Genomic DNA, 72,089 nt, shown 5'->3' with positions numbered 1-72,089 from the left:
GGTCGGAACTCGGTCAGCGGATTGGTTGAATCGTTATCGAATGAGATTGATCGAAAACTCCCTATCTTCACGATGCTGTATACTACCGTACTAAGGAAAAACGCCGTATGAACCTTCAGGCGTTGCCAAATTTCCTTCGATAAAACACGAATTTCCTGGCAAACATATTATGAATATTTTCCTTCCAATTTTTCAGATAATTTTGTTCGCAATCCCACCTAAATTTCCTGAAAATTTCAAGGCAAAATATTCATAACTCTTCTCAAAAATGAAAATTTTATCGAGGGAAATTTGGCAACCGTCGAACGTTCATACGGTGTTTTTCCTTAGGAAGGCAGTGTATCGATCACGGTCATTGGCTATCGATTCACCAATCGGGATTCCGATCACGTATCGATGATTCCATTCCGGGAAAACCAATTTGATTGTTCGATCCGTTGGTTCGATTTCGCGGGAGCCGACGTGGACGTTGGCTCAGTGGAGGAGCTTTGATGTTTTCGCAGCCGGGATTTCCGTGCCCCGCGAATTCGCGTATCAAAGCCGCCGCGGCCACCCTACCCGGGCCGTGAATAAACTTCCACCCGAAACTTCTTCGGTCCTTTGTGATCGTCTTTCTCAGCCGCCACCATCCCATCGCCTAGACCACGTCCGGGCCGCCGAGGCCAAGCCGTCGCGTCATCATCATATGGATTACATTTTGCAATAAGGAACCACTATACACTGGGAAAAAAAAACACATTGGATCTAGTATTCAGACGCTGGAAAACATTGACAAGAAAAAATACTCTTGATTCAATCGGATTTTTGCTTGAATCAAAACGAGATCTGCTTAAATTAAGAGGCTTGGTTCTTGATTTAAGCTAGATTCTGATTGAATCAAGAGTACTTTTTCTTTTCGATGCTTTTAGGAGTCTGGACTCTAGATCCAATGTGTTTTTTTTTCCTGTGCATTGTCGAAACACCATACATGCCATTGGTTCCCCTACGCAGATATGTGCTTTTCCGGGAGGGTGGTTCCTTACAGCAAAATGGATTACGTAGCATGGTGTCAACGATTGCGGAGTCAACAAACAGTTTTTCTAAGTTTTTTTGACGCCATGGTCATCCAAAAAAAAAAATTCTGGCTCCGATGAAGGATGATCACAGTGTCAACAATCACGACGTCAACGAAGCTTGAAACTTAAATACTATTATATAATTCTATGCATTGACTCCAAAGATTCCACCGCCTGGATCGCACCTTCGATTTCCCCTTCTCAGTTCTATATCACTGACAAAAAAATGTGAGGGAGCCATATCTGACAACACGCGAAAGTCATCCGCTCAAAGGGAAGGGTTTTTAGTTTTCATTGCCTGGATCGCATAGTTTTGTCCTATCATTACTCCCGTATTCATCCTTTTCCATCGGCGGACTTGTTAATTACTACCTTCGGACTGGGACCCACGGAGCTTTGATGATTCCACCGTAATTACTAACCACCTATGATGGTGAAGATCTTACTTTATTTCTCCGGTGGTCACCAGAAGCCAGATCCTCCCTTGCGGGACCCGATTCAACCAAAGGCATTTTCTTGGAAGATGGTTACTCTTCCTTAATGCCGACTCCTCGAGTCAGCTCTTACATTCCGAAAGTAGAACTCAGAATGGGCCTGTTGCATGCAAGAGATACAGCCGCGCGAATAGACTTTTTAGAGGTTAAATGACACGAAAATTACGATGGTCACATTAAAAAAGTCTGAAATACACTCCTTACTGCGCAATTTGCGTTGTTAGGAACGCGCTTTTTTAAATTTCCCGCGTCTGAGGGCAGTTTTCTAATCACCGGAAACGAGCAAACGGCGGGCTCGGTGATTTCCGGAAGATGCCGAGTCGTTGTTGTCGTTGTTATTTTTTCCTTCAGTTTGTTTACAAACCCAACGTGATCTCCTATAGTGGTCCATATACGCTTTATGCGGTATCAAATCGATCAACTTTTAAATATCCAACGCAATCCTTCTACACTCAAAAAAAAAACTACGGCCCTGTGACCCGGTTGCTCTGGACACTGGTGATCCCGGCGTTAACGCGCTGTGCGCCAGCTAGTACTGGACCCAGCGGCCGGTGTCCCGTGGACCCCGCGCGGCCTTCATGGCCGTAAGACCGGTTAGGAGCCGAGCGTAAGTTACGGGTTTCAGGATCGGAGCCAACCGCTTCCACGGCCGTTGGCAGTGAGGTGAGATTCAGTTTTCGGAAAATGGCGTCACCATCAGATTAAAATTGAGACGGCTACGTGTATATTCGCAGAAAATTATAATATTTTACGTCAATGTTATTCAGTGCGTGAATTTAAAGTTGCCGCCAGCCTTGAACATTTTCGGGAGCGATCGCAGCCACCACTCAGCGTTGTTTATTGAGGTTAGAATCTAGTAAATTGCTTGTCATTGTTGGTCATTGCTCATTACGTGTGTTCGTTTTTCGTTTAATTTTGGAGGTTTTCGATATATTTTCTTGATTCTGTGCGGTGCACGATTGATTCTAAAGTTCTGTGTGATAACGCTTGTCAAATACTTTCGGAAATGCGACGAGAGTGAAGTGAAAATTGTCAGTTTTACCTACACACTGAGCTCATATCCTCTCCTCCTGTAAGTTCGTTTGCAATTCACTTATTTTCCCCCTACTAAGGGAAAGAACTTAAATCCAAGAAAAGCAATCAATTACCTGCCACGCATCTTCCCACAGAGTAAATTACCGCCACACTAAAATACTGATAATGTAGACACAAGAATGTCTATTTACCGATTGCAACTTCATTGTGCCACCTTTGCTTGCTCATAAGATTGGGTTGATTTTTTATTCCATTTCAATCTAATCTCTGGCTTATACTTAAATGTTTTCAATTGAGAGTAGGTAGTATTTCACTCTCCGACATCCAACACCTCCCTTCTCTGTTGCCAAAATAGCTGTCCGCCAGCGGAAGCTATAAGCCAATCTTGCCTGCGTTGATTATCCGATAAGAGCCAGTGCAAACATTGTTGCTGTGAATATCTCTCTGATTCCATATCCCAATTCTAGGGAGCTCAGTGTACTGTAATAGTGGTAAAATTTTGTGTGAATCGCGCTTCAGTTTGCTGAAGGGAAGATCTACAATTTTAACAAGTGTGACAATTTTCGGTGGTATATTTCTTCGCTAATATTTTGTGGAAATTGTATCCGGTAGTTATTGCGGAGAGTTATATCTTGAAGTTTTGTCAACTTTTACTACTGAATTTACACTTTGAAATATTCTCAACCTCATTTTCAAGATTCTGAAGCTTTTCTAGTCGTAAGGAGTAAAAATCTGTAAGTACCTAGACCTACGCCTGTGCTTTTCCTTTGTTAATCATTTGGGTGATTTCCTACTTTGCATTCGTATTTTTTATTGAGGGATGAACCAGGTTTTGTTTTTGACAAATGCTGAATTCTCATTGAGTGAAAGTAATTACATTTATTGAGAACGGGCTGCCAAGTGATAAAAATGATTTTTCAATTTACATTTTTCGCTGCAATGAGTTTTAGCAATTTATCATACCTTGGACAGTCTGTTCTACATTTAAAATAGGTAGCATGAATTTTTGATCTATCTACATTTGTTCCTTCCAGTGCTTCCCCAGTGCTTTATTTATTTCTACGAAGGCTTGCAACATTAAAGTTAGGTTTTTGAAAATTTCTCTTGATATCTCTACACGATGAATAAGCTAACATTCATATGCTGATTTTCTTTCTCAATAAGCATCATCTCTTCTCTAAGATTCATCTCTTTTCTCAAATTGACTTGCTGAACTATCAGCCAAGGAGTTCAAATCTCTCTTGATATCTGAAACATGATCAACAAGCTAACGTTCATATGCTCTTTTTCTTTCTTAGACATTGAATTATCCATCACTTTCCTGAAACTAAATTGTTATGAACTATCAACAAAGAAATATATACCTATTTTAAAAAGAAGGAAAGAAAAAAAATCTTGTTCAGAAATTGACACAAGATAATTCATTCAATGTTTAAAACTTTGCTGGAAAGTTTTTCTTTTCTAAGTATGTACTTTAATGGTGAATTTTCAGCTGTAGTTCCGAAAAAATCCACCACGTCGCGGACAGCGGCGGCGCGCAGAGCTCCGGCCGTCCAGCCCGTAAGTAGCGCCTAGAGCGCAAGCTGCCTATGCCGCTCGAGGCCGCGACTTACGGTTTTCATGTCCGTAGGACTCCGCATCGTCCCCGCACGTAGCAATCCGGCCGTCAGGCGCGTAGGCGAACGGTAGTGCCATATAGCCCATCCAGTCCGTGCTCCAGGTCCGCTGCTTATGGCCTCCACGGCCGGAGCTTTTTTTGAGTGTACATTTCATTTCACGATGTCACGAGCTCCGATTTTTAGGTTATGTTGTCAGTTTTAGTTGACCGGAAATAGCCGTGAGTTGCCGTTAATTGTTTCCGTTAGAAAACTGCCCCCAGACGCGGGAAATTTGAAAAAGCGCGTTCCTAACAACACAAATTGCGCAATAAGGAGTGTATTTCAGACTTTTTTAATGTGACCATCGTAATTTTCGTGTCATTTAACCTCTAAAAGTCTATTCGCACGGCTGTATCTCTTGCATGCAACAGGCCCATTCTAAAAATAGACTGAAACAAAATTCCATGGTAAATCATCGGCGCGTGGCATCCTGAAAAGTGAGCTTACTTCCGGATGAATTTTGGCGCACGATAATTACGTACACTCAAAAAAAGGTATGACTCTGAGACCCATAAAAAATGGCTGGGAGATCCACAATTTCTAACCAAAGTGACTTACCGTCTACAGTATGGCTTTCTGAGCCATACTTCATTGGTCGTGAACCTATAAGCATGGCTCCACAAACAATGTTTCATGGCTCCATGATCCATAACTCGGCCGGCAAGTCACTCTTCCCATACGCGTTTTTGAGTGTGGAAAAATACGGTATATTCGTGCTTGATGGATGTCCGTGTTGCGTTTGCAAAATTGAAGGCGCGATGGCGCGAGGCTTTAAAGAACATGGAAAAATCAAATATATTTAAATACGCAATGCTGCCGTGCCAAGGAAGAACGCCGTATGAACCTCCAGGCGTTGCCAAATTTTCATTTATGAAAAACGAATTTCCTAGTAAACTCGTGAATATTTTTCTTCCAATTTTTCAGATTATTTTGTTTGCAATTTCAGTAAAGTTCCTACAAATTTCAAGGAAATATGTTGATGACTTTCCTCAAAAATAAAAATGTTACTAAAGGAAAATTGGCAACTCCTGAATATTCATACGGCGTTCTTCCTTAGTACGGCAGAATGTCTGGATAGTTTCCGATCAGAGGTCGTCCAACTATTAAGTAAAGCAATCTGCCCGATCACAATAAGGTATGGTTTTGCCGGTGCGAGAGATAATGGTTGCCAAGTAGACCATCGTGCATGATACGAGGATCATGACAAAACAACTCAAATAAATGTTATCTGTCCAATCGTCAGATATGCTATGCAAACAGGATCTTTGGAGTGAACAGCGGCTGTTGCCAAGGTGGGATTCTGTCACCGATTTTATGGAATATTACATTCGATAACATCGTTCGATTACAAACAGACCCAAAATCAGAAAAATTGGTATATGCTGACGACATCCTGGTCATTCTCTTATGTTATGATAAAAATGCACTTAAAAAAAACTCATATCGAATTACAAAGAAAATAAAGACAGAACTAGACAAGAAATTATTAACCTTAGAAACGAAAAAATCAGACGGAATCATCTCACACGGAAAAAAGAAAGATCGAGAAAATGCAAAAATTCAAGTAGACGACGTTGAAATTGAAACATCTACTTCCATGAAATACCTTGGTATACATCTGTCCAAAAATTTCGATATGAGTACGCACATAACAACCGTTTGCGACAAGGCTAAGAGAGTGGCAGGGATGTTTAGAAGTATCATGCCAAATACTGAAGGCCCATCATTTCATAAAAGACTCTTATTAATAAATACTGTTATCTCTATTATTACGTACGGAATTCAAATTTGGTACCCAGCACTTAAGTTAAGAAAGAATGTAGATAAATTAAGGAAGACTTTAAGGCCTTTAAAACTGTCCTTAATATGTGGATATAGAACAATGTCTGATCTTTCTCTAGATCTCATCACAGCAATTCCACCGGCTGATCTATTTTTTGAAGAGAAATTGAGGAAGACACTCAAAGAGGAGGATCCTAGTGAAATTAAAAATGAGATTTTGAGGAAATGGGAAGATAGATTAAAAAACAACCATATGTGCAATTGGACAACAGTGTTAATCTCAGATATTGTGGCATGGACGAACAGAGAGCACGGTAATATCGACTTCTACCTATCGCAATTTTTATCCGGCCACGGATGTTACGCACAGTATCTCCATAAATTCAAACTTCGCGACTCCCCTGTCTGTCCATGTTGCAATACTGGGGCAGTTGACACCCCCTAGGCATACCTTCTTTGAGTGTTCGGCATGGGAAGAAGAAAGTGTTCGGCATGGGAAGAAGAAAGAAAAGAAGTGGAAAGGACAATTAATGTTAAGTTGGCTCCTGAAACAATAATTGGCAATATGCTCCTCAATAAAGAAAATTGGAACACAACATACACATTCATAAGGAACATACTGATAAGGAAAAATAAAACATTAAATGTAAACGTGCTACCCCGACACCAACCCCTACCTCCCCGATGTAATATCCGTAAGGATGGTTCCGGCGGTAACATTAGTATTTTAAGTAATTTTGATTGAATTTTTTAATCACAATTAGATATAATAAGTTAAATACAAGAGACAATTTATTTTTAATAGTAATAAGAAATCAAACTGTACCTCAAATACCTCAAATAAATTCTCGAAGCCAAAGACACGTAGGAACTTATCAAAATGGGGGAAATAGTTTTCCCGGAAGTTAGTGCGACAGGAACGTCCAAATATAGTGATTTGATTGAAATAAACGTCACGCTCGAAGCACACTCATTCTGCCGGGCTAAGGAAAAACACCGTATGAGCCTTTAGACGTTGCCAAATTTCCTTCGTTAAAAACCGAATTTAAAGGGAAAATTGTGAATTCTTTCCCCAAAAATTTTCTGACAATTTTGCACGCAATTTAATCGAAAATATCTGAAAATTTCAAAGAAAAATGTGCATTAATGTTGTCATGAAAACATGTTTTATCAAAGTACATTTGGCAACTCTTAAATGTTCATACGGCGTTCTTCCTTAGCACGGCGTGTCCGTACCCTTTCACGAAAGCCGTGGGCACATCTCAAATTTCGCCCGCAAAATCAAATGTATGCAACCTGGCCCACAGCGGAGTTAAAATAGTTGTATGTTGGGTCCGAACCCAACTTCGAATAATCTCTCATTGTTTTACGCACCGCGCATTATTTAAATTCCGTGTTTACCGCTCGGAAAGGCATTTCAGTTGGTTTATATCGCATTATTTTGTTCGTAATTTTCTGTTAACTGACGAGCCCTGAGGCTAAGTTATACGGTATGAATTAGGATGATTCCAATTCCAAAGAGGGTAATGCAAAATGACGAAATGAATTTTAAACTGACAATCTTGTTCCTTGAATGAATTTTCTGATGGAGATGCAAGAGGACTGGGATAATCCTATTCCTGCTTCACACGGATATAACGAGAGACTAATATATTACTTCTTTACCGGAAAATGTACTCCAGTTGTTCAATCTCCTTCTCAAAATATGCGATTGCGCTGTCAATTTTTTCGCTGAAATGAATTTCTTCGACCTTTCCGATATTCTTATCAGGATGTCCAGTGGAACAAATCTCCGAGGGTCGGGTCGCTGTGCCACCAGGGGATGTACCCCCTATTAACGTTTCAGAAATTGAAGATAATGTTATTGTGTTCTTCATGGACGACCCTCCCCCCTGAAAAAAATCTTACATACCAGCGATTTTTTATGAAAAAACACAAGGATAGATTTTTGAATAAAATCAATATTCATACTTAATTCTATCTGATTCTAAGATCAAAATCCGCATCCCTGAGGGTCGATTATTGAATCGTTATCGAATGACCTTGATCGATAAATAGAATTGCCAACATAGGAATTTATCGATCGAGTTCATTCGATAACGGTTCAGCAAGTCGATTGTTGTTTGTCGATCGAAAGAGCGGAAGGCCTTGTCGATTATTGAATCGTTATCGAATGTCCTTGGTCGATAAATAGAATTGCCAACGGAGGGATTTATCGATCGAGTTCATTCGATAACGGTTCAGCAAGTCGATTGTTGTTTGTCGATCGAAAGAGCGGAAGCCCTTGTCGATTATTGAATCGTTATCGAATGTCCTTGATCGATAAATAGAATTGCCAACGGAGGGATTCATCGATCAAGCTCATTCGATAACGGTTCAGAAAGTCGATTGTTGTTTGTCGATTGGAAGAGCGGGAGGCCTTTGAAGTGTTGCGACGGTGAGAAAAGAATAAGAAAGCAAGGGCGGGACCAGGAGCGACTCAAAGAGTCACAACACAAGTCACAAATTCACATTCATCGCCGCGTTTACGTTTATAGAATCCGGATAAACGCTCTGTGTTTCCGCTTCCCAGGGAACAGGTGAGAAGTTGGAAGCGATGGGGCCCCGACGCGGACTGAAAAGCCGAAACAGTAATGAAGCATAAAAGGACGCTCCAGAATTTATGTGCCGCACACAAAACTCAGGTGAGCGGTCATTGTGCAATAAGTCACAACAGTCCGTCCAGCGTGTGGTTAGCCGTCATTAGACCCAAACAAAACGTTTTGATGGATAACCGCACGCGGGAACCACCGACCACCGCGCCGCAGCGCCCCGCCGCACTCCCGGCTCGAGAGCACACGCTTGCGGACCAAAAACCACCTCATCCTTCATCATACCCTTCGATCTTAATTTTTCAAGCTTGTTTGCCGCTGAATCCAACGGAAATCAGTGCTGCCATTTTATTTCATCAAAAGACTCCGAAATAATTCCGATTGCCGGAAACAAATTCCATTTTGCCGAAGTTCCGAGAGAAATTCCGATTTTTTCAAAAATTCCGGGGGGAAATTCCGAAATACACCCGGATTTAGTTCCGAAGATCTAAAAATTTGATCGAAAAGTCACTAAATTTGACGAATAAATGGTCAAACCGGCGAAAAACCGCAAATTTCGAAAATAGCTGAAAATTCCGGGCATTTAGAAGATTTCGGGAAAAGTTCCGAGTTTCGGGATTAATTCAGGGAAATGGCAGCACTCATGAAAATATCCACGACAAAATTACAAATACAGCAGGGAGCACATCCATGATTCAACTGTATAAACGCGTATCTCATCACGCCAAGGACCCCCAATTTAGATCCCTTGTCATGCTCAGGGGGCCGTTCAAGTATCACGTAACGCACTTTTTCCGATTTTTACCCATAGTTTTGTAACTCGGCATTTGAATAACGCACAGAGTGTAAAACAGTGAAAGAATAAAACCATGTCTCTACATGTTTTGAGTATCTTGATTTCTGAGAGCTCCATGACCAAGTTTGCAATACAGGCAGATACTTTATAATTACATATTAATTCATAAATATACATGGATAGTTATATAGTTCCATAGATTTAGCTCCATAGATTCTAGTTTTCTCACATTTAGGCCCATCAAAGGAGGTAGATATCGTTACCTTCCGGCCGAAGTATCACAAGCGCCATGCAACGTTAAAAATGTCCGCTGCCATTTTATTTTTTTACACAGAAATTGTTCGACAAAGCTGTCCAAAAATTTCACTAAATTTTCTTTGTGCTGCCGATAAAATTCAGTGACATTTTTAAACAGATTTTACCAACTCTTTCTCTGTAAAAACATAAAATTGCGGCAGAAATGGTTAAATGTCGCATGGGACTTGTGATACTTTGGCCAGAGGGTGACGATATACGGTCAAAGATTTCTCTAATAGGTGGATAAGGAGGCATGAAAAATCCCTAGCTTCACCATTGAAGCTAAGCGCTGCCTCAGAAGTAGTCTATCCATAGCGTCCACAATATGAAAAGAATTCGTATTTTTGGTTAAAAAATTTACCAGCAAAACTCATCGGGCCGAAGGATGTCATATCAACACAGTATGGAGCCAATTTGATCCACCGACTCGGTGAAATACTTTTGGTTCTTTCGTTTTTATCTGTTAAGGTTTCGTTCGAGTCCACTGTGCGGCGGGGCGCAGGGAGACCCCCCCGAGGAAGGCTCAGGTATGTCCGCTATTGACAGTCAATTGGATGTTGGCATTGTTCGGGATGATCCGACCGCGGGGTCGAAGCGGCTTCCATCTCAAACCGGCGATCGGGACCAAAAAACACTTTGTTGCCGGGGGTTTTAAAGGAGGAAGGGTGCTCTTTAAGACGGGCGTTTAGCATTGTCACGGCTCCAAGACGGGAAGCTGAGAACTAATGTTTCTGTGTTTGCCCCTCGAAAATCGATGTTAGCGGACAATCTTTGTGCACCACACAAAAAGGTCTCTGGGCCCTTATCCTCAGCCCCGGGGCCCCGGGGTGGCTGCTAATATACTTTGACTTTCCGTAAAAGAGCCACGCGGCAGAGCTGCAGGAGGCTTTGTCACCGTAACCAGGTGAAAATCCTCTTCTTACTGATGGTTTATGCGAATATGTTGTTCGTAACACCTAACGCAGCTGAGCAGAAGAATTCGTTTCGTATGCGTTTACTTCTCAGACTAAATTTTGAAAGTGGGAGAGAGAGGGTGGACAAATGGATCGCGTTCAGCAAAAAGGAACCAGCGCAATTAAAGTGTGTTAATAAAATGTTGCTTTCTCATAATTATCTGAAAAATTTCCCGACATAGCAAATAGTTTTTGCATCCTACCAAAAAGTTGTTAATTTTATAGAGAAATAATTGTGTCAGTGTTAATTCTGTACACATATTTAGTATTTTTTTTTCTTTAAAAAAAAGAAAAGAATATGGACGATTTAGAAAACACTGTAATCACGCTGGTTCCTTCTTGCTAAATGCGATCTAAATGATGGCGTTTGGTTCGATCGAAAAACTACGACACATGACGCGGCGGTGCGGCAGTGGCGCTAAACATTTTCGCATGATGTGTGCAGCGACATATCGAAGGTGAAACTATACCAGACCATGTATCTCGGTTTGCGACGTTGCTGACTTAATGTCATATTATATTTGAAAAACTACTCAACGTTAATTCTTGAAAACTTTTGTGTTTTTTCTTCTGTGAAAATTTCAAGCAATGACATCGATCCGCTCCCGTTCAAAAAAATAAAATGGAAGCGGAGATTTTTAAACGCCGCATATGGGATATCAACGGTATTACTACCAAACCACGTATCTCCTTTGCGGTAATTAAAAATCTTCGCTCCCATTTTATTTTTTTGAAGGAGAGCAAATCCATATCATCTCTTGAAATTTCACAGAGTTTTCTCCGCATAGAGAAGAAAAAACACGGAATTTTTCAAGAAAGAAAGTTGAGTAGTTTTCCGTCTTAAAAATAAAGTATGATAGGAAGTCCGCAAAGTCGCAAAACAATTGGCCTGGTAATTTCACCGTCTATATCTGTATCAAGTCACGTCAATATGACGCGGTGTATTATTTGAAGCGGAGGCTAAAAATGCGCAAAGCTCATACGCATATTCTTAAGTTGAGAGTGAAATTTAGACTTTTCCCAATGTGCTTATCGTGATTTTTGCACCATCATCAAAAAGAGGTACTTTTCTTATTATCTTTCTGGCAAAAGTTTCAAATGTACCCATTACATCGATTGAAATTTCAATGACTTAAGTCAAACAATGGGCATCACCGACTGCAGCGTTGCGAATTCTTGGTCGTGTTATATTTTTGAAAGAAAGCTAACTAACAGCATCTCATAATATCAACGGCGACTTTTTATGTATAGGAACTGAATGGTGGAATTTTGAGACTGGAGCGAAATAGGTAATGATTCCAATAATTGTAAGAGCTTTATGTTCTCCATTAATTGCTAGGTTTGGCTCAGTTGACTTCTTCAAATGATGCCCCGAAGACGGTGCTTTGGGTCGACTTTATTTTCATAAGAGATAATCGTAGCCTGCGAGGGTCTATATAATGAGATTTTTTTCTTCGTAAGAGAACAAATAAATCATCTCTAATAGAGTGAGATGTAATGAAATAAAAAAAAATTCGAGTTGGTACAAATTACGTTCCTTCGTAGGATCGGAGAACGACGAGCAAAAACAAACTAAAAATTCAGAGGAAAATTAAATTTTGAATTTCGGCTCCGGCTGAAACTGTCATTGTCTTAAGATCGGGACCCTTCGCAGAAAATGTAAGCAGTGAATCATTCCAAATGATGTATCTTACTGGAACAAAAGAAGAAGACAAACAGCAAAATAAAAATATTCTCTCTTGGATTTAGATAAAAATGATTCTTCAATAATAGAGGGTGAATTATTATCCGCTGAGAAAAAGGGTTCAGAAATAAAAGGCATTGGATGAATGGAAAAGCTCTAGCAATCGGTGGCATAAATTATAATCAATTAACTACTACAATGAGCGTGGTTTCGAGTGAAAGGGACAAACTTCAAGTCCTTTCCTTTCTTTGCCTTCATTCCTAAAAATTTGAGCCGTTCCGGGAGGGCCTTTTTTTCTTTTACTTTTTTTTTTCTCGGTGGACATGATGTACTTATGCTGCTGCTGCAAAAAAAAAAAATTAAATGAGTTTAACACGCCCTTTTTTAACTTGAAAGTGGTCAAGGAGCAGGATAGCATTCAAGGATTTTTCCGACATTTCTGTTCGTTCAATGAATGTTTTTAATTGTTGTCAACCCTTCAATTGGCATTTGAGGCGGCGGCGGCTTGAAAAAAATGGGATGAGCCGGGTCTTCCTCACTCGAACAATTAGTGTCTCGCTTGTGACATTTGAAAGGGTAATTTTATGGCACCAATGAAAATTAACCGGTGACATTTAAAGCTTTCTTCTGAATTTTCAGACCTGACTCATAATCTGTGAACAGAGTGTGTCCTGGGATTATTGAAAAATTTCGTTCATTACAGATTGCGATTGTCATAAGCTGCGAGTACATCTGGTCAACTCATTCACGAACTTCTCCCAGTCTATCAAATCTCATCCAAATGTATATATTACATTTTTATGGGGCAGTTTTGTTGTTTTGCAAACGGTTTCTACGCCGGATTTGAGCGTTTCCCGGATAATTCTACTACGTATATACCATTCTGTCGTGCTAAGGTAAAACGCCGTATGAACATTTGAGAGCTTCCAAATCTCCTCCAATGAAATGTTTATCTTTGAGGAGAGTAATGAATATTTTCTCTTAAAATTTGCAGATAATTTAGATCTAATTACGAAGATAATTCTTTGAAAAATTGAACGGAAAATATTCACAAGTTTGACTGAAAATTCGTATTTAATTGAAGGAGAGGCAACTGACAAAGGTTCATACGGCGTTTTTCCTTAATATGGCTAATTCCATGTGACACATCTGTAAAAAATACATACACTAACGCACTGCTGCGCCACGTGCCACAATACCCCTCCACTTATTAATATATGGATCTTCAAAAATATGTCTGCGGGAGCTGACATAAACAGTATTGGTAAATAATGCCGCAATCGCCTGCAGCTGATGAGCTTCAGGTCCAGTAACTCTGTGAAAAACCTGACGTCCATGAGATTTTTGTAATCAAAACATCATTCCATATTTGACAAATGCCTGGCGTGAGTAAAAAAAAGGAATAATAACTCACGCCAGACTACAAGAAGTTTGTTCCCTCATTCATTAAAACCCAAAATTCATATACTATATCCTTTACCGGCAGATTGCTTCGACAAAATCCGTGGAGCGAGAACAAATTAAGCAAAATTTGGAGCTCCAGCACCAAACAGTTTGTAAGCGGCCGAAATCATGCGATTCGTTGACAAACAAGGGCTAATTATGAACGAGGTTGCGAACTATGGAACCCTAATTAGCGTATGATGAATGAGCTAAGATTTGCCGCAGGGGTGCTGTAAGTCGTAAATCTAGGGAGCCTCTCTCGTTCCCCCTTCTGCCGTGCTAAGGCAGAACGCCGTAAGAACATTCGGGAGTTGCCAAATTTCCTCGGACAAAACATGTTTTTTTGACGAAATTTACGTAAATTTTTTCCTCAAAATTTTCAGATATTTTAGATTAAATTGCGAACAAAAAAGTTTGAAAAATTGGATTAAAAATATTTACAATTTCCCAAAATAAATTCGTATTTTATCAGAGGAGATGTGGCAACGCCTGAAGGTTCATACGACGTTTTTCCGTAGCAAGGCAGCCTTCCACTGTCCTGAGTGTCCCGCGCGGGCGCGGTATCGAAATAAAAGAGGACAAACGACTAGGAAGAAGAACTGTAATTAACGAGATTCCCTTCTTTTCGTAATACGCAAGATAACAAGAGAAAAAAAGGCCAACGGTTACGAACAGTTAAACAAACGATCACAGTGCAAAAAGTCAGATATTTTCAAAATCGTATCAAAAGACATTTCGACGGTGAAACTACCAAACCATGTATCTCGGTTTGCGACGTCGCAGACTTCCTGTCATACTTTATTTTTTAAATGAAAAACTACTTAACGTCCAGTCTTGAAAATTTCTGTGATTTTTCCTCTTCGTGCGGAGAAAATTCTGTGAAAATTTCAAGGAATGATATTGATTTGGTCTACTTCAAAAAAATAAAATGCGAGCGTAGATTTTTAAACACCGTAAACGAGATACGTGGTTTGGTAGTTTCACCGTCGATTTGCTCTTACCCCACAAGCATTTACACGCTCCGCAAGTGCGTTCTACAGAATGATAGACTTCCTCTGAAAAAAAAAAAACTCCGGCCGTGGAAAGTGTGGAAACCGTAGTGCATGCTTTCATTCAAAAAAGGTCGCATACGGCAACATTGTCCGCTAAGGTGTCAGTATTTGCTCACACCCACGGGCCCACAAACAAGCCCATAAACACAGCATCCTCACTCGCATTCCGGTTGGCTGTAGGGCAACGTTGCCGTTTTACAGGGTGAAATTCCGATGTTTCTTACAAAATATTAGTAGCAGAAATTAGATAAGTTCAACGCTGGAGTGCTATCGGAGTGGTAGTGTGCAGGGCCAGGCAGTGACTTTAAGGGAGTGAATCAAACAGACGCATATGTTATTGTGCGCACAGGTTTACGAGACAAAGCGACTCCACACCCCGCAATTCTTGCCGATTCAGTCGCCTCAATATTTCATCAAAAACTGTAAAAGTCGAGAGGTATTTTTAGATATCCAGCTTTCTTGGACTACTTTATATCTAAAACTTACCCTGTCCCCGGAATGTTTATGCGTGCATTAAACGGAGGAAAATCGACACAGGGGTTGAGTGTATACCTCTGACATGAGACCATTCATAGGACGTATTTATGCCAAAAGGAACTATGTCCATAGGGTTGCCGTGAGACATAGTTCCTTTTTGCATAAATACTTCCTATGGAGTAACCAGAAATAGAATTGCATCCTATCTGGGCATAAAAAATCACGGATCTTAATTCGTGGCTTTGAAAGTGGTATATGGGGGGGAGAGGGAGGGGGTTAAAGATAACAACGATAAGAGAACAAGATGACTCCACGATAACAAGAATAGTAATCTCACCAGTTCAGTTTTTTTCAATTATGTAGGATAGAGCTGTGACAGAATGTGGGAATTGTTGAAAATTGTGTGCATGTATGGGATCTGAGGGATTAATGCACACTGGCAAAAAGTCTCTTCGATCTATAGTTCTGAAACTTAAAAATTTGGCAAGAAAAAATACTCATTATTTATTCGGATGTTTTCTTGAATCAGAAGAAAATCCACATAAATTAAGAGGCTTAGCTCTTGATTCAAGCTAACATCCGATCGAGCCAAAGGGGATTTTTTAGTCAATATTCTTAAGAGTCTGGACTCTGGAACCAAGAAACTTTTTTTCAGATACTCTCCGTCCATTAATTATTTGGAGTAGCTAGTTGTAGAGAGTTCATTAATTGTATAAAAGCTAGAAAGCAAACCGGCGACTCTCATCGCAAAAGCACCCGAAAAATATATTGATGCATGATCACTCCTTGTGCGTATGTATTCCTCGTCGTTTGAATGTCTTTGAAGTGGGACGAAGTGGGAATGCTGCCCTCGATGTGCCCCGAAACGCTGCCCTCCATTTTGGGGGATGAAGCGGTGAGCAACGAAAACGAAGGGTTGAGCAGAGGTGAGCAAATAATGACTCTGCGTCGTTTGAGACAATTTTCAGGTCAATCAACGTAATAGGGGTACCAGGATCAATGACCTCTCAGAAAATTCAAGTTCAATGGGGGGGGGGGGGGGTTGCACGCCTTAAAAAAATGAATGTGATTTTTGAGGTGAGCAAATGATGAGTGATGATGGGCAAAAGCGAAAATTTTAAATTTTAAAGGTCGGGGTGCCAACTTCTACGTACCCTATTCTCTCACGCACAAGATCAAACCGTCTCCTCGATTGTTCAACTGCTCTACCCGCAATCCTGGATACAGCCTTATTTGCGAAAAACCCATGATTCATGCTTGGAATAGAGAAATGTATCCGCAACATTATCAGGGATGGAGTGCAATAAAATTCGTGCCATTCTGGGGGTTCGAGCGTTGAAGGAGTCCATCTGAAACGATCCCTGCGGTTAAACCTTTCGCCAAACGAAGGGATTGTTAGCAACTTCTATAATAATTTCGAACGTTACGACTCGGCGAGAGCGCGGTGGTTTCGCATCTACGACGGGCCCTCGACGAAAACTAATGAATAAAAACAAGACAAAAGTCACATCATCCGATTACGTACTGCGACAGTCGAGTTCGGCGACGAAAGTCCTGACCTCGGAACGACTATGAGCGATGCATCGATTCGCGATCGTTTTCACAGGATTGACTGGGGGGTGGTTTGGGGGCGATATCAATCTATCGCGCAAAGTGGTGGAGTCCCTATGATCGTTCACCAACGTATAGCGCAATTTTGGTTTGTTCGGAGTTGCCACATATGAGGTGTTTCCCGGTAATATCCCGGCTGCGAAATTTTTCACTCTTGGTCTTAATTCTGTATTGATAATCTCATTTGAATTATCAGCATTTTCCATTGTGGGATGAGTACAGAAATCACATTGAAATTTATGCTGGTCCATTTCGAAGTTCAGTAAGCCGGAATTATCCAATTATCGTTTTGGCTAATGATTTTTTTAACATAAAGGGCATTTGAAGACATCGGTATAATCCTTTCCTCGTTCATTTTTCGAAATTTTGATCGAAAATTGAAAGAAAAATATTTAGGTTTTTTTTTTTTTTTTTAAAAAAATATCTTCATACGTTATTCATGAATTTCATGCCCTATTCTTTTATGCGAAGTATTTGTTTCTTGTTAATTCCTACCTTTGGGCCAAAGACTATGTGCCATCTTTTGTAACTTGTGTAAATATTAGACGACAGGCGGTTGTTGACGACCTAATGCAATTGTTGGTTGAATCTGTTCGAAAATTTCACTAAATTTTATCGGCAGCGCAAACAAAATTCAGTGAAATTTCCGGACAGCTTCGTTGAACAATTTCTCTGGAAAAAAAATAAAATGTCGGCGGAAATTGTTAAACATCGCATGACGCTCGTCATACTTTGGTCGGAAGGTGACGACATGAACAACACGGATATTGATCAAAAAGAGTTCAATTTTTTAATATTATTTTCGAATTTTTCATTAACTTTGAGAGGGATCGGGCAACATGGTGCCTCACTTCGTCACTTCTCTGGCGTAAAGGCGTAAGTCAATTTCCACGTGAGACCTGCTTTACATGTAACTCCATGGACTCTGGGACTCATGCGGAAGTCGAGATAGACCCTTACGCCAAAGGCGCGACGACTTGTCTTGGCAAAAGAAAGTAATACGTGCAATGGCAATAGCGGACCGCAAGATAATTGAAATATCCGCGGATGGCGCGCTAGAACAGATAAAAATATAAATGTCTCCGTACACACAGCCATCATAACTTAGCCTTAAAATATAATTTTTTTTCTTTTGATAAATAATTCATGCCTTTTATCTTCTTACGCTCCCTCTGCCCTCACTAGCGCATCGTCTTCTCCGGTTCCCGGTGTTTTGTCCGAGCAGACCGTCGGGAGATTTATCTTAATAGGCGCTATTCGTTTGGTTTATGGATCGATACTTGCGCTGAAATTAGAAATCGAATGATTGCCGAGCGCTATCGGATCTCGAGTCTGGAGACGCAACTTTTAAGCGCATTGGGGACGAATTTTTGAGGGATGCCTCATTTGGCTCAGCAGAGAAATAATAGTGGTCAAAAACATTCCGAAACATACGAGGAAATTCAAAAAGTTTGCTTTCGGTGGAGACTTACATTGTCTACTCTATTTGATTCTTAAAGTCGAGAAACAAATGATTGTATCACAGCGTTTCATGATTTCCTCTACTGTGTTCAAATTTAATTTCTACTGCGTGCATGAAGCCTTCGTTTTAACGCATTAAATCGTCATCATAACTTTCAAACCACGTTTTCCAAAATGCTCATGTAAATTATGTATCGCAACGCGATTGCTACGCAGTGATTTTAAAGTGAAATTCTGTGCCGGAGTCTATATGGCACCCAAAAAGCTCGAGTGATATGAATGCAGAGCGGAGTGTTTTCTCCTTACAGAGCGACTTACACTATTACGGAGCGCAGTGGAGTAGCTAGGAATTCTTTAAGGGGGGGGGGAGGGTTAGGTTCTAAAGGTTCGAAGTAGGTCCTACTTCCGCCTCGAGTGAACTGGCCGCCCCTCCCGCAAGAAAGACAGTTAATCGCGGGAGAGGAGGGGGGGGGGGGCTAAAATCACTCTACGCGCAGACGATAAGGTTTTCGACGATTTCTTTCTGAAAGTACATGTAATGCCGAGAATTTTGCCGCCTCGTTTGCATTTCTGCACCTCTCTGAACCGGACTTACGATTTTTTGAAAACTGGCCTATTTTAAACTTTGACCGAGAATAACTCGAAAACGAAAAGTCGTAGCGACCTCCGGTTTGCGCCAAAAAGTTTCTTTTTTTATTACCTTTCCAACGATGTATCACAAGAGGGGGGTTACCATTTGAAAATTTCGAGTAAGTGTGCGCCCCTTGCGGGGGGAGCGCCCCCCCCCCCAAAAAATTTTGGATGTGCCAAAAAGTAGCTCTTATTAATCTAGGAGCATCCCCAAAATTTCGTTTTGATACAAGCATGCGTTCAAAAGTTAGAGGGGGGGGGGGTGTCGGGGACTTTTCGCTCACCCTGTATGACTTGGGGTTTTGGGCGCTGTATACTCGTCGTAGACTCCAGCAATGAATTTCACCTCTCGATTTCTAACCGTATACTTTTCTCCCAATCTTTTTCCTCCGTTGTTCATCTTACTCACTTTTGGTAAGTGCAGGAAACCAAAATTAGGGGAACTAATTCTACCGAGGACGATTTTTTCCTCCTAATAAGGCGCAAAATAAGCAGGGAGTCCCGAAATGAGAAAGTAAAATGTCGAATTCAAACCGTCTCCACGGCGCTCACTTCCGCTGCCATCCCCTGGGAGATCATCGAAACATGATGCGAGCAACAGTTGCAGCTTCCGCACATTTTTCCTTCGTTCTTCTCCACTTTTATCTCTTTGATTGGTGTTGTTTGCTCCAGAGCTCAGCCTCCTCTGTTTCTCCTCTGTCCTCTCATCTTGATTCAGACCCCGAAATTAATTTTTGTTTTTTCTACCCCCACCCTGATTTTTAACAAGGATCACAACTCATGAAGGGCTTCGTTTGTTTTTTTTAGCTTGTTTGATGCGGTTTTTACTCCTCTGGCCTTTCAAGCCAACCGTCTGTGCGCGGTTTTCAATTTCATGACCACAACTTTCATCTTACGCTCGCTAATGATAAATTTCCGCGAAGATGACTCTTGATATTAATTTCCTGCCATGATTAACGTGGCATTGGCGATTTTCATCCTGTCACATGGCAACAATGTTCATCGTGTTCTCGATCTTGCCAGTCCTCATCATTTAAGCATCTGCCGTGCTAAGGAAAAACGCCGTATGAACATTCGAGAGTTGCCAAATTTCCTTCGATAAAAGTTCCTAAATCCTACATTCCTTCAGGAAAGCTATGAATATTTTTTCTTGAAATTATCAGGAACTTTAGATGAAATTGCGAACAAAATTATCTGAAAAATTGGAAGGAAAATATCCACAAGTTTACCAGAAAATTTGTGTTTTATAAAATGAAATTTGGCAACGCCTGAAGGTTCATACGGCGTTCTTCCTTAGTACGGCAGAGCTGTAGCTCTCCATCCTCCTCTTCTATTATTATTTTTTAATCGTGCATATCGATAACTTAAGTGCAAAACTACGTATCCCCGTTTGCCACGTTGCAAACTTCCTGTCGTTCTTCGCTGTATCTTTGGAAAACTATCAACGCCATTTCTTGAAAATTGCCTTGATTTTCCCTCTCTGTTAGCAGAATATTCTGCAGAAATGCCAATAAGCAATAAAGTGGCCTTGCCTTAATTCTCTTTCAAAAATAAAAAAGGGGCGGACATTTTGAGAGTACCGCAATGAAGATAGAGGTTTCGTACTTTGGCCATCAATATCCACCGCTTATACTCGTCAAAATATCTGGACACAGATCCATTTAAATACTTCGAAAGGAAAAGTCATGAATGTACCCTTGATCCCTCCCATTTCACACACAGTATCTACAGTAAGCTTTTCTGCCAAATATTTTGTAGGATCACTAAAATTGTCTGAACAAATGAAAATAAAATGTATTAAAATTAAATATTTTGTAAGAACAAAGGCGTCGAGACGCACCAGGCAATTCAACAGACACCAATTGGCAGATGGTGATCATGCGATCAGAGCAAACATGACGTCATGACTCTACATTACGCAGAGTCTTTTCAATCCCGTGGAAAAGTCTCATGTAGTGCATAATTTTCCTCTTGGAGCTATGCTATTAGGCTCAGAAACCAACTGTAGACGCGATTCGAGTCCGATTGGACCCATCATCTATACAACGCTCAGCTTTAAATAATTTGATAAAATCTGATCATTTCCTCTTTCACTTAAAATAAGTGAACTAACATGAAGTATAAAATGAAACACTTCTTGTTCAAAACCTTTGTTTGACGTCAGAAGTAAAATGAACGTATCCATTAGGAGCTTTACGGCTTCCTTGTTAGATGAGATCTGCGTTATTTTCGTTTTTATTTGCTGAAAAGTTTTCTGTCCCGTGCAGTTAATATTTCAGCTGAGTGATTCAATTCCATTTGTTCCTGTATTTCTCGAGTTGATATAAAAATTAAGCGACAAAGTAGTAGGCAACGAGGAAATTAATTGATAGCATTAACCCAGCGATGGGTATAAGGAGAAAGTACCAAATTTCAAGAGCTTCAGAGTCGCTAAGTTGATGAAAAATCTGAGGTTCACGAATGCCCCACTCTGCGAGCCAAAGATGAGCCACCGCGTCAATTCCGGTAAAGGGATAGGTATTAATTAAAACTTTTACGCTCAACTTGAGAAAATTGAATAAGGGTTAGCGTTAAACCCGGAAAGTTGCGCAACTTTCTCTCAAGTGAGGAATAACAAATGAGACAATTGAGACGCAACGGAAAGAGTTTATCCACTTGAACATTCGATACGCTTTTCCTTTTATTGCTTTTCGCTTTTAACTTTCAAAGCAGATTTTTTTTCTATACTTTTATACCCGAACTTTTTTTTCTCGTTGGTTTTGGTGCCGAGTTGTCACTTATGTTTATGGCTGCGAAAGCGATACTGCCGTGCTGAGGAAAAACGCCGTATGAACATTCGAGAGATGCCAAATTTCCTTCAATAAAATGTTTATTTTTGAGGAAATTTATGAATATATTTTCCCCCGAAATTTTCAGGGACTTTGGGTGAAATTGCGGACAACATTAACTGTAAAATTGGAAGAAAAATCCTCATAAGTTCAACGGAAAATCGTGTTTTATCATAGGAAATTTGGCAACGCCTGAAGGTTCATACGGCGTTTTTCCTTAGCACGGCAGGATAAGTAAATTTGTTATGCCGCTGAAATATGTTGCAATAAGGACATTAATGCCTCTGTTTTTTGAAAAATATCTTTAAAGTAACGTATCTTTTACGATGGCTCTGAAATTCTAAAACGGCAATCACTGAAATTGTATTTTCTAATTGTGAACGCGCTGATTTTGTTAACCCTTCTATTGCGTGGAGCGTTTACTTTGAAGGACAACTTTGGGCTCTCCTTTCGATGTAAACTGAGAAAAAAAGTCGGTCATATGAACCGAATGTTGGGTGTTCGATATCAGCAGTATTTTTTGGTTCATATAACCTCTCCCACGGTTCTGGGAACCGTATCCTCCATTCATGCAACCGAGCATTCACAACCGAACAGAACCAACGAAAAAATTCAGATGCATGAACCGAGAGAACGGTCGCATGAACCGAACATACGGCCCATATTTTGCCGTGCTCAGGGAAAACGCCGTATGAACCTTCAGACGTTGCCAAGTTTCCTCCGATAAAAACCGAAATTACTGGGAAAATTGTGAGTATTTTTTTTCTCAAATAATCAGACAATTTTATACGCACTTCAATCTAAAATATATAAAAATGTCAAGGAAAAATATGCATGAATTCTGTCAAAAATACAGGTTTTATCAAGGGAAATTTGACAACTTCAAGTGTTTTTACGGCGTTCTTCCTTAGCACGACAGTATTGAACACCGTACATTTGGTTCATATGACCGCACTTTTTCTCTCGGTGTAGGCCACTGAAAAAAAGGAGGGACTTTTCATTTATGACGTTGCAACGGTTCAAGTTGAATGATCGGCCGCTTGTTTTTCTGACAAGTGCAAGTCCACATTCTCAAGTGAATAACAAGGTATAAAGAGGGTGGGTTATGATAAACTTTTATGACGTATGAGACGTTAAAAATGTAGGCAAGTAATCTTGAACGAGAGGTTTATGGGTGAGTTTAATGTTTGCATAGGTGCAGATCGGTGGGGCCGGAAGTTTCCGGCGTTGTGTTTATTCTTCCATAAAAAGGTCCTGGTCCGCCGGTTTATGATGACATAAATGCTTCATTTGACCACTTTTCAGACACTACTGCTTGTCCGTCGTAAAGGACAAACCGTAAATTTTAAACTCCTGCCCGTAACCGCGGTCAGTGAGCATTTGCGCTGCCTCAATCACTTCAAATGGCCCCTGGAACGTCCCCTCACCTTTTTATTTTCGTGCCGCACGAAATGGAGAGAAGCCTCGCTGAAATCACCCACTTCAAAACCGGGACCGAGAGGGAAAAGCCTTTTTGTGCTCGCAATACTGCGTTTCAACCGCTATGACCGATCCAACAGAGCATATTGCGTTTGGGTTGCAATTAGGGAATAGGTGTCGATTGAAACCTTAATTTTCATCGACTTAAATGCAAGCGGCTCACGTGGGAACTCGTTGAATCGTAAGAATAGAGAATTTCCAGGTGTCTAAAATTTGACGAATTTCGTGTTTCAGTAGAAACTACTGAGTAAACTGAACACGAGGATACCCTTGGTTCATGAATTGAACAATTGACCACTAGACAAGGTACGAATTTCAGCATTCTGATACATGTTTTGTAACCAAAATTGAACGCAGAACATGATGTGCACAACAAAAATTGCCGAGATCAACTCCTTACGAAGATATTTAATGATTCTTGATGCGTGAATTCAAACCACCCGCTCATGAAAACTCAATGCTCTACGTGATTCACATCGCGCGCTAAACGTTTATCATGACTGTCTCTGCGATATAAAAATCTGGCAACCTCAATCTTGACGCTTTGGATCAGCTGTAGCAAATTGCTAATAGTTTGAACAACACATGGTGGGAAATGAACATTGCTCGAGTTAGAAGCTTGCTGAAACCGTTGTAGTGCGCGCTTTGACTCACGTAGAGCTTTGAGTTTCTAGTGAGCGGGCAGTTAAAATTCATCGTAACCAATGTGAAATAAAAACGTTAATATCTTCGTTAGGAGTTGGTTTCAGTAATTTTCGTTGTGCGAATCGTGTTCTACATGAAATTCTGGTTGATAAACATGTATCAGATTGCTTAAATTCGTACCCTGTCTAGTGTTCCATTATTGGAGAAGATATGGTTATTACCTGATTTATTTTTTCGTCCTGGTTATCTTAATTGATTCTTCTATTCAAGTTGCGATGTACATTTCGGAACACCTTATTTCCATCTTTAGGCCACACATATTTCACTAACACTATAATCCTGGTGCGCGTTCGAGTTTCGAGATACTTTAAAATGTCAAAAACCGAAAAATAAAAATAAAACTACACGTAGACTAAAATTGACTGTGAACTACACGAGGCGCGACCGATTTACTGATTACGTAATCAATAAATCGGTCGCGCCTCGTGTCAATTTTAGTCTACGTGTAGTTTTATTTTTATTTTTCGGTTTTTAACATTTTAAAGTATCTCGAAACTCGAACGCACACCAGGATTATAGTGCTAGTAAAATATGTGTGGCCTGAGGATGGAATTAGGTGTTCCGGAATGTACATCGCAACTTGAATAGAAGAATCAATTAAGATAACCAGGACGAAAAAATAAATCAGGTAATAACCTTTATCAAACCTGGTAAAATGGATAACTCACATAATTTTTAGGAGAAGATATGACAATATGATCTACTCTTCTGAAATACATTTGTTTAAATGGGAAATGCCGCCAGATGGCGTCACTAGAAGGTGGATTTTCTCTCTTTTAAATCAATTTTTATACTATTTTATACCCACATCAGAAAAAAACTATGAAAAATACTGTGAAATCAGCTATTTAAGCACTTTCAGATGAAGCAACAAAAAATGTGCATGCAAATTCTCCAGTCACATCGGTGTAGTGAAGGTTCCTTCAGTTTCCCACGATACTCTCCATTTTGCCGCGAGAGTAGTTAATTTGCTATCCGAACCAAACCCAACTGGAATCACTGCTTTCACTGCACGTACGTGCAAGTGTGTTAGCTGGTATTATGAATTCAAGAAGAAACAAAGTCGGTTTAGATTCTAGGCGCAACTACAAGTATTTTTAACCTTCTTTCTTTACCTTGGCATATTTTAATGTTTCCATTCAACAGAAGTGGATTGCATAGTGTCTGTGATTGTCAATTGCCTGAAACATATCGTTGCAACATAGCTCTTTTACCTCATAGAGAAAAAAAAGGTGGTGTTTGCATTTCGGGCATCTTGGATTTTTTTAATGACGTAGGTCGGTATGGACGACTTTTATCATTGATTTTTGTGGAAATGGCGTAGTCAGTCGCGAAAAAAGTCATTCTAAAGTGTTTGAAATTATATAATGAGTTGATTTAAAATCGGAAATTTAAATCGGACGTTACGGTCCGTTTTTCATACATCGAATTCCGGATTTTGCTGGTCATGCTGTACCGACCTACGTCACGAGGTAAACAACCCTCAAGATGCAAACACCTCCTTTTTTTCTCTATGCTTTTACCTAACTTTTTCAAAGAAAGAAAAAGGCAATCAAAAAATTAATGGCTGATCACGATAAAACGTTCGGCAAGGGCAAAAAAAAACCAAGTTTTCATACCCCGTTCCCCTCAAGCAGCCATTTTCTGAGACTCAACGTCTCTTTCAGTTAATTTGGAGCTGCGATCAAGACAACCTGATCGCAGCTCCAAATCAAGAAAATAAATTCCTTTCTTTTATACGTGCTTTATCAATGCAAACTGGTAGGTACAGAACATCCCCTTGACTATGGTTAACTGGGTTAATCTAGGGTTTCGAACGCATCTGGGGCAGAGCGTGGCGGGGGAGGGAGGGGGGGTGCCGTTAAATTTTACCGAGCAGGGAAAAATCACACTGAAGTGGTTCTTCAAGAGTTTCGATTCACCCCCCACTCCGCTTGGCTACGACGTATCGGCTGAAGTGACATCTCTTTAGATTTTCCATTTTCTCGGTGTAATAAATCGAAATAGATGGTAAAATCGAATAGTCGGTATCGAACAGGTCTCAAAGGTCGAGAGTCTTACGTTTTACCTGAGTTGCCAAATGGGCCTGTTGCATGCAAGAGATACAGCCGCGCGAATAGACTTCTTAGAGGTTAAATGACACGAAAATTACGATGGTCACATTAAAAAAGTCTGAAATACACTCCTTACTGTGCAATTTGCGTTGTTAGGAACGCGCTTTTTCAAATTTCCCGCGTCTGGGGGCAGTTTTCTAATCACCGGAAACGAGCAAACGGCGGGCTCGGTGATTTCCGGAAGATGCCGAGTCGTTGTTGTTGTTATTTTTTCCTTCAGTTTGTTTACAAACCCAACGTGATCTCCTATTGTGGTCCATATACGCTTTATGCGGTAACCAAATCGATCAATTTTTAAATATCCAACGCAATCGTTTTACATTTCATTTCACGATGTCACGAGCTCCGATTTTTAGGTTATGTTGTCAGTTTTAGTTGACCGGAAATAGCCGCGAGTTGCCGTTAATTGTTCCCGTTAGAAAACTGCCCCCAGACGCGGGAAATTTGAAAAAGCGCGTTCCTAACAACGCAAATTGCGCAGTAAGGAGTGTATTTCAGACTTTTTTAATGTGACCATCGTAATTTTCGTGTCATTTAACCTCTAGAAAGTCTACTCGCACGGCTGTATAACTTCCATGCAACAGGCCCATTTACGAGGATCTCTAGATAATTACTCGGCACGATTATTAAAATGGACGTATTTCTATCAAACGGAACTATGTGCATTATGACGTGAGCCCCGTTATGCATACATTCTTATGGGTCTTAGAGCTCGTGTCTGAATGCACATAGTTCCGTTTGATAGAAATACGTCCAAATGAGACATCACGGGGATCTGATATCAAATACCGTCAGTAATGTCACACAGTTCGCTCGGTTCTTAATAATCTTTGATCTACTCATTTCCGTATTTTTTTCACTCATTTTTCCATTTCGTTGATTTCTTTGTAATTATCTTGATTTCTTGGTCCACTCTACTTGCATTCACACTGATACTGTTGCAAATGCAATTGATGAAAATTTGTAAAATGAAGACGGTCCATTTATAGAAACAAATCAGAAATTTACTTAATAGCATTCAGAACTTGGCAAAGGTTCCCTTTACTTAATAGTATGTCTGACAGTTCGGAATTGGCTCTCCCAAACAGTTGAGAGAGATACCATTAAAAATTATTTTAAAAAATAAGAAGAAGAAGAAGAAAAAAACTCATGATGAAACATTCTGACGGTATATAAACTATCAGAAAATCATAATCATGACATTAAATTTATAAAATCCGATCAAAAGCAATGCACTGTATATAAAGTTAAGGGTAAAATTTCAACCCTTTCAGCTAAGCGCGGGGTATTCGAATATTTTTTTCCTGATGAAATGCAAGGCACCAGATGATTTCATCAGTGGCGTGGCGTGCTTTGCGATATATTGATCGATCTGTCATTTCATTCTTATAAACTTCGAAGGATTCCGACTCTCAGCGATTCCACCTTTTTCTATTTCACTCGAGAGGTTGCCAGAATGTGCGATAAATGAGTCCGGGAAGGACGATAGGCTGCCTTCCTGGGAAAACCCATGATTTAGCTGGAAGTGTCATTAAAACAATTGATTCCGTTTGAAACATCAATTGTATACTAAGGGAAAGCTATTTTAAAATAATAATTGTAAATGGACACAGATGCTACGGAAAGGGAAAAAGGAAAGGGAAAGGAAATGAAATGAGGATATGATTACAAATATGCAATCAGAGAGAATAAAACAAAAACATCAGAGAAATTTATATGCGATGGAAGTATAAGAAAAAACACGAGTGGGCTCCTTGCGATTCGGAACTCGAACTATACTATCGCTGAGCAGTTTTTAGACCCCTACGCCACCGATAATCTTCCTGAGAGGTAAAGATGAACTTTTTCTACCTCAGCAAGTCAAATCGCGCAAGGAGATCCATGGAACTGAGTGGCGGTAGCCACCACCGGGCAAGTAACCTATCCTCCAACAATTGGCAACACAGCACAGCCCGGTCGAGGCAACGACACCATAGTTACACGAACTTGGCTTATTTGGGTTTTTAGTTGCGGTCTCAAAAGCTTTTCAAAGCAACGGAGCGACGGATTTTAGAAATTTTGGTGTCTAAAGATGCGTCTTGATCCCGTCTAACGAACTGTTGAGTTTCAAGGAGGTTGATGATTTATTAAACAAGATAATTACGCATATGTGCCTAAAATAGCAAAAAGTATCCACTTTGACCATTTTCACGCTCTGTCAAAGCTATGGAGAATACGAGACATCGGAGCCCTATATAATGTTATATCAAAAGAATTGTCATGTTCCCGTGTAGTGCGCGTTTAAGTTTCATTAATAACCAAGGCATCCTAAGAAAAATATTGCGTCTAAACTGCTTTTCGGTTGCAATGGGCGACCCGACCTGCTGACGTTTATCATTGAATTTCTCGCTTACACTATTCTGGAATGAAATTATGGTTATTTCGAGGGAACATCCTGAAGTTATGAGGATTCTAAAAATTATATATGAGTAAGGGTTTACTTTTACCGTTTAGGCTGTAGCTTTGATTATGTCCCAAAAATCGTAAAACCCGAATTTACTAACACATACACACGGTAGAGTGACAATGTTAGTGCTCTCTGCAGTCAGCATCTCACCAGCGGAACAACAAAACAAACCACGAATGTTAGGTTAGTTCCTGTTTCACAGAGCAACAAAAACGATCGAGACAATATGAAATCATTTGGTTTCAATGATTTCAATCCATTTACGACTTCAACGATGTTTGTGACAATCATTATCATCGTGTTTTACAACCTGGAGCAGAAGTCTATCGCCTCATTGTGAAGTGAATTCTGAATATCCAATCTTAGAACTCGAAACCTCACCATTCTATTCTCTCATTGTTCTCTCTTCATTTTTGGCTCAAGTCAAGCGATTTAAAGTCGCTTCACTAAAATTATGTGATCTTGAATCCATTCAAGAGTGTGAAGCTCACATTTTTCTGGCATTGCAGCCTTTTTACTCCTCAAATTCTACGGATATGAGTCCATTTCGCTCAAGGTTTTTCTGAGCGATACCAAGTGTTTATACATTTAAGATAAGTGAGGTTTGTCTTTTGGTTCTTCTTTTAGCAGTTTTAAAGTAAATTAGGTATTACAGTACCTTCGTCCAGTTTTGTTTCCTTGTTTAATGTTTGTTAAGAGTCTTTCTACGTGAACACTCAAGGACATACATACTTACGCTCAGGTACCAATACCATTGTTTTTCTCTCACGTCAGGATGTACCTTTAAGCATGCTAATTTACCAAAGAAACTCCTCCAGTGATAAGTAATTTTAAGCTTTATTACGAAGTGAAAACCTCTCTGTGTGGTGTCGCTAAATTTCTCAGATAAGTCTCAGTTTAGACACGTAGAACAGACGTTCACTTTTGTCCGTTACGATCCCTGCTCTTATAGCTTCACATCTTACTTTGATCTCTGATTCATCGATTAATGGCACTTTTAGTTCCATTCATCATCAATCATAGTTCAAAGCTATCTCAACGATGAATCATCAAACGTTATATCAAGGAAGACATTTTCTGCTGAAAGCTACGACGGAATTGACATTGCAACTCAACTTACGAAAGCATGAACCAAGACATAAGAATCCGTCTCAAAGTGAACATTTTTTTCAACTCATCAGGCAGTTTAGCAGGTAAGAAATCTACAGTTGATTAATTAAGGATTACCAGATTACATGCACACTGGTTTTCCAACATTTACGGTAGATAGGGATATTTTTATTGATAATGATTAATGACGAAACGAATATATCAATACCATGGCCAAACTGGGAAACTACTTACCGCAATCCACAAAGTTCAGCCTCAAAGACTTTCAGAGTATTTTCATTTCTCTGCTGATAAATAATTCAACATAATTTCTGAAAATTGTGTAATTAATGACTTCGATGCGCAGAATATTCTTTTCTGGGATTTTAAGCGTAGTGGTCACTAACTTTTCCCTGATTTTGGAATGTCCTCTTTTGACATTAGGTGTCTCAGATAAAAATTCTTTTCACAAAAATTTCAAGTTTTTACTTGACTTAATTTTAAGTGTTTAGTCTCTTTAAACTGAAAAGTCCAATTTTTTTACTGGGAGAAGGAATTTCAATGCTCCGCAGCAAAACTACCTGACATATTTTCACAGTGAGGAGGGCTTTATTTCCTAACTTTTACAGAACCTGTCACCCTGTCTATCCCTCAGAAATTCAGTGAACCAGATGAGATTCAATGAGGGTCGTTGATAACTTTACCACTAAATTGATACCGCTTACTTAAAGGATTTTGGAGGGAGCAATTTTACCTACTAACATTGTTGTCAAACAGGGTTTATTCATCAGAGCCCTGAATTGAGGAACCAAGAGAAAATAATTTGTTTTCATTTACTCCTCAAAGATGATACTATGACCATGATGCAGGTCAGTACCTATGAGAACTATATAGATCTCATAAAATTTCAGTAAACCTTGTCGCTGGGGGAAAGATCTAATACATACTGAAGATAATTATCGAATAATGTACTCTCCTAAATATAGACAAAAATTACAATGAAAATGTTCATTATTTGATGAAAAATAAAGTACAAAAATTTTCAGAGTCTCAGAGGACGCCAAGAACGCCAAAAAATCTTAAAATAATTTCCTTTCACAAACAAAAATAAAAATGACACTGAACATTTCTAGCAGGGCTTCTTGATAATCAGAGAACAAAAATTTTGAGAGCTTGACACTTTTAATCCTTACAATTTTTAGATTGTAACACTAATGATGTCTGGGAAGCTATTGAATGCCCTGATTTCCAAACTTCTATTACTCAAGCAGCACACATTTCTTTGGATTTCAATTCCATGGTAAAATTATTTCTATTGCATTGTAGTGTTGAGAATGTTGCCTATTTACTCATTGAAGGAACAATTTTTAGAGCAATTAATTTGAAATAAGTACCTACCGTAGTTGCAATTTATCATTGAATTTCTTCGTATTTCTTTTCTTTCTTCTTTTTCTTTTCTTGGGATTCTACAATTGTATTTCTTTTCAGGGATATCTACAGTTGTGTAGATTTTGATTTTTAAAACTAATCTCTTTTTAAAACTAAGAGAGCGTTGAAATAATTATCACTTACCATGTATAACTTTCTGCAAAATTTGCCTCAGTTGATGTTCTCATAAGTTCAGTTGTAAAGTCAATTCAGCCATAGCTTTCCGAAGAAAATTTCTTCTTCGATCTAACAATTAATGATTAATCGTCGAAATAGCTTTGAACTGATTAATTAAAAATGACAGTCAAGGGTGTAAAAAAATAAGACGGATCCGAGAAACTTTGCTACACAGCAAGGAGATATCCACTTCATAGCTACAAGCATTAAATGGATTACATTTTGCAATTAGGAGCCACTATTTCTGGTCCATTTTAGAAACAGATTACATGCTATTGGTTTCTCTATGCAGATATGTGTTTTTATGGGAGAGCCAGAGGTAATGGTTCCTTATTGTAAAATGTAATCCAATTCCTTCACAAGTGGGGGACTTCATTTGGTAAAATAACAGTTTTCTTGCAAAAATGAGATGATATAAACTCCAAAAAACCCAAAAACTTGGGTAAAGAGACTCCGGGCAAGTCACCATCCTCTTGCCAAAAACCTCCAAAAGCTCTTCTTTGTTCCCCTCTTCAGTGGAAAAAGAAAATATCACACTACGACAGTTTCCATTTCTGTCATAGAGTACCCCAAGCGGACCAAAGAACGGAACTCTTAGTCGTTTACACATTTACGTATTTAACAAAATCTCCAGGAGGTCACAGACAGGCTGGCAGCCCCTCATTGGACCAAAACGCACACCGTACCATTTTTTCCTTGTAGGTATGTGCCTCCAAAGTACATGAAATGACTCCTTGAGGGGCGGGCAAGTTTGATTGAAATTCACGTTGTCCTCTGAAAATGAGCTAAAATTTTTACCTTGAAGAAGAAGAAAATCGAGTTATCATTTTCTTCCATACACGGTAGGTATGCCTATGAGGTATGAGAGGCACCAGGAACGCCTTCCAAAATTATTGATGCAACCCGCACGACTCCGAAGTCAGCGGAAACTTTCTTGAAGCGTCTCCTAAGATTTTCCCTACGCAATAATCCCCTTCAAAAATGAATGATGCAACAAGCGCGTCCTGTTTGACCACGAAAGCTCCTCAGATGAGAAGTCTTTTGGTCTGGTCAGAAAAATATTCGAACTTTATTTTTCATCTTCTCTTCTCATTTCCCGCATTGACGGAGGCGACATTTTTTGGAAAGCATGACGCGCCCGGCCCAATGCGTAAAAAAAAGTGCGAATAGAATATGACCTTCCATTATGAATGATCGTTCAGGAATACTTGTACAACAAAGACGGCACTGTTTATTTGGAAGTGTACAAAGCCTCCTCGTAGTCATAATTGACTTTTTCCATTCTGATCCCGTACTATCAGTTCGGAAATTGGCCTCATTCTCAGTGAGCCCGAACATCTGTTTCCTAAATATTTTTAGTAGTCTATCTACAGGTTGATCCTCAGTGAGAGCATTGGGCCGGGCGCGTCATGCTTTCCAAAAAATGTCGCCTCCGTCAATGCGGGAAATGAGAAGAGAAGATGAAAAATAAAGTTCGAATATTTTTCTGACCAGACCAAAAGACTTCTCATCTGAGGAGCTTTCGTGGTCAAACAGGACGCGCTTGTTGCATCATTCATTTTTGAAGGGGATTATTGCGTAGGGAAAATCTTAGGAGACGCTTCAAGAAAGTTTCCGCTGACTTCGGAGTCGTGCGGGTTGCATCAATAATTTTGGAAGGCGTTCCTGGTGCCTCTCATACCTCATAGGCATACCTACCGTGTATGGAAGAAAATGATAACTCGATTTTCTTCTTCTTCAAGGTAAAAATTTTAGCTCATTTTCAGAGGACAACGTGAATTTCAATCAAACTTGCCCGCCCCTCAAGGAGTCATTTCATGTACTTTGGAGGCACATACCTACAAGGAAAAAATGGTACGGTGTGCGTTTTGGTCCAATGAGGGGCTGCCAGCCTGTCTGTGACCTCCTGGAGATTTTGTTAAATACGTAAATGTGTAAACGACTAAGAGTTCCGTTCTTTGGTCCGCTTGGGGTACTCTATGACAGAAATGGAAACTGTCGTAGTGTGATATTTTCTTTTTCCACTGAAGAGGGGAACAAAGAAGAGCTTTTGGAGGTTTTTGGCAAGAGGATGGTGACTTGCCCGGAGTCTCTTTACCCAAGTTTTTGGGTTTTTTGGAGTTTTGTCTTTTTCCGCCACCCGATGGGATGACATCCCAGTCAAATGCATTTTTGAAGTAATGATCGATCCCCATCATCGCTTCATCTCCACACATCTATTCATGTGCAAACGATGGCACGCTCCGGCAATAATGTTCTGTGACGAAATCATTTTTGCCTCCAGAGTCTCCAAAATGTATACATCTTAGTGATCAAATGTCCAATCACTGAGAAGAATGGCTCGCGGAGCGAGCCGAATGTCACTCGCTACGCGAGTGATCAGGGGTCCAGGGGGCGCAGCCCCTTGGCTGGCCGTGACGGACGCGCAAAGCGCGCCCAGAACGGCTAGTAAATCTATAAAAAGAGGTCAATTCACAGCTTGTTCACAACGAACACCTTAATAATTGATTCTTCAGCATACCTTCAAATGGGGAAATATCGATAATCGATCATTCACGCCACGGCACTGGATTTCATGCGCACTAGGAGTGAGAGTGCAGGAGTTCAATGGTCTCGACTTTAGGATGGCTAATATTCTACAAAACTTCCTAACATAATAAGAAGCAAGTATCATCGTATTTTTACTTCTAAAATTTAATTAGGATTTCAGAACAGACTTTCTATGTTCCCTTCATATTTTCTTCTTCTGCAGTCTTCCTCTCCTCCTCCTCCTCCTCCTCCTCCTCCTCCTCCTCTTCCTCCTCCTCCTCCTCCTCCTCCTCCTCCTCCTTCTCCTCCTCCGCCTCCTCCTCCTCCTCCTCCTCCTCCTTCTCCTCCTCTTATTCTTTTCACGTCTTATTTTTCTTCTTTCCCTTTCTTCTTAGGCTTCTCTTCCTCCTCCGTTCTTGCAGTATCATGTTCCTTTTGAGAAATCTCGACCTTTTCGTCTTCATGTTTCTGCCGTGCAACGCAAAAACGCCGTAAACGCCATTTTAAATTTTTTGGGAACAATGATTCATAGCAAAAAAACGTGTGTACCTTTGGACAATGTTTTTACAGAATTCTTTTGCAAACACTATCAAAAACTTAGCCTGACAATTTGAGTGCATGGGTAAAACGGTTTTTATTTTATGAAGTGTTAAGTTCTAAAAAACGCGGGAAAATCTTGATGGCTTTACGACGTTCTTGCATAACACGGCAGATTTTTTCTCTGAAGTGGAATACTTGGTTTAAAACACGCGTTTTTTCTCCGGCTCCGTTGCATTGCTGGTTGCATTCAAAATTCCGATGATTTCGCTTGAGAAGCGACAATGCTGCTCTCACCCATCCCTCCCTGAAATAGTTCCATCGATTGCCCTTTTTTCGCCACAATTAATACCCCTCGACAAGACCCTCAAGTGCTCATTATAACCGAGGACCCTCGATCAAAACAGAGGGGAAACAGTCAGAAATCGGGCGAATCCGCACGTAAAGAAGGCAAAAGGTGCCTTCAGATTCGCTGATTTACTGCTGAGTAGTGCATTTCTATCTCCGAGTCGGAGGACGACTGTCTTGAAAACAACACGTTTTAGGAAGTCTCAACTACGCCTTTTCCGGCTGTCCTTTCGTCTCCCCATCAAGACTGACTACGCTCCTTAAGAAGCACGTGCGTTAAAACCAATGCGTGGATAAAAAAGAAACATTAATGAAGATGTTGCACGTGTGAGGGATTAGCAATTTGACTGTTGATTCTTACGTAAAAGTTCGCGAGAAACACGATGGGCCACTAGTTTTCTCTGAAATCAACTTCCAAGCTTAAAAAAAGCTCTCAAATCGTGGTCAAATTGGAGGGGATATCCCACGCTATCCTGAGAGTCCACCTCTACATCAAGACAAACTCTTAATGCAAAGATAGGGAGCAAATACATTGACAGGGCTACCATTTTATTTAGGGACTCTAAAACTGAAAACTCGGCAACCCTGCTAATGTAATTGCTCCGCGTCTTTGCATGGAGAGTCTTGATGTAGAGGTGGACTCTCAGGATAGCGTGGGATATCCCATCCATTTTGGCCACGACTTGAGAGCTTTTTTTGAGCTTGGGAGTTAATTTCAAAGAAAACCAGTGGCATAATCGTGTTTCTCGCGAACTTTTACTGAAGGATCAATAGTCAAATCGTAAATTCCTCATGTACATGCAACATCTCCATTCGTCACCTTCCGGACAAAATATCACAAGATCCATGCGACCTTTCAAAATTTCCGCCGCCATTTTATTTTTTTACAGAGAAATTGTTGGTTGAAACTGTTTGAGAATTTCACTGAATTTAATCGGCAGCACAAAGAAAATTCCGTGAAATTTTCCGACAGTTTCGTTGAACAATGTCTCTATGAACAAATAAAATGGCGGCGGAAATTTGTAAACGTCGCATGGCGCTTGTGATGCTTTGGCCGGAAGGTGATGAATTCTTCGCAAGGCTGCAAAAACAGAGTCGTTGATTTGCCACGTCGCAAACTTTTAGGAGAACCGTTCTTTCCCAATTCTTGATATTCTGTCTAATTCACGGGAAGAAGCGATTCAGGGCTCGCCTCTGAGAAATAAGGAGATCCATAGGAGATCTGTTCGTATTCTGGACATCTTGGACTTTTTTTGATGACGTAGGCCGGTACGGATGATTTTTATCATCGATTTTCTTGGAAATGGTGTAGTTTATGGAGAGCGTCATCCTATAAAAGGTAATTGAAATTACATCATGAGTTATGATTTAAGCAGAAAAATCGGGCGGTATGGTCCGTTTTGTCATACTTCGAATTCCGGATTTGTCTGGAATATCGGCGCCATGTTACTTCCGTGCTAAATTTTCTAAAAATAAAATTTGAAAGATTATATACAGAGTTGGAGCAGAACTGGCGTTGGATAGGAAATTTAAAAAGATTTTTCCAAAGTCGTGACAAAGAGGGAGTCTCAGAGCATCAATGTCCCATTGTCTTCCTAGGAAACATTGCGCAGCGCACATTTCGCCGTGGCCGCTAGCCCAAAGTCCCCCAAGTTTCTACCTTGTTTAAAGTCTGCGATTCCGTTCCGTCACATCAAGTTTTGGCTAATTTCTTCGACTTGATCCTAGTGAAAGTTCACGGGCGGCAGCACCTCGTAAGACACAAATTATTACGGACGCTTAGGTGGCATATGTGCAGTCTTGCCGTGTATCTGCATAAATTACTCCATTTCTGTTCAGAGACAAAATGTCACCAAGGACACTTACCTGAACTACTAGTTTAAACCCAATGTGATAGACTCCGATCTTTTCACCGAACCGAATCGAAATCCGAGGACGGAAACAAAGAGGAAGAACGGAAATGTGGAATATTCCATGCATTTTTGGCGTTGTTGTGACTGTTAAATTTTTTATAGGTACAAAATAAAAATATTCCGATATATTTTGATATACTGAGTCCAAAAATGACCTTGGTTTTTTCTTATCACCTCTCACTTTTCCGAAAAAGCGACTTTTTCCCGGTAAAATGAGCAAATTTGACGTATTTTTGCTATAATTGCAATTCATGTTGATGAATTATACCGGACCCGCGGTAAAGAGATTCTGTTATATATATTAAGCTGCTAAATCTTAATATGACCTAGGTTTTTTTTTATCACCCTCCAGTTCTCCGACGATGCCGATTTTCCAAAGCCTTTTGGGTAAAACCTTTTCCGGACTCTAAGTGTGTTAAAAATACATTTTCAGAATGATTTCTATGTGTGATATATCGATTCTTATGTATTTTAACTTGCTAAACCCGAATATGACCTTAGATTTTTCCTATCACCCCTCATTATCCCGGAAAATTCAATTTTTATCGGAGAACGAGCTTTCCCGGGTAAAATCGGCTTTTCCGAAAAATTGAAGGGTGATGGACATAAACGGAGGTCATATTCGGATTTACCGCCTAAATATCCGAAAGAATCACCTGATCTCGACCGAGAGATATTTTTGTTGTTATTTTTATACATGTCAAAATAGGGTGGAGAAAATCTTCAATCTTAAAAGCGCCAGAAATTACATTTACCTTAAGTTAAGTTTCTCGGTCAGGATGTTGATATATTGTTTAACTAAGATGTCAAATGAAATCAGCGACCCAAAAATCATACGATCCAACACCTTTTATGACGGTGCAGTGCATTTTCGAATAAAGTTCCGTTAAATCTAGTCCGTGGACCATAGTACGGTGCCCGGTCGAATGTGTGGCGATCAGCCAGGGGGTAATTCCGGCGCCATATTGAATTTCCGCTAAAGTGCGGGCAAACGCGGCATTTTAAAATTTTGAACTTCAAAAGTCGTTTTCGGAGGGAAAAACGGCTCGGAAAAATCTGCAAAAATCACTGCGTGATCGGGAGACATTGTAGTTTCTGAAAATGCAAGAATTAGAAACAGGTTGACAAGCTAATTGTGAGAGGCACACCTTATAGAAAACTAAAGGGCACGGATCTCCTTCCTTCAGTGACAGACCTGATTCCACATAGTGGTGTATCTTCATATCTTTGCGGCTTACCTACGCTCACACGGAATCAATTCGTATCACTGGAGGAGCTGTTGATAAAACATAGTTGACGAAATACCCTGAAATTCACCCACAAAGTGAATATCCAAGTATTTGGACAACTACACCTGTCGAAATAGAGTGGGAGAGCGAAAATTAGCGAACTGAAATATAAATACTAAATGATTAAATACTAACAGGGAAATGAAGAAAGACTGAGAAATACGTTTCACTCAAACACGTATTTTAATAATTACATATCTTAAGTGCAGAAGGCACAAAAGAAAAAGATAACAAAATATATAAAAAAACAAAAGAAAACATGGACAAAAAATAAGAGTAGGAACTACCTACGTCACCAAAACAATGTGAAAAGTGATTAAGGTACAATCTTTCCCAGAATCCAGGGTGGAAAAGCTCATGGCTAAGGCTATTGCAAGAACTCAGAAATATTCGGTCAAAGAGCAGAGAGGACCACTGACCACTGGCCGAGGCTTCAGCGACGGTTGTCACTCAAGATTCAAAGTTGGAGGTTGAATATCGAATGAATCTTGAATTCGAAAATCATCCACGGAGCAAAGCTCGGTATATTGCGAAAAAGCAATTACTGATTATCAACTAATAGCTAATAAAAAGTAATGCGTTTGAGAAGATGTGAGAAAAAGATTGATCTTTACCTAGGTACATGTTAAAATTTGGAAAAGAGATAAATTTGAATAAAGGGGTTTTTATTTTAAAATTGTCAACGCTGCACATGTCCTTAAAATGTTTTAGTTAAGGAAAAAAAAAGAAAGAAGGAGAGAAAGAAAGAAAAAATAATCCTCCTTCCCCAATGGAGACAGAAGGGACAATTGTCGTTCTGAAAAATATCAGATCCAAAAAATATAATTGGTAGTTTAGGTGGATACGTAGCTCTTCAATAATTAGGAATGTTACAAAAAGGAAACTTTAGACTCTCCGAATATGACTTTAGAAGGCGCATTAGGACCAACAAATCGGCAATATTGCTGCAATATTTCGTGTAAGGCGGGTTCTTAGTATTTTAATATTGCACCAATATTAGCAATATTAGAAATCCAACGTCAGGTATCGCTTGCTGATTCTAAGATTGTCACTATGTTGACACAATATTGGTTATACAATGTTGGTAAAATAAAACTGTCATAAAATGGATTTTTTAATATTGCAGTAATATGGTAGTTTTAACATTGCCTCAATGTTGAAAAAACACTGACCATAGGCTTCTGCCTATAATATTAGGAAAACAAAATTGCTTAACCCTAGTCTGCCTAAGTGGGGTCAGATTGACCCCACGGAAGTTTCAACTCTTTGCCATTTCTCGTGGTATGCACGAAATTTTTTGTCCTTCACAAATAGCTCTACAAATACATCTAGAAACACGATTTTGAAGGGGGGGGGATGTGCATGATGAGAGATCAAAAAATTCACGAGTACCCCTAGAAAGCCTGAGCGGGGTCAGATATCCTTATAACATATATTTTACCATTTAGCATCACAAAAGCTTACTTTGAAGGTGTATTCATTTTTCTCTTTTTAATTTTTTTCAGAAACTTATAAAACAAGCAAAATTTTTCAGATTTTTTCCGTTTTCAGTATTTAGTAGCCACAATGATTTTTTTTTCTCATGCTGAGAACAACATGGCAACATGTGTATGATAAAATGGTTGCATACCCTGCGCCGTGTTTTTTAAAACTTAGATATGCTTTATGGTTAAGGCCTGTAAGGTTAGTGCACTGATATTAACTAAAAACATGAAAAAAAACATAGCTAACTAATTGATTTTCAGCTGGGGTCAAATTGACCCCGCTCAGGCTTTCTCGTTGGTTCAGAGGCTCAGGCAGACTAGGGTTAAATAATATTGAGACGATGTTATCTCTGTTACACTGTGGTAATATTTATGTTAACATTCAAATAACGTTAGAACAACGAACATTACAGGCTTCTGTTCGTAATATTGTCATAATATTGACACAATTTTGGATATCTAAAACTGCTGAATTGATATTATGCTAACATTATTTTTACAACATTCTGGTAATATTCGCACTTTAACATTGTCACAAGATTGAGAAAATAACCATTTAAGGCTTCTGTCTGCAATATTGCCTTAGTATTGGCGCAATATTGGGCAAACAATATTCCTAAAATAATATTATCCTGACATTATTTTTTTCATATTGTAGTAATATTCGCATTTTAACATCGCTACAGTATTAAGAAAATAAACATTTTAGGCTTCTGTTTCTAATATTGTCATAAGAGTAACACAATATTGTGCGCGGCGAGCAAAATTCGACCGCGTCTGCTATTTCCGCCACCAGGGCGCGCTCGCCGCGGATCTGCCGTTGCGGTCCCTTTAAGGGCAAATTAAAGGGCAAAAACTGCGACCTTTTGCTTTTTGACGTACTAGGCACATGATCCATAGGCGCCTTACCCATCTTACCGATATTCATAGGCCAAGGGCTCAAATGGAACCTTTTGGCAACGGTCCGCGCGCGGCCGCCCGGTCAGTGGGGCTGGTTCTCATTTCGCCTGGGCAGTGCCCGTTGTGGGAGCCAATTTAAGTGCTGAAGCCAGTGAAAACAGTTAATGAAGTAGCTGGCCTAGGTAAGTGCCTCGGCACTCCTATGTTCCGTGTGCCTACCTTAGGCATTGCGCCCAATACGACGCCAAGAAATTACTTCCGCGAGGATGGCAGGTATTACGGCGCTCTATCACCTACCTTGCCTCAGAGATAAGACAAATGATTTACCAGTACAGAGGCAATTCTGGTACGATAAGTTTAAGCCATCGTTATGATCACAATATTGGTAGAACAAGCTTGGAATAATGTTATTGACCTAACATTGCCACAATCTTGGAAATCCAAGCTTGTCTCAGAGGTAAAATAAATGTCCTGCCAACATTATTGCAATATTTTTACAACAAGTCTATGGCAACATCATGATCACAATATCCGCTGAGCAAGCTTGGAGCAATATTATTAACATAACATTGTCAAAATATTGAATATCAAAGTTTGTCTCGGAAATAAAATAATGTCCTACCAATATTTTGGCAATATTGTAAGGATAGGCTTGGAGCAGTTTTACAAACCTAACATTAGCACAATCTTTCGGCTCAAGCTTGTATCAGAGGTAAAATAAATGTTCTGCTAACATTGTGGGAACAATAGCAAGATAAGCTTGGCCACTACATTCAAATGTGAAAAAATGTCGTACCAAGCTTGTACCAAGGTCAAATTTCCGATTGGGATGAAAAAGTCCTGTTGAGCTACTCACCCAATGTGGGGGAAAAGTGATTTATCATGAATTTTATCCCATCACCGCCTATCGATTTGATCATAGTCCAATATGCTTCGGAACCGACGTCTCTCCCTGCTTTCTTTATGAACATGATCGCGGTTTTAAATGCTTTTGAGATTTTCAGCTTCTCAGATACTGTCAAATTCTCTTTGATTAGAGGTTTGTTCAGTAACTGTTCAAGATTATGAGAAGTGTTGTGAGCAGACACGGCGTCTACCTTTGCGATGTTAAATACATGTGCAATTTCTTTTTGGACGAATACGATCTGATAGGCTGGTGTCTCATTCAGAGTGAAATTGCCCAGCGAACGGTGGTCGAAGTCAAAACCGGAGAATAAAGATCTGAAAACGTTTATTAAAGTTTCTAAACTCGCCTTTTCGTGAAGCATATATGCAGGCGCGCGAGTGTTGAAACGATCGGATATAATTTTGTTAAAATCAGAGGCATCATTATTTAAATTATTAAAAGAGCCAGCAAACCTATCATAAATCTGTTTTGTTTCATCTAATTCATTTTTGAAATTTCTCGTTAGATATTCTTTTAATTCCTTATTCGGAATTCGCAATAAGTAGTAATTTTCTGATGATTGCATGTCCGGTTTTGCATCGACATATCCGACATGGGTCATAAGAGTCCAATAAGACTCTTCCGTTTGTATCAGATTCTCAAATATTAAATCACGGTAGAGTTCTTTTCTTAATGACCGTCCACTCAGCAGAAAATAGAGGTCTAGCATACCGAACTTGCCTGAACACTTAATAAGGTGTCTGATCCTCCTCAGAGAGCCTGATTCTGCCCAGTAATCATCAAACACACCATTATGAATTGCTGACACAACAGCATACGGGTTGAATATGACATTACCGGCATAGTGATAGCCATCATACCATTCTTCAAATCCTTCAAATGTTAAGTTTGTCCCCGAGGAATCAATCAGCCATTTGACCTCGTGATCCAAAAAACCGAAGTAGGGTCCAAATTTATAATCATCAAGGGTGGTGTAAGCCATGAAATCCGGAAGATCAGAAAAAATGCTAGATTTTGCTACATAGGTAATCCCAATTATTACACCGCAATCAATAGAGATTTTTAGACCATCCTTGAAGAAAAACGAGTAAAACTTCCGCATCAAAATCACAATTCTTGAATAAAATTCACCAAGACCGAAAGGCTTTCCCTCTGCAGTTTCTGATATTACTTTTTCAATTGCCAGATGAAATGGCGCATCATATTCGTCGATTAGGACAGCTATTTTGTAACCGTTAGCTTGGAGTTTCCTTATCATTAGGGAATATCCACGCAGAACTATTTGAAGGCCTCCGTCTTTATCGCGTAAGTAATGTTTTAGCCGTTCTTTTTCTCTTGGTTCAAGAAGCCGATCGTACTTGACAAAGATTTCGAGTAGATCATCTCTTAGGTATATAAGGAGGGCTTTTTCAAACTCCAAAGCCGTAGAGGCGACGGAGACACTCAGCAAACTAAAATGAAAAACAGCATACTTATGCTGATGTTTCATCCTGATTTTTTCGAACTTTGTATCGTTCTGGATACTAAAACCTGCAAAAAAGTCCATTGCTTCTACCTTTTCATCCTTCGTCAGGAAGGTTTCTAGCATTGACAAGTTCGTGGTTTTTCCAAACCGACGGGGTCGCGTAATCAGCTTCAGTTTAGGTCCTGTAAGTGCTTCCCCGATCCATGGGGTCTTGTCCACTATGATATTGTCATCCATGACCATTCTTTGAAATTGATGTTCTCCAAATGGTACCTGGTCCCTCAAGTCATGGGGATGAGCCTAAAAGGAAGAAGACAATTTATTAAGGGTAAGTAAAGAGCATTGGCGTACGAGAGAGGGGCCAGGCCCCCCCCCCACTACAATTGAAAATAGTATCATATGGCAAACCCCCCCCCCCAGAAATTCTGGGTTGTGGGAAAATACCTTCGTCGAGGATGATTATCTCTCTTGTAGAGTCTAAATTGCAAACGCCGTGTTCATGCACTTAGTATTTTCTAAAATTTTCACCATGGAGGCCTCAAAATTTGTCCAAGTAGAGTTAAAATTTCAAAAAAATTCCAAATCTACTAAACGCGACAATTCGGGCGCATTATTTGCTGAAATTACGTAAAAATAAACGTAATTTTTCGGCAGACATTGATGAAACGTCTGCACCATGGAAGCCTCAAAATGCGTTCAAAAAGATTTAAAATTTAAAAAAATTTCCGGGGGAGGCTTAGGGTCGACAGTTTTGAAACTTTTTTCGAATTTCCAAGACAGCTAGGGGTAAAAAGTTGCGTTTTGGCATAAAAATAACGCTCAGTTTTTTTCAGAATTTTTGGATGAGATTCTTAGTCCGTCCCGACGCCATCATTGTTGCCAAATTTTCGATTTTTTCGAGGAATTGCCAGGATTTGGTTTAAGGCCCGGCAACGCGTGGAATTAATCAAAATGGAATATAAATTACTTTTAATATCTGTAAGTACCTAAGTAGTCGTCTAATTTTGCATGGTGTATACGGAGTAATTTTGGAGGTAATACATTTGAAATCCTAGGTTTCACCTGACTCAAAGCGTTTGCTGCTAATACCAAGGAGTGTTCCGACTCATTTATCGGAAAATTGACTGTTTGCTGTTAGCCCGGCTTCTTCAATTATGAAATTAGTCAAAAGATCTTTTAGGAACTTAAATTAATGACCCAAGTTGGTGCTTTGTGCCAACTTTCACACGATCAAACGCCTTTTTACAAAATCTACAGTCCTTCTCAGTGAACTCTTCGTGTGATCAAAGTGCCCACGCTACATGATGCGTAACCCTTCAATTTTGAGTTTAGTCCAAAGATCTTTAAGGAACTGAAGTTGATGACCCAGGTGGTGCATTCGTGCCATCTTTCAAAGAATTAAAGGCATTTTTTCAAAATCTGCAGTCCGTCAAAGTGAGCTCTTCGTGTGATTTCGCGGAACAAAGTGCCCTCGCCTTGTGACCAGTGTCCCTTCAATTTTGAGTTTTGTCCAAAGATCTTTTAGGAACTTAAATTAATGAGAAGTGTGCTTGATGCCCACTCTTAAAGAATTAAAGGCATTTTTCAAAGTTTTACAATCCTTCAAAATGAGCTTTCCGTGTGGTTTTACTAAGAATCGACCTTGGCCCCGACCCCCCCCCCCCCCATTTTAGCGTACCCCAAAATCGTTCGACGTGCATAAGGAGACCATAGATATGTTCTTCCCTGCAATTTTTGAATGAAATTTAACAGATAGATTCTGAGATATGGCTGTGCACAGATTTAGGGGACGCCGGGCGGACGCACACATTTTTTCAAGTATGGTTATTTTGACTGCAGGGGCCTTAAAACGTCTAGAAATGATGAAATCAAAACTTTTTGTTTTCTTGGAGGGTGACAATACTACCCCTACCCTAGGGGAGCGAAAAAGTAAAACTTTGATACATCGGTACGTTCCAGAATTTTGGCATGAGTGACAGACCTGGCCTTGCCAACATTCATAAAATTGTTAACAGTGATTCAGAAAAATAGGAAATGAAAATATAGGAAAAAGAAGATGAAGGAGAAGGAAGATGGAAAGAAAAACAAGTTGGTTTTTGCAATCGCTAGCGATAGCAATATTCGTCATGGGAACTTTTGCTTCTGGGATATGAAAATGTTAAGGTACAGTTCGTTTGTAGTATCTTCAGAATTACGCCAAGAAATTAACTCCGCGAGGATGGCAGGTAATACGGCGCTCTATCACCTACCTTGCCTCAGAGATAAGACAAATAATTTACCAGTATAGAGGCAATTCTGGTACGACAAGTCTAAGCCATCGTTATGATCACAATATTGGTAGAACAAGCTTGGAATAATGTTATTGACCTAACATTGCCACAATCTTGGAAATCCAAGCTTGTCTCAGAGGTAAAATAAATGTCCTGCCAACATTATTGCAATATTTTTACAACAAGTCTATGGCAACATCATGATCACAATATCCGCTGAGCAAGCTTGGAGCAATATTATTAACATAACATTGTCAAAATATTGAATATCAAAGTTTGTCTCGGAAGTAAAATAATGTCCTACCAATATTGTGGCAATATTGTGAGGATAGGCTTGGAGCAGTTTTACAAACCTAACATTAGCACAATCTTTAGGCTCAAGCTTGTCTCAGAGGTAAAATAAATGTTCTGCTAACATTGTGGGAACAATAGCAAGATAAGCTTGGCCACTACATTCAAATGTGAAAAAATGTCGTACCAAGCTTGTGCCAAGGTCGAATTTCCGATTGGGATGAAAAAGTCCTGTTGAGCTACTCACCCAATGTGGGGGAAAAGTGATTTATCATGAATTTTATCCCATCACCGCCTATCGATTTGATCATAGTCCAATATGCTTCGGAACCGACGTCTCTCCCTGCTTTCTTTATGAACATGATCGCGGTTTTAAATGCTTTTGAGATTTTCAGCTTCTCAGATACTGTCAAATTCTCTTTGATTAGAGGTTTGTTCAGTAACTGTTCAAGATTATGAGAAGTGTTGTGAGCAGACACGGCGTCTACCTTTGCGATGTTAAATACATGTGCAATTTCTTTTTGGACGAATACGATCTGATACGCTGGTGTCTCATTCAGAGTGAAATTGCCCAGCGAACGGTGGTCGAAGTCAAAACCGGAGAATAAAGATCTGAAAACGTTTATTAAAGTTTCTAAACTCGCCTTTTCGTGAAGCATATATGCAGGCGCGCGAGTGTTGAAACGATCGGATATAATTTTGTTAAAATCAGAGGCATCATTATTTAAATTATTAAAAGAGCCAGCAAACCTATCATAAATCTGTTTTGTTTCATCTAATTCATTTTTGAAATTTCTCGTTAGATATTCTTTTAATTCCTTATTCGGAATTCGCAATAAGTAGTAATTTTCTGATGATTGCATGTCCGGTTTTGCATCGACATATCCGACATGGGTCATAAGAGTCCAATAAGACTCTTCCGTTTGTATCAGATCCTCAAATATTAAATCGTGGTAGAGTTCTTTTCTTAATGACCGTCCACTCAGCAGAAAATAGAGGTCTAGCATACCGAACTTGCCTGAACACTTAATAAGGTGTCTGATCCTCCTCAGAGAGCCTGATTCTGCCCAGTAATCATCAAACACACCATTATGAATTGCTGACACAACAGCATACGGGTTGAATATGACATTACCGGCATAGTGATAGCCATCATACCATTCTTCAAATCCTTCAAATGTTAAGTTTGTCCCCGAGGAATCAATCAGCCATCGGACCTCGTGATCCAAAAAACCGAAGTAGGGTCCAAATTTATAATCATCAAGGGTGGTGTAAGCCATGAAATCCGAAAGATCAGAAAAAATGCTAGATTTTGCTACATAGGTAATCCCAATTACTACACCGCAATCAATAGAAATTTTTAGACCATCCTTGAAGAAAAACGAGTAAAACCGTCGCATAAAAATCAAAGTTCTTGAATAAAATTCCCCAAGAACCAAAGGCTTTCCCTCCGCAGTTTCTGATATTGCTTTTTCAATTGCCACATGAAATGGCGCATCATATTCGTCGACTAAAACAGCTATTTTGTAACCGTTAGCTTGGAGTTTCTCTATCATTAGGGAATATCCATTCAGAACGTCTTGAAGGCTTCCGTCCTTATCGGAAGAGTGACCTTCTAGCCGTTCTTTTTCTCTTGGTTCAAGAAGCTGACCGTACTTGCCAGAGATTTTAAATATATCGTGTCTTAGGTATGAAAGGAATTCGTTTTCAAACTCCAAAGCCGTAGAGGCGACGGAGAGACTCAGCAAACTAAAATGAAAAACAGCATACTTATGCTGATGTTTCATCCTAATTTTTTCGAACTTTGTATCGTTCTGGATACTGAAACCTGCAAAAAGGTTCATTGCTTCTACCTCTTCATCCTTGGTCAGGAAAGTTCTCAGCATCGATAAGTTCGTGGTTTTTCCAAACCGACGGGGTCGCGTAATCAGCTTCAGTTTAGGTCCTGTAAGTGCTTCCCCGATCCATGGGGTCTTGTCCACTATGATATTGTCATCCATGACCATTCTTTGAAATTGATGTTCTCCAAATGGTACCTGGTCCCTCAAGTCATGGGGATGAGCCTAAAAGGAAGAAGACAATTTATTAAGGGTAAGTAAAGAGCAGAGGGGCCAGGGCCCCCCCCCACTACAATTGAAAATGGTATCATATGGCAACCGCCCCCCCACCCCCCAGAAATTCTGGATTGTGGGGAAACACCTTCGTCGAGGATGATTATCTCTCTTGTAGAGTCTAAATTGAAAAAGCCGTGTTCATTCACTTAGTATTTTCTAAAATTTTCACCATATAGGCCTCAACATTTGTCCAAGTAGAGTTAAAATTTCAAAAAAATTCCGAATCTACTCAACGCGACAATTCGGGCGCATTATTTGCTGAAATTTTGTAAAAATAAACGTAATTATTCGGCAAAGATTGATGAAACATCTGCATCATGAAGCATCAAAATGCGTTCAAAAAAATTTAAAATTTAAAAAAATTTCCGGGGGAGGCTTAGGGTCGACAGTTTTGAGACTTTTTTCGAATTTCCAAGACAGCTAGGGCTAAAAAGTTGCATTTGGCATAAAAATAACGCTCAATTTTTTTCAGAATTTTTGATACTGAATTGCACTTAAATTGGAACCCTCAAAATGAGCTGTCCGTGTGGTTTTGCTAAGAATCGACCTTGGCCCCGAGCCCCCCCCCCCCCCACCCAAATTTTAGCGTACCCCAAAATCGTTCGACGTGCATAAGGAGACCATAGATATGTTCTTCCCTGCAATTTTTGAATGAAATTTAACAGATAGATTCTGACATATGGCTGTGCACAGATTTAGGGGACGCCGGGCGGACGGACACGCATTTTTTCAAGTGTGGTTATTTTGACTGCAGGGACCTTAAAACGTCTAGAAATGATGAAATTAAAACTTTTTTTTTTCTTGGAGGGTGACAATACTACCCCTACCCTAGGGGAGCGAAAAAGTAAAACTTTGATACATCGGTACGTTCCAGAATTTTGGTATGGGTGACAGACCTGGCCTTGCCAACATTGTACCAAGCTTCTACCAAGGTCGAATTTCCGATTGGGATGAAAAAGTCCTGTTGAGCTACTCACCCAATGTGGGGGAAAAGTGATTTATCATGAATTTTATCCCATCTTCGCCTATCGATTTGATCATAGTCCAATATGCTTCGGAACCGACGTCTCTCTCTGCTTTCTTTATGAACATGATCGCGGTTTTAAATGCTTTTGAGATTTTCAGCTTATCAAATACTGTCAAATTCTCTTTGATTAGAGGTTTGTTCAGTAACTGTTCAAGATTATGAGAAGTGTTGTGAGCAAACACGGCGTCTACCTTTGCGATGTTAAAAACATGTGCAATTTCTTTTTGGACGAATACGATCTGATAGGCTGGTGTCTCATTCAGAGTGAAATTGCCCAGCGAACGGTGGTCGAAGTCAAAACCGGAGAATAAAGATCTGAAAACGTTTATTAAAGTTTCTAAACTCGCCTTTTCGTGAAGCATATATACAGGCGCGCGAGTGTTGAAACGATCGGATATAATTTTGTTAAAATCAGAGGCATCATTATTTAAATTATTAAAAGAGCCAGCAAACCTATCATAAATCTGCTTTGTTTCATCTAATTCATTTTTGAAATTTCTCGTTAGATGTTCTTTTAATTCCTTATTCGGAATTCGCAATAAGTAGTAATTTTCTGATGATCGCATGTCCGGTTTTGCATCGACATATCCGACATGGGTCATAAGAGTCCAATAAGACTCTTCCGTTTGTATCAGATTCTCAAATATTAAATCACGGTAGAGTTCTTTTCTTAATGACCGTCCACTCAGCAGAAAATAGAGGTCTAGCATACCGAACTTGCCTGAACACTTAATAAGGCGTGTGATCATCTTCAGAGAGCCTGATTCTGCCAAGTAATCATCAAACATACCATTATGGATTGCTGACACAACAGCATACGGGTTGAATATGACATTACCGGCATAGTGGTAGCCATCATACCATTCTTCAAATCCTTCAAATGTTAAGTTTGTCCCCGTGGAATCAATCAGCCATTTGACCTCGTGATCCAAAAAACCGAAGTAGGGTCCAAATTTATAATCATCAAGGGTGGTGTAAGCCATGACATCCGAAAGATCAGAAGAAATGGTAGATTTTGCTACACTGGTAATCCCAAGTAATATACCGCAATCAATAGAGATTTCTAGACCATCCTTGAAGAAAAACAAGTAAAACTCCCGCATCAAAATCACAATTCTTGAATAAAATTCACCAAGAACGAAAGGCTTTCCCTCTGCAGTTTCTGATATTGCTTTTTCAATTGCCAGATGAAATGGCGCATCATATTCGTCGATTAAGACAGCTATTTTGTAACCGTTAGCTTGGAGTTTCCTTATCAGTAGGTAATATCCACTCAGAACTACTTGAAGGCCTCCGTTCTTATCGTGTAAGTACACTTTTAGCATTTTTTCATCCATTGGATCAAGAAACCGACGGTAATGACCAAAGATAGCATATAGATCCCGTCTTAGGTATATAAGGAAGTCGTTTTCAAACTCCAAAGCCGTAGAGGCGAGGGAGACACTCATCAAACTAAAATGAAAAACAACATACTTATGCTGATGTTTCATCCTAATTTTTTCGAACTTTGTATCGTTCTGGATACTAAAACCTGCAAAAAAGTCCATTGCTTCTACCTTTTCATCCTTGGCCAGGAAGGTTCTTAGCATTGACAAGTTCGTGGTTTTTCCAAACCTACGGGGTCGCGTAATCAGCTTCAGTCTAGGTCCTGTATCAGATTCTCAAATATTAAATCGTGGTAGATTTTTTTTCTTAATGACCGTCCACTCAGCAGAAAATAGAGGTCTAGCATACCGAACTTGCCTGAACACTTAATAAGGTGTCTGATCCTCCTCAGAGAGCCTGATACTGCCCAGTAATCATCAAACACACCATTATGAATTGCTGACACAACAGCATACGGGTTGAATATGACATTACCGGCATAGTGATAGCCATCATACCATTCTTCAAATCCTTCAAATGTTAAGTTTGTCCCCGAGGAATCAATCAGCCATTTGACCTCGTGATCCAAAAAACCGAAGTAGGGTCCAAATTTATAATCATCAAGGGTGGTGTAAGCCATGAAATCCGAAAGATCAGAAAAAATGCTAGATTTTGCTACATAGGTAATCCCAATTATTACACCGCAATCAATAGAAATTTTTAGACCATCCTTGAAGGAAAACGAGTAAAACTTCCGCATCAAAATCACAATTCTTGAATAAAATTCACCAAGAAAAGAACGAAAGGCTTTCCCTCCGCAGTTTCTGATATTGCTTTTTCAATTGCCAGATGAAATGGCGCATCATATTCGTCGACTAAGACAGCTATTTTGTAACCGTTAGCTTGGAGTTTCCTTATCATTAGGGAATATCCACGCAGAACTATTTGAAGGCCTCCGTCCTTATCGCGTAAGTAACCTTCTAGCCGTTCTTTTTCTCTTGGTTCAAGAAACCGATCGTACTTGACAAAGATTTCGAGTAGATCATCTCTTAGGTATATAAGGAAGTCGTTTTCTAACTCCAAAGCCGTAGAGGCGACGGAGACACTCAGCAAACTAAAATGAAAAACAACATACTTATGCTGATGTTTCATCCTTATTTTTTCGAACTTTGTATCGTTCTGGATACTAAAACCTGCAAAAAAGTCCATTGCTTCTACCTTTTCATCCTTGGTCAGGAAGGTTCCTAGCATTGACAAGTTCGTGGTTTTTCCAAACCGACGGGGTCGCGTAATCAGCTTCAGTTTAGGTCCTGTAAGTGCCTCCCCGATCCATGAGGTCTTGTCCACGATGAACCTGTTATCCGTGACCATTTGTGGAAATTGATCGTCTCCATATGGTACCCGGTCCCTCAAGTCATGGGGATGAGCCTAAAAGGAAGAAGAAAATTTATTAAGGGTAAGTAAAGAGCAGTGGCGTACGAGAGAGGGGCCAGCCCCCCCCCCCCACTACAATTGAAAACATAGATAGAAAATGTTTTTTTGCTCCACCCTAGGGGGCATATCAATATTATGTAAGATAATTGGATTGCATTTTGCAAAAAGGAACCGCTAGCATTGCAATGTTGCTAAGATTGTGCAACTTCTTTTGTCTTGGAGGAAAAACCCGATTTTCCCTTAATAGTTTCTATTTTACTCGCTAAAAACTGTAAATTTAAGAGAAAAATTACCATCTAAATTTCATAGTTTTTCACAATTTCCGCAATTTTATTGCAAAGGATGAAGTTGCACAATCTTAGCATCATTGCAACGCTAGTGGTTCCTTTTTGCAAAATGCAATCCAATTGTAATGTCATTTCAACCTTACTATCAATGTTGGTGCAATGTTCAGGCAATGTCCTGGCAGTAGCACATCAACATTGATGCAATCTTACTTTATTCTCACTAAGATCGATATAATATGCCTGCGATGTTGATGTGTAAGATGTGCAATATTATACTAAGATTGTATTAAGTTTCTATGCTGAGTGGACGAAAGAAGAAGAAGAACACTAAGAAGAGGGAGAAAAAAAGGAAGCAGGGGGAGAAAGAGAAGAAATAGAAGACTAGGGAGAAGAAGAGGAAGAAAGAATAAAAAAAAGATAGGAATAAGAATTCGGAAACAACAAGGAGGAATAATTAGAAGAATTAAAAGAGGAAGAAGAGGAAGAATGAGAAGAGGGAGAGTAAGAAGAAGATATAAAGAAGGAAAAAGAAGAAAAAGAAGAGAGAAGAAGAAGATAATGTGGAAGAGAGAGAAGACGAAAAGGAAGAATAATAATAATAAGTTTTTTTCAGTGCTGGAAAATGATGCCTAAAAATTATATTGGGACTTTACCATCTATACCGACAAGACCATCCTGCACAATAGGCCAGATATCGACGGTGAAACTACCAAACCACGTATCTCGGTTTGCGACGTCGCAGACTTCCTGTCATACTTTATTTTTTAAATGAAAAACTACTCAACATCCAGTTTTGAAAATTTCTGTTATTTTTTCCCTTTGTGTGGAAAAAATTCCGTGAAACTTTCAAGGAATGATATTGATTTGGTCTATTTCAAAAAATAAAATGTGAGCGTAGATTTTTAAACACCGCTAACGAGATACGTGGTTTGGTAATTTCACCGTCGATATGGTCCCTCTAGATAAAAAGCAGGGCATTGTTCACCTAATGGATATCTTAGTCCCTGCCGATGCCAATGTAGATGCTAAGTATAGAGATAATATCGAAAAGTATCTGCCCTTAGCAACTGAAATACAGCGACTGTGGAAGCTTAAAGAAGTAATTATTGTACCATTTATAATATCCGTCACGGGGATCACTCCTCATTCTTTCCTGAGACATCTGAAGCAGCTCCACTTGGGTGAAAACGTTCACACCCAAAGCCAGAAAGCTGTTATCCTGCACACCTGTAATATCACTAGATCTTTCCTAAGCTCAGGGCAGTGACTGTATTTTTATTTTTAATTATGTGACCGACTGCTAACATAGTGGTTTGGTTTATGCTCTTTTATTTTAACAACTTTTTTTAAATTTTTAACAACGTTTTACGATTTTAATAACTTCTTTCGATTTTAACACCTTTTTACGATTTTAACACCTCAAATTTTAGCAATTTCAAAAGGCTCTAGCTTTTAAATACTTGGCTACGGTCCGTCTTTCAATGAGTTTCTTTCCACAAACATTTTTTTGTGAGGAAAGTACTTATATGAATAATAATAATAATAATATTAATAATAAGAAAACGTGGGAGAAGAGGAAGAAGAAGAGGATTGTGACATACTCATATGACTGTAAAGAACATTTAATCTCGCATTTTAAAATGAGCTACAAATTGTACCTAGTTCCTTGTCGCAAAATGCAGTCCATTTTGCAGTAAGGAACCATAATAAGCATGTGGCTCATCCATGAATGCACCTGTCTGCATTTGGAGAGTCAAACAGGAGAAAGGAGGGAAGGGACAGGAAGAGGTCGGAAAGGAGGAAAAGAATGAGAGAGGAAAAGAAGAGGAGGAAAAAGAAGGGGAGAAAGAAAGAAAAGAGACGAAAGGAGAGAATGAAGAAGAGGAAAAATACGAGGGAGAGGAAGGGAAATGATAAAAATGAAAATATAGAAAAAGAAGATGAAGGAGAAGAAAGATGGAAAGAAAAACAGGAAAAATAATACGGAAAGGATAAGGACGAAAAAGAAGGGAAAGGGAATTGATATTATTAATATTATTATCACACTCACCTGAGAAATGAAAAGCATGTATAAGAAGAGCATTGTGATGTAAAGGTGATTGAAACAGAAGCAAGACCGGCCAAAGATGTCACCCATGCTGATACTCGAGAGCTCACTATAACTTGGCTCGAAGCGTTGATCGCTCGACCTCTACGTAATAAATGATACGTGTGATATATTTTCCATACACGAGAGTCACACTGTTATCGGTATCTCTTGAACTTAGACCTCGTGATAACACCCAGCGGCCCGGACATCCGATCGCCACACCGAATGCACTCTTACCCTACGCATCGAGCGCTAGAGAGGTCACCACTCTTTTACTTCCGATTTTTACTGTTGTTTTTGTGTAATAAATTATATTAATTTATTCCAAGTTTTCTCTATTACATAATTGGCGCAGTCAGTAATCTCCGCGAAGGATTCTTGCTTTCATCGCGAAGTGTCAAGTTTGCCTAAGTGTCGACCCACCTAATCGCGGAAACGGACCCACGTTCCACGGAAATTTTTTTTTTTTTTGGCATTGTCTCTAATTTTTATGATACCTCCTCTGACACCCCTCCCCAAAACTGGTTGATTTTAAGTCATATCAAAGCAAAAATTATAGGAGACGCAAAAATTAAGCTAGCAAATCATGATCTTTCTTCCTGGGAAAAAATTAAACGAGCGCTTTTAGATACTTATGCTGATAAGCGAGATCTGGGAACATTGACAAAGGAAATGTATCAAATTTCTCAAGTATCCTTGATCCTGTTCCTTGCATCTGGGTATTTCTCGAAAAATTTCAAGATCATCAGCTTCGACGAAAAAAAACACTAGAGAAGTAAAATTAAAAATAAAATTAGAAAATTTGAGCCTCAATGAGGCATCTCGGGGAGCTTTGCCACGCTCCGTCGTACGTCGCACGTCGGCGGAACGTCACGGGGAAGGCGCGCGGAAAATTGAAGTTATTTCACCGTTGCCAAATTTAAATTTAAATGGATTTTCGTCGCCGGCGACCCCTGGCGCCCCCGGGGTTTCCCCCCGAGCGGGGACGGCTCTCCGAGCGGCCAACACCGCTCCTCCAAAAACTAACAACTAACCCAAGGAGCGCTAATGTAAGAGTATCTTTGTCATAATTGGACGGAGTTAAACAGAAAGGAACCAAGCCACATCGGGATCGAACCGAGTAAAAGAGGTTTAAAGTTTGGCTCCTGCATAAGACTCAATGTAAAAGATTAACTTCAAGTTCAATTTCTGCAAAATTTGCTCCAACAAAAACTTTGAATTTTTGGCGATAGATAGTAGAGCAATGGTTGAGTTCAAAACCACTCATAACTCAATTTTTTCCAAAATGTGGGGTGGTTCCTTTCTGCTTAACTCAGTCCAATTTCTCGTGACACCCATTTTAACGAGTCATTACCCAGCCTCACAGGCGCAGGGCCCGGGCGGGGGGGGGGGGGGGGCGAGGGCGCGAGGGGGTGATTATTTACTGTAACAATGCACTCGTGTTCGCCAGTAACGGAATTACTTAATGAACTGTGCTTTCCTCCGACGATGTATTAAGGATATTGCCAGCTTTATTGTCACCGATTTTTCGCGCCCTGATTTTTTGTGATGTAAAGGTGATTGAAACAGAAGCAAGACCGGCCAAAGATGTCACCCATGCTGATACTCGAGAGCTCACTATAACTTGGCTCGAAGCGTTGATCGCTCGACCTCTACGTAATAAATGATACGTGTGATATATTTTCATACACAAGAGTCATACTGTTATCGGTATCTCTTGAACTTAGACCTCGTGATAACACCCGGCGGCCTGGACATCCGATCGCCGCACCGAATGCACTCTTACCCTACGCATCGAGCGCTAGAGAGGTCACCACTCTTTTACTTCCGATTTTTACTGTTGTTTTTGTATAATAAATTATTCTAGGTGGCGGTAGCCACCCTGGCCCAATCCTAAAAAGCTCCCCCTAAAGAATGACGAGACCTAAAAAAAAAAAAAAAAAAAAAAAAAAAAAAAACGACGGGTGGCTGCTGCCTAACTAGATTTACACAAAACACCGCGATCGGGCTTTTCTGCACGGTTTGCGGTCCATTTAGCTCTCCTGCTAATTACGTCGTAGAGTAAACCCCAAAAACCCTATAATATTTGGGTAGAGTATGCTCAGCTCTACTCGTAATGCCCTCGTTTTTTACATTTAGTTAAATATTAAAAAAGTTATTTAAACTTTAACGACAAATTTTGGACCCCAAAACTTGACGATCGTTTTTGACGACATGGACCCCAACAAAAGCTGACACTGATGGAATTGTTGAGCAGATTCGGGGCAGATACGGAGCCCGCGAAACGCTCGGCTCCGGGGAAACGGTTGTGTTGAGTTCATTGACTTACAGCTTTAACCTTAGAAAAAAACCCTATAAAACCCTATATTTTCTGAATCAGCGTTTAATGAACTACAATTGTAATTTATTTTTAAATTTTAAATAGATGACACATAACGGAGAACAATCATTAACTACGTCGTTTGAAGCCCAACACGTAGTCAGGGCTGTGGACGTAAGGGCTCCATAAAACCCATTAAACTAGGTATAATTTAAATCTGTAGACTCCAAGGATCAAACCTTTGAAAAGTTTGCGGACTTATAATGACGTACAAAAAAGAATTAATCGATAGAAGTCGGGTCCGTCAATTCTTCACAAAAAATTTGAATTTGAAAACAACTCGTAGAACCGCGCGATGGATGGTGAGCGCCGACTCCAGAAGCTAAATTTCAAGTTATATTTCTGCTATTATGACTTAAAATATTTTAAATTTTAACATTAAGAATAAGATAGATTAATCGATGCGTGTTTCTATTTTATCAAAGCCGAAGATAACTGGATCCATTTCTATATGATCCTTTTATGATTCCCGCACCCTTGATAAATTTAGTTGCCACAGTAAGTACTCGGATCAACCTGCCATTTCTTCCCAGCGGCCCTGATCTAGTGATCTTTTCAAGTAATCGTTCATGAATGATTGATGATATCCCACTATTTCTCGTTAATAAGATTCAGCAACTTTTCACCAGAAAATCATCCTTTCCCTCAATACGATGATGTGTGTCTGGGATCTCAATCGGTGGGAATGAATCTGCGTTTCCACTTTCTACTAAAATTTTGCTAGCAGCCAGGCAGCCTACCTCCTCCAGAGTTGATGTGTGTTTTCTCAGTGTATCATGCAACTGGTGCCTGAAGCCTGTATGTTTTCATAGACTTGTGATGCTTTATATTGGAAAACTGGTTAACGCATTCACCCGCCAGTCTTGATTATGTGTCTACTTAAAGAAGCTACGCTTCACTGAAATGAAACCGCTTCAATGAAATCATCTCAATGTCACAAAATCAAAGATACTTGACTTCAAGCATTAGCTTTAATTTGATTTTTATCAAGTCTCTTTGATTCTGGGTCAGAAGTTGATTGAATCATCAAAGCCTGTGTTCGGATAAAATTTTTCAAATCAAGGTCTTTCATATTGACCTGTGCAGAAGGTATGTATCAATACTACTACTTCATTGGTTTGATAAAATTGAGGTCGTAACTAATGCAGAATAATCTTGATGATAACCTCTCTATACATACACTAAAATTTGCAATACCTGGAGACGCAATTTCCGTCACTGCTTACCGCATATAGGAAATAATGCAGAGCGGCTGTTCAATATAAAACATCAGTGCCTCTTGACCTCTAGATTATCTGAGTCCTCGCCTGACAAATTTACCCATTATCAGAGTGCGCCAAAAAATTAACTGTTCCATTTAGCACCGAAATTGGATACAAGAATTAATTCGCTGGCACACCCTGCAAGTGCATTAAAACTCATTAGATGTGGACTATATTGATGACCGGAGCTGGCAGGTTATTGAAAACTATCAATCGAGACTCAAACAGCCAAAAATTTTAGTCCGGGCGACTAAAATCTTTGGCTGCTACAGCCTCAACACTCACTATCTCCCTTGATGAAGCGTTAACTGCTCACATTTCTCAAGATAAGGAATGCCTGCGCTTGAAAGGCATCTCTCATAAAACAGAAAGCATTGATACCTACTTACTTTGTCTACCAGTCTTGATGAGGCAGTGTTCTGCATCCTCCATGTTATTACTGCTGATTAAATTGTAGGTCAGAGAGGCTGGCTATTCGTAGTATAGATGATGGAACACATTATTGACTTACCTGCAGAATTTAGTTTGCATGCATTTAAACTCAATCCGTACCAAGTACGGAATCTGCATGACCAGAAGTAGCGGATGCAGGCTCATGAAAATGAAATTGTATCAAACTGTTTCATTACAGTTCAAAAGATTTATGCTATTGCGATTGAAATTTCAGTTGTGGCAACTGTAATTTTTGCTTGCGAAAGGATCAACTTTTGCTGTTAATCTTTTCTGATGAAGAGTGAACTGGTCACATTTCTCAAGATACATAATGCCACAGCTTTAGAGAAAGCTCTCATAAAACCAAAAATTATTGATAAATACTTACATTGCCAAACGCTATCATTAGGGAATGGTATCAAGCGTTTGCAATGTTATTACTGATGATGAAATTAGAGTTCGGAGAAATTGCAATATGAATAGTCAAAGGACCTGGCAGGCATAACTGGGTATAAGCAGCGTAAATAATAGTGCTCCTGCACTGAGCTGCATAATTTAGCTCGCATTCTATCATTAGCTCCATTAATAAAAAAAAAAAAAGTGTCAGATATAATGTGAGACATAAAAATTAGCCCTAAGCATAGGTGATGTCCCTACTGTAAATCCTGGTTTTGCGCCTACCGTACACAGGAGATGGAACATTACATAAAAGTCCTATATTAAAGGCGGCTCCCAAGTTGTTGATTATCAGGGTTCTCGCTCGATACATTCACCCACTTTGAAGGAGTGACAGAAAATAGACTGGTTAATTTTATCTTTGAAAGTAAACCCATCAGTAATTAAAATGGCCCTCTCCGTTTCACCCTGTTGCGCGTTTAAAATAAATCGGTCGGTGTGGACTCTAGTTGACCGGAATGGGCAAATGGAGAATCCTAATGATGAAAGTTATCAAAGGGTATCATTGCAGCACGCCGATTATTGAAAGTTTGAAGCAGTCTGATAAGAGATCGAAATGCGATACATTGCACGGTTAAGATAGGGCTGTCTTGCCTTGTTGTACTGACATAGTTTCAATAATCGGCATGCAGTTGAGAAAATTTATGTCATCACAACTAAAGTTTATTGTATACCATCTCCTTATGAACGGAAAGATTTAACGTAAGTACCAAGATGATTTCATATGTTGTCTAGATAGAAATGCACATAATAAACAAAGTAAGTAGCATCTCTTCGTTTCAGGCACATCGTTCCCTCAGTAAAGAGAATCATAAAGGAAAACCAGAGACAAATAGGAAAACTCACAACCAAAAAGGTACCTAGAGAGAGATGCATGATTCATGATTCATGCAAAAATTTGGAAGCATTCTTCCTCAGGGCAGCATAAAATTGAAAAAGTTTCGTGCGTACAATAAGAAAACCATTCAAGAATTTATATTGTTATTAATTCCAGAAATAATATGACAAAGAAAGAGAAAGGAGCCTGGAGAAATTGCGATGATATTCTGCTCAAATCCGATCCAAAATTTCCGAACAAAACAACATCTACGCAAACAAACTACAATCACAAATCTATCGCTTCTATAGTTTCTATCGTGCGTAGCCAATGAGAATTAGGCATTACGTCAAGTGACCCAACTTGGTCACGATTTTAATATTGACCTGCGGTTTTTTTTCTATGACACACAGGGTGTGCCAAAAATATGGATCCTTCTTATTGATGTCTCGAGAACGATTACAGATTATTGGCATGCGGTTTGAACGAAATTTCCTTCAAAAAAGATGGGCCGCTCTCGAGTGGGGGGGGGGGGTGTCCAGAGGGTCGTTACCTCTCTACTTCGCGTCCGGGAACAACTTTTAAATTTAAAATGGGAACTCTCTTTGCCTGATACCTACCTAGAAGTCGTACCAAAAATACATGATATCCTTCCAAAAAAACAAAAATTGATTTTTGTACAAAATTTCGGCCCAATCCCAAAAAACTCTCTGATTATTTTTTTAAGAACAAATTATACCAAAAACATACGATAGCTCTGCCGTTTGAATTCATCATTCAAAAGTAGGTGATATCAAAACGGCCCAATTTCCCCCTTAATACCTATGCAATATACATCGCAAAGTTTTTTCCAAAAAAAAAATCAAATACTTAAAAGGTATAATGGTCTGGAACACGTTTTGATTCATTGTTTAAAAGGAGTGATATCAAAACGGCCCAACTTCCCTTAAATTTGCCCACCTCGGGGCAAAATTATTCGAAACTTTCCAACTCATCACTTAAGAGACACCAACCACTTCTTGAGTTTTAGTATATCTCTTCCTTTAAAAATCAAAGATGTCCCTTTGAAAACTGTAATGGTTTTTTCTCTTTAAAGATACAAAACACAAATAATCGTCATAAAGTTGAAAAAAAATTGAAGGAAAAAAAAGGAATGGGCCGGCCGGCCGTACTTATGGGTTGCAGGTGACAGGGTGATTCTCGTCTCTTCTGCAAATGTTGTAACAAAGTGCCTCGTCATCGAAAGCAGGATCAATTTTTCTAAAAGCAACACTCAATCATTCTCCAGGAGCTGAATTTGCAAGCAGTTTTCTACATTTGGATGATACTGATTCAGATGTAGTGCCTCATGACTATCTCAGCAGTGAAGCTCTGATGTTTTAGAGCTAATTTTCTCATATACCAACCAACAGCTTTTAAACGATGTCTTTGCTTGTGACAGAGAGCCTGACAGACTGCCTACTGAAAATTGGCGTTTCAATAGGCATGTGCCTCACCCTAGCTATACGTAAAATGGTTCTTTGCTAACAAGTCAATGTTTGCAGGACTAGGTCTGTAACTCATGGCAAAACGTTGGTACGTAGTAACGTATAGACTTGTTTTTGGTACGTGCCGGCCGGCCCATTCCTTTTTTTTCCTTCAATTTTTTTTCAACTTTATGACGATTATTTGTGTTTTGTATCTTTAAAGAGAAAAAACCATTACAGTTTTCAAAGGGACATCTTTGATTTTTAAAGGAAGAGATATACTATAACTCAAGTAGTGGTTGGTGTCTCTTAAGTGATGAGTTCGAAAGTTTCGAATAATTTTGCCCCGAGGTGGGCAAATTTAAGGGAAGTTGGACCGTTTTGATATCACTCCTTCTAAACAATGAATCAAAACGTGTTCCAGACCATTATACCTTTTAAGTATTTGATTTTTTTTTAGGAAAAAACTTTGCGATGTAAATTGCACAGGTATTAAGGGGGAAATTGGGCCGTTTTGATATCACCTACTTTTAAATGATGAATTCAAACGGCAGAGCTATCGTATGTTTTTGGTATAATTTGTTCTTAAAAAAATAATCAGAGAGTTTTTTGGGATTGGGCCGAAATTTTGTACAAAAATCTATTTTTTTTTTTTGGAAGTATTAATTTATTCCAAGTTGCCTCTATTACATAATTCGTGTACTTATGCGGTGCCTCGGACGGGCTGTGCTGTGTTGCCAATTATTGGAGGATAGGTGACTAGCCCGGATGTGGCTACCGCCACTCACAATAGCAGGAGCGCCAAAAATAGAATTGAAACCGATATAAAATTACCCTCGGAGAACTGCATGAATGAAACAAACCATGAATGACATGGAACTGCATGAGTGAAAGCTCAAAATCGTTCGTATTGGAGAAGCGCTCAGCTGTTATGGGATTTGTCAGTGTTCCAAGTTGAAAATCTTCGATACAAGATCGCACTACTAGTCCGTTGACTATGACCCAAAAATGGCAAAAACCCTGCACTTTTTGATTGGAATATGCCGCTTTCAGTGCTCATCGGTGGTACCCTCTGGAGTAATTATGGAAGGGGAAACACTCTGAGGCCCGCGACTGGAGCAAGATGGCGGCCGTTAAAGTCCGCTATTTTGGTGGTTCGAGATTACGCTAGAATCGATGTATTGCATGTTGGAGAAATGTTTAAAATGTATCTTCAGTTCGCATGAAATTAAAAAAAGCAATAAATTAGGACTCGGAAAAATTGGCTTTACCGAAAAACTGGAAGGTAATGAAAAAAAAATCTAGGTCATATTCGAATTTAACAGCTCAAAATACACGGCATTCACGCTTCCACGGATCCAGAGAAATGTATCAAAAAATGGCATTAATGACAAAAGTACGTCAAATTTACGCGTTTTTCCGGGAAAAAGTGGCTCATCTGGAAAACTGAGAGGTGACGGGCAAATATGTAGAGGCTCATTTTTGAACTCAGTGGCTTAAAGTACATCGGAAGGGACGTATCTTGTACTCGAGCAAAATTTTACGGTCACATTTTGCGGGGGCAGTAGTCCCAAAAATGGCAAAAAGTGCACATTTTCCGGGAAAATTGGCATTCCCGGAAAATTGGAGAGTGATAGGAAAAAATAGAGGTCATTTCTGAATTCAGCGCCTCAAAATAAATAAGGATCACCTTATCTCGTATCGAGGGTACTTGCATCATTTTGTTTGTTCCACTATGATATCCTACAGTAATGCGATGAACTTTATGAATGAAATGAAATTGCTGTCACAGGTCTAATTTTGGTCAGTGGTCACGCAGGGATGATGATGGTATCAAATTGATCGACTTAGGGGTACTTTTCCGGATCCGTCCAATGAGGCAAAGCTTTGATTTCAGTTTCTTCAAGCTTCTTAGAACAAAATGACCTTAACGGAACTGGTAGCAACCGAATTACACGGCAGTAAAGGGCGCCAACGACCCGTATCCTGCCGTGTATCTGCTTAAAATTACTCCATTTCTGTTCAAAGACACAATGTCACCAAGAACACTTACCTGAACTACTAGTTTAAACCCAATGTAATGGACCCCGATCTTTTCACCGAACCGAATCGAAATCCGAGGACGGAAACAAAGAGGAAGGAATTGTGGAATATTCCATGCATTTTTGCGACTGTTAAATTTTTTATAGGTACAAAAAAAAAGTATTCCGATATATTTTGATATACTGAGTCCAAAAATGACCTTGGTTTTTTCTTATCACCTCTCACTTTTCCGAAAAAGCGACTTTTTCCCAGTAAAATGAGCAAATTTGACGTATTTTTACTATAATTGCAATTCATGTTGATGAATTATACCGGACCCGCGGTAAAGAGATTCTGTTATATATATATATATATATATATATATATATATATATATATATAGCTGCTAAATCTTAATATGACTTAGGTTTTTTTTATCACCCTCCAGTTATCCGATAATGCCGATTTTCCCGAGCCTTTTGGGTAAAACCTTTTCCGGACTCTAAGTGTGTTAAAATTACATTTTAAGAATGATTTCGATATGTAATATATCGATTCTTATGTATTTTGACTTGCTAAACCCGAATATGACCTTAGATTATTCCTATCACCCCTCATTATCCCGGAAAATTCAATTTTTATCGGAGAACGAGCTTTCCCGGGTGAAATCGGCTTTTCCGAAAAATTGAAGGGTGATGGACACAAACGGAGGTCATATTCGGATTTACCGCCTAAATATACGTAAGAATCACCTGATCTCGACCGAGAGATATTTTTGTTGTTATTTTTATACATGTCAAAATAGGGTGGAGAAAATCTTCAATCTTAAAAGCGCCAGAAATTACATTTACATTAAGTTAAGTTTCTCGGTCAGGATGTTGATATTTTGTTTAACTAAGATGTAAAATGAAATCAGCGACCCAAAAATCGTAGGAGACAACACCTTTTATGACGGTGCAGTGCATTTTCGAATAAAGTTCCGTTAAATCCAGTCTGTAGACCATAGTGCGGCGCCCGGTCGAATGTGTGGCAATAAGCCAGGGGGTAATTCCGGCGCCATATTGAATTTCCGCTAAAGCGCGGGCAAACGCGGCATTTTAAAATTTCGAACTTCAAAAGTCGTTTTCGGAGGGAAAAACGGCTCGGAAAAATCTGCAAAAATCACTGCGTGATCGGGAGACACTGTAGTTTCTGAAAATGCAAGAATTAGAAACAGGTTAACAAGCTCATTGTGAGAAGCACACCTTATAGAAAACTAAAGGGCACGGATCTCCTTCCTTCAGTGACAGACCTGATTCCACATAGTGGTGTATCCTCATATCTTTGCGGCTTACCTGCGCTCACACGGAATCAATTCGTATCACTGGAGGAGCTGTTGATAAAACATAGTTGACGAAATACCCTGAAATTCACCCACAAAGTGAAAATCCAAGTATTTGGACAACTACACCTGTCGAAATAGAGTGGGAGAGCGAAAATTAGCCAACTGAAATATAAATACTAAATGATTAAATACTAACAGGGAAATGAAGAAAGACTGAGAAATACGTTTCACTCAAAGACATATTTTAATAATTACATATCTTAAGTGCAGAAGGCACGAAAGAAAAAGATAACAAAATATATAAAAAACCAAAGAAAACATGGACAAAAAATAAGAGAAGGAACTACCTACGTCACCAAAACAATGTGAAAAGTGATTAAGGTACAATCTTTCCCAGAATCCAGGGTAGAAAAGCTCATGGCTAAGGCTATTGCAAGAACTCAGAAATATTCGGTCAAAGAGCAGAGAGGACCACTTGCCACTGGCCGAGGCTTCAGCGACGGTTGTCCCTCAAGATTCAAAGTTGGAGGTTGAATATCGAATGAATCTTGAATTCGAAAATCATCCAGCATCCGAGCAAAGCTCGGTATTGCGAAAAAGCAATTACTGATTATCAACTAATAGCTAATAAAAAGTAATGCGTTTGAGAAGATGTGAGAAAAAGATTGATCTTTACCTAGGTACACGTTAAAATTTGGAACAGAGATAAAATTGAATAGAGGGGTTTTTATTTTAAAATTTTCAACGTTGCACATGTCCTCAAAATGTTTTAGTTAAGGAAAAAGAAAGAAAGAAGGAGAGAAAGAAAGAAAAAATAATCCTCCTTCCCCAATGGAGACAGAAGGGACAATAAATTGTCGTTCTGAAAAATATCGAATCTAAAAAATATAATAGGTAGTTTAGGTGGATACGTAGCTCTTCAATAATTAGGAATGTTACAAAAAGGAAACTTTAGACTCTCCGAATATGACTTTAGAAGGCGCATAAGTACCAACAAATCGGCAATATTGCTGCAATGTTTCGTGTAAGGCGGGTACTTAGTATTTTAATATTGCACCAATATTAACAATATTAGAAATCCAACGTCAGGTATCGCTTGCTGATTCTAAGATTGTCACTATGTTGACACAATATTGGTTATACAATGTTGGTAAAATGATACTGTCATAAAATGGTTTTTTTTAATATTGCAGTAATATAGTAGTTTTAACATTGCCTCAATATTAAATAAATACTGACCATAGGCTTCTGCCTATAATATTAGGAAAACAAAATTGCTTAAATAATATCGAGGCGATGTTATCTCTGTAATATACGGTGGTAATAATATTATGTTAACATTCAAATAACGTTAGAACAACAAACATTACAGGCTTCTGTCCGTAATAATGTCATAATATTGACACAATTTTGGATATCTAAAACTGCTGAATTGATATTATGCTAACATTATTTTTACAACATTGTGGTAATATTCGCACTTTAACATTGTCACAAGATTAAGAAAATAACCATTTAAGGCTTCTGTCTGCAATATTGCCTTAGTATTGGCGCAATATTGGGCAAACAATATTCCTAAAATAATATTATCCTAACATTATTTTTTTCATATTGTAGTAATATTCGCATTTTAACATCGCTACAGTATTAAGAAAATAAACATTTTAGGCTTCTGTTTCTAATATTGTCATAAGATTAACAGAAAATTGTGCGCGGCGAGCACAATTCGACCGCGTCTGCTATTTCCGCCACCAGGGCGCGCTCGCCGCGGATCTGCCGTTGCGGTCCCTTTAAGGGCAAATTAAAGGGCAAAAACTGCGACCTTTTGCTTTTTGACGTAATAGGCAAATGATCCATAGGCGCCTTACCCATCTTACCGATATTCATAGGCCAAGGGCTCAAATGGAGCCTTTTGGCAACGGTCCGCGCGCGGCCGCCCCGTCAGTGGGGCTGGTTCTCATTTCGCCTGGGCAGTGCCCGTTGTGGGATCCAATTTAAGTGCTTAAGCCAGTGAAAACAGTTAAGGAAGTAGCTGGCTTAGGTAAGTTCCTCGGCACTCCTATATTCCGTGTGCCTACCTTGGGCATTGCGACCAATACGACGCCGAGGAATTACTTCCGCGAGGATGGCAGGTATTACGGCGCTCTATCACCTACCTTGCCTCAGAGATAGGACAATTGTTTTACCAGTATAGAGGCAATTCTGGTACAACAAGTTTAAGCCAGCGTTATGACCACAATATTGGAAGAACAAGCTTGGAATAATGTTACTGACCTAACATTGCCACAATCTTGGAAATCCAAGCTTGTCTCAGAGGTAAAATAAATGTCCTGCCAACATTATTGCAATATTTTTACAACAAGTCTATGGCAACATCATGATCACAATATCCGCTGAACAAGCTTGGAGCATTATTATTAACATAACATTGTCACAATATTGAATATCAAAGTCTGTCTCGGAAGTAAAATAATGTCCCACCAATATTTTGGCAATATTGTAAGGATAGGCTTGGAGCAGTTTTACAAACCTAACATTAGCACAATCTTTGGGCTCAAGCTTGTCTTAGAGGTAAAATAAATGTCCTGCCAACATTGTGGGAACATTAGCAAAATAAGCTTGGCAACTATATTCAAATGTGAAAAAATGTCGTACCAAGCTTGTACCAAGGTCAACTTTCCGATTGGGATGAAAAAGTCCTGTTGAGCTACTCACCCAATGTGGGGGAAAAGTGATTTATAATGAATTTTATCCCATCACCGCCTATCGATTTGATCATAGTCCAATATGCTTCGGAACCGACGTCTCTCCCTGCTTTCTTTATGATCATGATCGCGGTTTTAAATGCTTTTGAGATTTTCAGCTTTTCAAATACTGTCAAATTCTCTTTGATTAGAGGTTTGTTCAGTAACTCTTCAAGATTATGAGAAGTGTTGTGAGCAGACACGGCGTCTACCTTTGCGATGTTAAATACATGTGCAATTTCTTTTTGGATGAATACAATCTGATAGGCTGGTTTCTTATTCAGAGTGAAATTGCCCAGCGAACGGTGGTCGAAGTCAAAACCGGAGAACAAAGACCTGAAAACGTTTATTAATTCCTCTAAACTCGCCTCTTCGTGAAGCATATATACAGGCGCGCGAGTGTTGAAACGATCGGATATAATTTTGTTAAAATCAGAGGCATCATTATTTAAATTATTAAAAGAGCCAGCAAACCTATCATAAATCTGCTTTGTTTCATCTAATTCATTTTTGAAATTTCTCGTTAGATGTTCTTTTAATTCCTTATTCGGAATTCGCAATAAGTAGTAATTTTCTGATGATCGCATGTCCGGTTTTGCATCGACATATCCGACATGGGTCATAAGAGTCCAATAAGACTCTTCCGTTTGTATCAGATTCTCAAATATTAAATCACGGTAGAGTTCTTTTCTTAATGACCGTCCACTCAGCAGAAAATAGAGGTCTAGCATACCGAACTTGCCTGAACACTTAATAAGGCGTGTGATCATCTTCAGAGAGCCTGATTCTGCCAAGTAATCATCAAACATACCATTATGGATTGCTGACACAACAGCATACGGGTTGAATATGACATTACCGGCATAGTGGTAGCCATCATACCATTCTTCAAATCCTTCAAATGTTAAGTTTGTCCCCGTGGAATCAATCAGCCATTTGACCTCGTGATCCAAAAAACCGAAGTAGGGTCCAAATTTATAATCATCAAGGGTGGTGTAAGCCATGACATCCGAAAGATCAGAAGAAATGGTAGATTTTGCTACACTGGTAATCCCAAGTAATATACCGCAATCAATAGAGATTTCTAGACCATCCTTGAAGAAAAACAAGTAAAACTCCCGCATCAAAATCACAATTCTTGAATAAAATTCACCAAGAACGAAAGGCTTTCCCTCTGCAGTTTCTGATATTGCTTTTTCAATTGCCAGATGAAATGGCGCATCATATTCGTCGATTAAGACAGCTATTTTGTAACCGTTAGCTTGGAGTTTCCTTATCAGTAGGTAATATCCACTCAGAACTACTTGAAGGCCTCCGTTCTTATCGTGTAAGTACACTTTTAGCATTTTTTCATCCATTGGATCAAGAAACCGACGGTAATGACCAAAGATAGCATATAGATCCCGTCTTAGGTATATAAGGAAGTCGTTTTCAAACTCCAAAGCCGTAGAGGCGAGGGAGACACTCATCAAACTAAAATGAAAAACAACATACTTATGCTGATGTTTCATCCTAATTTTTTCGAACTTTGTATCGTTCTGCAAAAAAGTCCATTGCTTCTACCTTTTCATCCTTGGCCAGGAAGGTTCTTAGCATTGACAAGTTCGTGGTTTTTCCAAACCTACGGGGTCGCGTAATCAGCTTCAGTCTAGGTCCTGTAAGTGCTTCCCCGATCCATGAGGTCTTGTCCACGATGAACCTGTTATCCGTGACCATTTTTGGAAATTGATGGTCTCCATATGGTACCCGTTCCCTCAAGTCATGAGGATGAGCCTAAAAGGAAGAAGACAATTTATTAAGGGTAAGTAAAGAGCAGTGGCGTACGAGAGAGGGGCCAGGGCCCCCCCCCCCCCACTACAATTGAAAACATAGATAGAAAATGTTTTTTTGCTCCACCCTAGGGAGCATATCAATATTATGTAAGATAATTGGATTGCATATTGCAAAAAGGAACCGCTAGCATTGCAATGTTGCTAAGATTGTGCAACTTCTTTTGCCTTGGAGGAAAAACCCGATTATCCCTTAATAGTTTCTATTTTACTCGCTAAAAACTGTAAATTTAAGAGAAAAATTACCATCTAAATTTCATAGTTTTTCACAATTTCCGCAATTTTATTGCAGAGGATGAAGTTGCACAATCTTAGCATCATTGCAATGCTAGTAGTTCCTTTTTGTAAAATGCAATCCAATTGTAATGTCACTTCAACCTTTCTATCAATGTTGGTGCAATGTTCAGGCAATTTCCTGGCAGTAGCACATCAACATTGATGCAATCTTACTTTATTCTCACTAAGATCGATATAATATGCCTGCGATGTTGATGTGTAAGATGTGCAATATTATACTAAGATTGTATTAAGTTTCTATGCTGAGTGGACGAAAGGAGAAGAAGAAGAACACTAAGAAGAGGGAGAAAAAAAATAAGCAGGGGGAGAAGGAGAAGAAATAGAAGACTAGGGAGAAGAAGAGGAAGAAAGAATAAAAAAAAAATAGGAATAAGAATTCGGAAACAAAAAGGAGGAATAAGAAGAAGAATTAAAAGAGGAAGAAGAGGAAGAATGAGAAGAGGGAGAGTAAGAAGAAGATATAAAGAAGGAAAAAGAAGAAAAAGAAGAGAGAAGAAGAAGATAATGTGGAAGAGAGAGAAGACGAAAAGGAAGAATAATAATAATAAGTTTTTTTCAGTGCTGGAAAATGATGCCTAAAAATTATATTGGGACTTTACCATCTATACCGACAAGACCATCTCGCACAATAGGCCAGATATGGTCCTTCTAGATAAAAAGCAGGGCATATTGTTCACCTAATGGATATCTCAGTCCCTGCCGATGCCAATGTAGATGCTAAGTATAGAGATAATATCGAAAAGTATCTGCCCTTAGCAACTGAAATACAGCGACTGTGGAAGCTTAAAGAAGTAATTATTGTACCATTTATAATATCCGTCACGGAGATCACTCCTCATTCTTTCCTGTGACATCTGAAGCAGCTCCACTTGGGTGAAAACGTTCACACCCAAAGCCAGAAAGCTGTTATCCTGCACACCTGTAATATCACTAGATCTTTCCTAAGCTCAGGGCAGTGACTGTATTTTTATTATTTTTAATTATGTGACCGACTGCTAACATAGCCGTTTGGTTTATGCTCTTTTATTTTAACAACTTTTTTTAAATTTTTAACAACGTTTTACGATTTTAACAACTTCTTTCGATTTTAACACCTTTTTACGATTTTAACACCTCAAATTCTAGCAATTTTAAAAGGCTCTAGCTTTTAAATACTTGGCTACGGTCCGTCTTTCAATGAGTTTCTTTCCACAAACGTTTTTTTGTGAGGAAAGTACTTATATGAAATATAATAATAATATTAATAATAAGAAAACGAGGGAGAAGAGGAAGAAGAAGAGGATTGTGACATACTCATATGACTGCGTTAGAACATTTAATCTCGCATTTTAAAATGAGCTACAAATTGTACCTAGTTCCTTGTCGCAAAATGCAGTCCATTTTGCAGTAAGGAACCATAATAAGTATGTGGCTCATCCATGAATGCACCTGTCTGCATTTGGAGAGTCAAACAGGAGGAAGGAGGGAAGGGACAGGAAGAGGTCGGAAAGGAGGAAAAGAATGAGAGAGGAAAAGAAGAGGAGGAAAAAGAAAAGAAAGGCAGGAAAGGAAAAAGAAGATGAAGGAGAAGAAAGATGGAAAGAAAAATAGGAAAAATAATACAGAAAGGATAAGGACGAAAAAGAAGGGAAAGGGAATTGATATTATTAATATTATTATCACACTCACCTGAGAAATGAAAAGCATGTATAAGAAAAAGAAAAGAAAGAAAGATAAGTAAAGAAAGAAAGGGGAGAAAGAAAGAAAAGAGACGAAAGGAGAGAATGAAGAAGAGGAACAATACGAGGGAGAGGAAGGGAAATGATAAAAATGAAAATATAGGAAAAAGAAGATGAAGGAGAAGAAAGATGGAAAGAAAAATAGGAAAAATAATACAGAAAGGATAAGGACGAAAAAGAAGGGAAAGGGAATTGATATTATTAATATTATTATCACACTCACCTGAGAAATGAAAAGCATGTATAAGAAGAGCATTGTGATGTGAAGGTGATTGAAACAGAAGCAAGACCGGCCAAAGATGTCACCCATGCTGATACTCGAGAGCTCACTATAACTTGGCTCGAAGCGTTGATCGCTCGACCTCTACGTAATAAATGATACGTGTGATATATTTTCCATACACAAGAGTCACACTGTTATCGGTATCTCTTGAACTTAGACCTCGTGATAACACCCGGCGGCCCGAACATCCGATCGCCGCACACGGTGCTCCTGAACTCACTTTAAATGCGACTTTGTTGTACATCAAAAATTGAGGTTGGAGGTTGTAGTGGGGTACTCCCTGATGGGTTTTTGGGCAATTTCGAAATAGGTTGTCGGAGCTCCTGGAAAAATAATCGCATTTTTGTGGTTTTTTAGGGGTAAAATAGGAAAATTGGCCTCGGGGCGACAAATTAAACCCCCTCTCCCTCATCCTTGCCCTGACCGATCTGAATTTTTAGTATGTTTTCACGTAGTATAAGATGTGACTTTTCTGAAATTTTCATGCCCATACACAATTTTCTGCCCCCGCGGCAGCGTTGCCAAGTTGCGAACTCCAAAATATCGAATTTAATGATAAAATGAAGGTTTCGGAGTGTGATTTCCATTCAAAATCAAAAATTCACATTGTAAGTTGTAGCAGGGTACTGCCTGATGGGGTTTTGGCCAATATCGAAGTAGAGTGTTTGAGTTTTTTGGAAAATAATCGAATTTTTGTGGTTTTTTAAGGGTAAAATAGCACACTGGGCATGGTGCGACTAATTAAACCTCTTCTCCCTCATCCTTGCCGTGACCGATCTGAACTTTTAGTATGTATTGACCTGGTATAAGATGTGACTTCTCTGAAATTTTCACGCTCATACAAAATTTTTTGCCCCCCGCGGCAGCGTTGCCAAGTTGCGAACGCCTAAATATCGAATTTCATGATAAAATGAAGGTTTCGAAGTGTGATTTCCATTCAAAATTTCACTAGGAATGTGCAAGCTGAGAGCTTTCGATTAGAAAAGACATATTTGAGCAATTTAGAGTTGCAGTGTTGCCAGCTTTCGATTTAAAATTCGTCAAAATGACCCAAATCGCGTTTGAACATCTTATCTGAAATTTTCCCCCCGAATTTTCCCCCAAAAACATGAAAAATAAAAACACAAATAAAATGGGTGGATACCGACGATTCAAGTAACGGTATGAAGTCCCTGAATTCGACCTCCTCTCATACAGCTTTTGGGGGAAAATTCGGGGGGAAAATTTCAGATAAGATGTTCAAAGGATTGACTGCAACAGGGATAAGGTTTGGGGGGTGGGAGAAAGTTCTCAAATTCTACTTTCTGGTGATGGAGTAGATTTAAGAACTTTCTGTCAACCCGAACCGCTCGTTTTCCCCCGACTCATCGCTTTATCCGGCCTCTCTTTTTGAGTTAGCTGCACCCATCAAGTAAGTAATGGCATAATTTTCATGATACCTAAATGCATAGAGTACAGAAGAACCGTAATAACCAATTCTAAACGAAATAAAAATCCAGCGCTTGAGGTTGCAACGCGATTTGGG

General features: G+C 39.3%; 1 protein-coding gene across 6 annotated transcripts; it reads right to left on the bottom strand.

Moving 5' to 3' along the window:
• Nucleotides 1-38,549: 38,549 nt before the first annotated feature.
• LOC109032038 (uncharacterized protein in vnfD 5'region) lies at nt 38,550-70,668 on the bottom strand. Of its 6 annotated transcripts, none has more exons than XM_072296188.1 (5): nt 70,505-70,668; nt 68,001-68,210; nt 50,943-51,152; nt 47,072-47,281; nt 38,550-42,957 (listed from the first exon to the last, which is right to left on the bottom strand). In XM_072296188.1, exons 1-5 carry the CDS (start codon nt 70,589-70,591, stop codon nt 41,134-41,136), a joined length of 2,541 nt encoding a protein of 846 aa, XP_072152289.1. In that variant the 5' UTR covers nt 70,592-70,668; the 3' UTR covers nt 38,550-41,133. The 6 variants fall into 6 exon arrangements, with proteins under 6 accessions (XP_072152289.1, XP_072152290.1, XP_072152291.1 ...); XM_072296189.1 differs by lacking the exon at nt 70,505-70,668 and adding an exon at nt 70,232-70,277; XM_072296190.1 differs by lacking the exons at nt 68,001-68,210; nt 70,505-70,668 and adding an exon at nt 53,496-54,879.
• Between the last annotated feature and the right edge of the window lie 1,421 nt (nt 70,669-72,089).

The sequence above is a fragment of the Bemisia tabaci genome, chromosome 2 (assembly GCF_918797505.1).
Source record: "Bemisia tabaci chromosome 2, PGI_BMITA_v3".
NCBI lineage: Eukaryota > Metazoa > Arthropoda > Insecta > Hemiptera > Aleyrodidae > Bemisia > Bemisia tabaci.
This window is presented reverse-complemented; position numbering and strand designations above follow the sequence as displayed.

What these genes read in the sequence shown, in the direction of transcription:
- LOC109032038 (XM_072296188.1), bottom strand. Translation starts at nt 70,591, where the DNA reads ATGGGTGACATCTTTGGCCGGTCTTGCTTCTGTTTCAATCACCTTCAC. An exon ending in TCCTGGCCAAGGATGAAAAG is followed by an intron (nt 51,153 to 68,000) that starts GTAGAAGCAATG and finishes TCTTCCTTTTAG; the next exon opens with GCTCATCCCCATGACTTGAG. An exon ending in TCCTGACCAAGGATGAAGAG is followed by an intron (nt 42,958 to 47,071) that starts GTAGAAGCAATG and finishes TCTTCCTTTTAG; the next exon opens with GCTCATCCCCATGACTTGAG.